The 72,089-nt window shown below is 43.0% G+C and overlaps 2 protein-coding genes across 2 annotated transcripts; one reads left to right on the top strand and one right to left on the bottom strand.

Moving 5' to 3' along the window:
* Positions 1-7,878: 7,878 nt before the first annotated feature.
* On the bottom strand, positions 7,879-13,878 carry LOC542670 (somatic embryogenesis receptor-like kinase 3). Its single transcript, NM_001319769.1, has 11 exons — positions 13,644-13,878; positions 12,808-12,940; positions 12,650-12,721; positions 10,930-11,073; positions 10,393-10,464; positions 10,232-10,303; positions 10,032-10,147; positions 9,806-9,934; positions 9,388-9,729; positions 8,888-9,282; positions 7,879-8,495 (listed from the first exon to the last, which is right to left on the bottom strand). Exons 1-11 carry the CDS (start codon positions 13,726-13,728, stop codon positions 8,184-8,186), a joined length of 1,872 nt encoding a protein of 623 aa, NP_001306698.1. The 5' UTR covers positions 13,729-13,878; the 3' UTR covers positions 7,879-8,183.
* On the top strand, positions 13,771-55,088 carry LOC109945802 (uncharacterized). Its single transcript, XM_020552160.1, has 2 exons — positions 13,771-13,873; positions 54,745-55,088. Exons 1-2 carry the CDS (start codon positions 13,771-13,773, stop codon positions 55,086-55,088), a joined length of 447 nt encoding a protein of 148 aa, XP_020407749.1.
* Positions 55,089-72,089: the final 17,001 nt, after the last annotated feature.

Here is a 72,089-nt window from a genome sequence, read left to right on the forward strand (position 1 = left end):
TCAACTTGATTTTTCCTGTTTCCAGCACTTAGACACAATACATTAGTCTCTAAAACAATGTACTAAGTCTGAGAAACATACCTTTATACTTGATTTGTACTTTGTCCACCATTTAACACTTAGGCACTTGTGTTGGACACTAAATCACCAAAATACTTAGAAATGGCCCAAGGGCACATTTCCCTTTTAGTAGGACCCAACAAGAGTTGGGTACCTAAAACCCAAGCCTAATTTGTCTTGCAGGTTTATGCATCCGGGGGCTCAAGCTAGATTATCGACAGCGGATGCACAAACCACATGACGGGGGAGAAGAAGATGTTCACCTCCTACGTCAACAACAAAGATTCCCAAGATACAATAATATTTGGAGATGGGAATCAAGGCAAGGTCAAAGGTTTGGGAAAAATAGCCATCACAAGCAAGCACTCTATTTCCAATGTATTCTTAGTAGAGTCGCTAGGCTATAATCTCCTGTCTGTAAGTCAATTGTGCCACATGGGCTACAATTGTTTGTTCACAAATGTTGATGTTTCTGTCTTTAGAAGGAGTGGTGGTTCATTAGCGTTTAAGGGTGTATTAGACAGCAAACTCTACTTAGTTGATTTTTCGAAAGAGGAGGTCGATCTAGATGCATGCTTAATAGCTAAGACTAGCATGGGCTGGCTGTGGCATCGCCGTCTAGCACATGTTGGGATGAAGAACCTTCATAAACTTCTAAAAGGAGAACATGTGTTAGGTCTAACCAATGTATGTTTCGAAAAAGATAGACCTTGTGCAGCTTGTCAAGTAGGTAAACAGGTGGGAAGTACTCATCACAGCAAGAATGTGATGACCACATCAAGACCACTGGAGCTACTACATATGGACCTCTTCGGACCCGTCGCCTACCTAAGCATCGGGGGAAGTAAGTATGGTCTTGTTATTGTTGATGATTTTTCCCGCTTCACTTGGGTATTCTTTTTGCAGGATAAAACAGAAACCCAAGGGACCCTTAAGCGCTTCCTAAGGTGGGCTCAAAACGAGTTTGAGCTCAAGGTGAAAAAGATAAGAAGCGACAATGGGTCCGAGTTCAAGAATTTGCAAGTGGAGGAGTACCTTGAGGAGGAAGGCATCAAGCACGAGTTCACCGCTCCCTACACACCACAGCAAAATGGTGTGGTATAAAGGAAGAACAGGACGCTTATCGACATGGCGAGGACAATGCTTGGAGAGTTCAAGACGCCTGAGCGGTTTTGGTCGGAAGCTATGAACACAGCTTGCCACGCCATAAATCTGCTCTACCTTCATCGCCTCCTCAAGAAGACCTCATATGAACTTCTTACCGGTAATAAACCCAATGTCTCATACTTTCGTGTATTTGGGAGCAAATGTTACATTTTGGTGAAGAAAGGTAGGAATTATAAAATTACTCCCAAAGCTGTAGAAGGGTTTTTACTAGGTTATGACTCAAATACAAAGGCATATAGAGTCTTCAACAAATCATCGGGTTTGGTTGAAGTCTCTAGCGACGTTGTATTTGATGAGACTAATGGCTCTCCAAGAGAGCAAGTTGATCTTGATATAGATGAAGATGATGTTCCGACGGCTGTAATACGCACCATGGCGATTGGAGATGTGCGACCACAGGAACAATAAGGGCAAGATCAACCTTCTTCCTCAACGATGGTGCACCCCCCAACTCAAGATGATGAACAGGTTCATCAAGAAGAGGCGTGTGATCAAGGGGGAGCACAAGAAGAACAAGTGATAGAGGAAGAAGTACCACTGGCCCCTCCAACTCAAGTCTGAGCGACAATTCAAAGGAATCACCATGTCGATCAGATTCTGGGTGACATAAGCAAGGGAGTAACTACTCGCTCACGATTAGCTAATTTTTGTGAGCATTACTCGTTTGTATTGAGCCTTTCAGGGTAGAAGAGGTCTTGCAAGATCCGGACTGGGTGTTGGCCATGCAGGAAGAGCTAAACAACTTCAAGCGAAATGAAGTTTGGATCTTGGTGCCACGTCCCAAGCAAAACATTGTGGGAGCCAAGTGGGTGTTCTGCAACAAGCAAGACGAGCACGGGGTGGTGACACGAAACAAGGCTCGACTTGTGGCAAAAGGTTATGCCCAAGTTGTAGGTTTAGATTTCGAGGAGACTTTTGCTCCTGTGGCTAGGCTAGAGTCTATTCACATTCTATTAGCCTATGCCGCTCATCACTCTTTCAGGTTGTTCCAAATGGATGTGAAGAGCGCTTTCCTCAACGGGCCAATCAAGGAGGAGGTGTACGTGGAGCAACCCCCTGGCTTTGAGGATGAACGGTACCCCGACCATGTGTGTAAGCTCTCTAAGGCGCTCTATGGACTTAAGCAAGCCCCAAGAGCATGGTATGAATGCCTTAGAGATTTCCTAATTGCTAATGCTTTCAAGGTTGGGAAAGTCGATCCAACTCTTTTCACTAAGACTTGTGATGGTGACCTATTTGTGTGCCAAATTTATGTCGATGACATAATATTTGGTTCTACTAACCAAAAGTCTTGTGAGGAGTTTAGCAGGGTGATGACACAGAAATTTGAGATGTCGATGATGGGAGAGTTGAACTACTTCCTTGGGTTCCAAGTGAAGCAACTCAAGGACGGCACCTTCATCTCCCAAATGAAGTACACGCAAGACTTGATCAAGCGGTTCGGGATGAAGGACGCCAAGCCCGCGAAGACACCAATGGGCACCGACGGACATGTCGACCTCAACAAAGGAGGTAAGTCCGTTGATCAAAAGGCATACCGGTCTATGATAGGTTCTTTGCTTTATTTATGTGCTAGTAGACCGGATATTATGCTTAGCGTATGCATGTGTGCTAGATTTCAATCCGATCCAAGGGAGTGTCACCTTGTGGCCGTTAAGTGAATTCTTAGGTATTTAGTTGCTACGCCTTGCTTCGGGATCTGGTATCCAAAGTGGTCTACCTTTGACTTGATTGGATATTCAGACTCCGATTATGCCGGGTGCAAGGTTGATAAGAAGAGTACATCAAGGACGTGCCAATTCTTAGGAAGGTCCCTGGTGTCTTGGAGTTCTAAGAAACAAACCTCTGTTGCCCTATCCACCGCTGAGGCCAAGTATGTTGTCGCAGGACAGTGTTGCACGCAACTACTTTGGATGAGGCAAACCCTCTAGGACTTTGGCTACAGTCTGAGCAAAGTCCCACTCCTATTTGACAATGAGAGTGCAATCCGCATGGCGGATAATCCTGTTGAACACAGCCGCACTAAGCACATAGACATCCGGCATCACTTTTTGAGAGACCACCAGCAAAAGGGAGATATCGAAGTGTTCTATATTAGCACCGAGAACCAGCTAGCTGATATCTTTACCAAGCCTTTAGATGAGAAAACCTTTTGCAGGCTGCGTAGTGAGCTAAATGTCTTAGATTCGCGTAACTTGGATTGATATATAGCATACATGTGTTTTATGCCTTTGATCAAGTTACTTTATGCATTTATGAGATTTGTTGTTTACTTCTGGTGCTCAAGTTGTGCAAGGGATCCCCAGACCTCACAAGTCCATGTGTGAGTAATGCACATATTTAGGGGGAGAAGTGCTACAACTTGATCCTTTGAGTCTAACATTTGTGTTGAGTTTACTTAATGTAGCCTCAAAGGTGAATTGAAAGGGAAATATGAACTTGGACCATGCAAAGGCTTCCACTGCACTCCGGTATTAACTCCAAGTTCATATCTACGCTCTTATTGCCTTTTTTGCTCTTAATTGACAATTTTGGTGAGGCAATGGGGTTAAAGGGCCAATAATGATCCCGTTTTGGTGCTTAATGCCAAAGGGGGAGAAATTAAGGCCAAAGCAAATGGATCAGCTACCACTTGAGAATTATGAAAATAGTAGAGTTAGAACTTTTGATTTGTCAAAATACTCTTATTGTCAAAATTTGGTCTCTTGTGGGGAGAATGTTTGATTATGGGAAAAGGGGGATTTTTGGCTCTTAATCATTTTTACTCTCGTATTATCTCTCTTTGTGCCCAAACAAGTGTGTTTGACTTAGAGATAGGAACATGAATTTAATTTGCAAAAACAAACCAAGTGGTGGCAAAGAACGATCCAAATATGTCAAATCTTGTCAAAGACTATTTTGTTCTCAATTGCATTGATGTTGCACTTCTATTTGTTGCTTTTTGATGTGTTGGCATAAATCACCAAAAAGGGGGAGATTGAAAGGGAAATGTGCCCTTGGGCCATTTCTAGTATATTTTGGTGATTAAGTGTCCAACACATATTAAGTGGGTTATTATATGCCAAATGATGAATGAAGTGCAAATCAACAAGAAGGTATGTTTCTAGACTTAGTACATTTGTTTTGGGTACTAATGAAGTTACCTAAGTGCTAGAAACAGGAAAAGAAAAAGATTGGAAGAGAGTGCCTGTGTGCAGCCAAGACACAGCACAGTCTGGCACACCGGACAGTGTCCGGTGCACCAGGCTGGTCTTCGGCGAAATGGCGACTCTCGAGAAAACTTCAGCGGTGTACGGCTATAATTCACCGGACTGTCCGGTGAGCCAACGGCCGCCAGCGCAACGGTCGGCCGCCAAATCCACGGGCGACGCGTGGCCCGCTCCAACGGTCGGCTGGGGGCACCGGACTATCTGGTGCGCTAACCAGCCCGAAGTTGCAACGGTCTGCTACGTCAGGAATGGAAGGAAATCACGCACGAGGCATGAACAGTGGCTGTCCAGTGGTGCACCGGACTGTCCGGTGCGCCACCCGACAGAAGGCAAGATTTGCCTTCCAAGAATGCCTCCAATGGCTCCTAGCTACCTTGGGGCTATAAAAGGGACCCCTAGGCGCATGGAGGAGTCACCCAAGCATACTTTGAGCATTCTAAGTCTTCCACACTCCGTCTCCGCGCACTTGATTGACTTTGTTAGTGATTTGAGCTCTGTTCTAGTAGTGAACTCGTTGTGCTTCATTAGAGCTCAAGTCTTGGCTTGTGTGTGTGCGTATTGCTGTGGATTTGTGTGTGTTGCTTCCCACCCTTACTCTTGTGCTTTCACTTGATATTTGTTGTAAGGGCGAGAGACTCCAACTTGTGGAGATTCCTCGCAAACGGGAAAAGAGATAAGCAAAGAAGAACACTGTGGTATTCAAGTTGATCATTGGATCACTTGAAAGGGGTTGAGTGCAACCCTCGTCCATTGGGACGCCACAACGTGGAGGTAGGCAAGTGTTATACTTGCCGAACCATGGGATAAACTCGCGTGTCTTTTGTGATTGTTTTTTCTGTGATACTTGTGTGGTCGCAAGAGATCGCTACTTAGCCATTCTAACACTTAACCAAGTTTTATGGCTATTAGTTCTTGAATTTTACAGGATCACCTATTCACCCCCCTGTAGGTGCTCTCAACCACCCGGAAAACAGTACAACCATGAGGGTGGTATGGGACACCCTTAGCTGATTAATTAGAGAAATTTGAGGTGTAGTCGGCTTCACCATCGTGTCATCAATGGGGTTCGGGCACAATACTTGCTCTGTCATCAATCGTGTCATCTGGGTGCCGAGGTTCTTTCGTGTTGCTTTTGTTAGTCACCCTTTCTATGGGGAGAGGTACTGTGTTTATCAAACTAGAGAAACCTAATAGACAGCTATAACCTCTAGAAAATCTTTGTAAAGGCTACGTAGTGAATCCCTGGCCATTCACGTCGGTAGTCAAGATCGGATCTATACAACCCAGGCTGGGAAGGGATCATGACTCGTGGGTAAAGTGTGCAACCTCTACAGAGGGTTAGAAACTGATATATCAGTCGTGCTCACTGTTACGAGCAGCCTTGGGAGCTCCTTTGATTAGAGTTACTCTGGATACTTTTATGATGATGCTTAATGATGATGGTTATAATTATGAATTTTGGTGTTTCCTCTTAGAGGGAGTACTAAGTGGGTAATAACTTGGGATTATTGATAAAACTTTGCTTTCTACTAGTAATAAATACCTGACCAACTAAAAGCAACTGTTTTGAGCTTAATCCCACATACAGCTAGTCCACTTTGGCCAAACGGGACATTTCCTGAGTACGTTGATGTGTACTCTCCCTTGCTTAAAAACACCAAACCCTAGGTTGTCCCTATTGCAACCAGTGCTCGGGAGATGATGAAGGCAACATGGAGAACTTTCAGGAGTTTCAGTACTTCAATGAGTTATAGACTAGATTAGTGGCAAACCCCTAGTCAGCTGCCTGTGAAGGCCTTATCTTACTGTGTTTCATTCAGCACTTTGATTATGGTTTAGCTTAATGACTTTGTGGATGTTTTGGATATCATGATGTAATAAAGTGCTTATTTCCGCTATTATTTTGAGCAATGTGTGATGATGTCCAACTATGTAATCGATGTGTATGTGAATTTCTGATCCTGGCACGTACATGGTTTGCATTCGGTTTGTCTTCCAAAACTGGGTGTGACAATCAAACAGTAGCATGTAGTTGCAAATCTCTAAATGGACATTTGACGTCTAGTGGGGTTGCTGAAATATTTGCGCTTGACCCGTAGAGAAATTCAGTTAGTTCTAAATAAATCTTAAAGGCCCATGAATGACAAGGAATGGTGGAACAATTAGTCCTACATTGCTAGTGCAAGTGGATGGACTCCAATATATAAGTGGAGGTTTCCCCTCCCACTAAGTCATGGAGGTGAGGGAAGTAGGGAGTCCACATGTGTGTGCCCTCGCTCACGCCTTGCCGAGGTAGGGCGAAGGGCACGCGACGTGTGCGCAAATGGTTCGACGAAATTCGGGCCCTTGCCTTGTGGGGGTGTGGCCTCCTTTTGCTATTTTATTTGTTTTTGTTACTTTTGGATTGAGGCCCTGCTCCAAATCTCTAAAAATAATAGTTATTAGCTAAAATTAGCTGAGAGGATTAGAATAGGTCAGCTAATAGACCAGCTAATTGTTAGCTACACCTATCAAATAGCTATTAGTTGTTAGCTGCTCTAGTCTAGCTAAAACCAACTAACGCTTTATTAGTTGACTAATAATTATTTTTAAAGATTTGGACCATGGTCTAGGTTTAAGAGTCTCTATCGTTCAAATTAAGTATAAATGCCCTTACCAGATAAGCATCTTTATCGGATCACGATGAGACCATTAGCATTCTATTAATAAGTCATTATCGGTGAGGACGTGGGGCTATCCTACAAATTTAGCCACCGACTGTCTCCAAATAGATCGAACACGAGTTGAGCTTAGCATTTGCATGTTATTGCGCCGTTGTCGTAGCCTACTCCATCCCGAGCGTCCAGAGAGTAGGTCTCTGGACTTTTGCCTCTGAGATCCACTAGTGCCCGTTCGGTTACCTCGGATTATGATCTGAAACTATTCCTGCTCATCAATTTTAATACAAATAAAACTAACGTACCACGTGAAACCGTTCCAAAGAATACGTTCTGAACAAAACGAACGGCCCCTTAGTAAAGAGCCAGTAAGGTTCGAAGTGTTTCGTGCGACTACGCGTCTTCACCTACATTTATCGTCATTGCCTTCACAGACATCTCAAAATATCTAATCAGTAAGATCTTTCTGTTTTAATCTCGTATTTATTTTTATTTAATGAGACAATCGTACTAGGCATACTAATTTTTTTATGATAGATGTTTGCATGCTAGCTACTGTGCTTCTAGTGATGATTTATATTCAGAAATTAATCCAGAAACGATTTGTTCCCTCCATGGCTTTTTGGTGGACTCCGATGGCACCGCCAGGATAGATGGAACCCTAAGCTAAAGTAAAACTTCCACAAATTCTTTAGTCTCATAATTAGTTGTGTATCGTCAATTCAATGACAATTGTATTTTTACACAAAGAAAACCTAAATAGATTTTTCAAAACGCAAAACTATGGCCAAAAGGTAGCACTGTTCTTCATAGCACGTAGTACAATTGGACGATCGCTGCTACATTCCCCGAACCACTACAACAATGCTTTAAAAATTCACCCTCGGGTATACGAATTTTCACCTTAACACAACTGCAGCCTACCCCCCGACTTCTGAGGCTAGCGAGGAATTATAAAAAAAAAAACCATCCCTTCATATTGACTGCCGCTAACAATTCCAAAAGCTACCTTTCATATACACAAGCAGCAATTAGACTGAATCTAGGCAATTCAGTGTTGAATTCTTTCATCGGAGTCATGGAGTGGCTACTACCTTGGACCGGACAGCTCCACAGCACGAAGGTTGTACGTGGAATCGACGATCCAGTCATTGCGGAGCGGTGCCGACTCAGCCTCCTGCCTCACCACCTCTACTTTCTGCCATTCGTCCCAACGCTCTGCCAGGCCGTCACCTTCCAGCATCCTCACCACCTCCGACATCTTTGGACGCTCCAACGGGGAGCCCTGCGTGCAGAGGAGTGCCACCTGGATAAGGTTCTCCACCTCGATCTCCTCGTAGGCATTCTGTAGGTCTGGGTCCACCAACATCTCCACCTTCTTCTCCTTCAGCAGTCCTTTCACCTGCAAGATGCCGATTGCGAATTAGTCATTTCTGCCAGCGTGTTTTTGTCATCAGCGGTTCGTTCCATTGTTCTGATAGTTGGACATGTTCTTATTTTAATGCAGCAGGCATATGGTAGGTCCACTGATTGTGCATTAGCATATTCCAGGCATGATGGATTGTCCCATGGAGGGTGAACTACCCAGCTTGTCACTTGCCAGTGCTCGCTCTTTAGTTAAGAGAATGGATTGAGGGCACTTCATGATTACAGGGTTAGCTTTGACACCAATCTTTAAGAAAAGAAACTAATAAAATATAGCCCATAGACAGCAAAATGGTATGAAAGAAAAATGTATATCTGTAGTGCGGTAATACTGTGGCACTATGACTATTGAGAAGAAAATTTACTTACCCAGTCAAGAAGCATAACATCATCATCATTTGCAAGACGAGCTAGATCAAATGCCCTCTGTCCAGTAATAAGCTCCAGAAGCATGATCCCATATCCAAAAACATCGGTCTTTTCAGAGGACTTGCCAGTGGATAGGTACTCGGGAGCAATGTGTCCAATTGTTCCACGAACAGCAGTTGTGACATGGGTATCCTTGTAGTCCATAAGCTTGGCAAGCCCGAAATCACCTACGACTGCCTCAAACTCCTCATCCAAAAGAATATTTGCAGCTTTGACATCCCGATGGATGATCTTAGGATCGCAGTGATCATGCAAGTAAGAAAGACCTCTTGCAGATCCCAGTGCAATCCGTCTTCTTGTTTCCCATTTAAGAGGTGGTTCAGATGCCTGGCGCTCTATGGAATCAGAAAGTTTAATGAGAACAGGAAGCTAACGTTCTGCTTGTTTAGTTGGGACTATGGAATCAGGTTTTTTATAAATTATAATAAAGAATAAAGAACCTCGTAAACGTGATGCCACACTGCCATTAGCCATGTATGGGTAGACCAGCAACCGTTCAGTAGGTGTCATGCAGAAACCACGAAGTCGGAGAAGGTTCCTGTGCACTGCCATGCTAATCATCTCAACCTCTGTTTGAAACTGAAGCTCACCACCAGGTGTGCGCTCCTCTTTTAGTCTTTTCACTGCTACCAATGAGCCATCAGCAAGCCTTCCCTTGTACACTTTTCCAAAACCACCTCTTCCTAAAATGTGCTTGTTACTAAAAGTATCAGTAGCAACTTGAAGCTCCCGCAACGAAAACTTTTTGAGCTGACCAAGATGAACTTCTGGATCCTCCTCGGCTGAAGCAAAATGGGCCAGCGGATGAACAAACAGGCAATATGGGTTCAGAAAAAAGGTACACCGTATGATACAGACCAGGAACATCGAAGAAATGCTCTTCAGGTTTACGACGGCGCCACATTGCAAATGCAATTGCTGGAACAGCAAAAACCAATGCAGCACCAGCAGCAACACCTCCAGCGATTGCTCCAGGGCCAGAAGCACCTAATAGTAGACAATCCAGGAAGTAGTGTCAATGTGTCATCCAGAATGCTAAAGTTTTAGTGTAGTAATGAGAATAGAAATAGATTAAAAAACCTACCAGTTGATTGGGTTGGAGGAGACGGAGGATTGAATGGAGGCGGTGGGGAAAAGGGAGGATCCCCAGGGCAGGGCTTCGTAGTAACAGGGCCACAAAGATTTGGATTATTGTTAAAACTGTAAAAAAAACAGGTAATATTTATCATGCACACTGAAGATACAGTTTAGGCTAAGGAGCAGTGGATTTTCCAGATAAAAGACCTTATAGGGGTGAAGAGTGAAAAGGAGCCATTGGATGAGACTGGTCCTGAGAGGTTGTTACTCGAGAGATCCCTGCATTTTTCATGGTAACTGGTATATTATATATTCATTCAACACACAACAAACATCAAGAGAAGAGTAGTAGTGCACATGCTACTTACAGTACTTGGAGAGTGGAGATATTGGTCAAGGCTACAGGAATGGGACCAACCAAGCTGTTGTTGTTAAGACGTCTATCATTGCAAATAGGCACAGAACAAATAGATATTTGTGACTTTACCAAAATATAAGGGCACAGAAGACACTAATAAAAAGAAAAATGGCAATGATTTTCTTTTTCCACAGACACCATGAGTTTTGCTGATAAATTACAATTCAACACTACAACTGCCAAAAATATAGAATAAGCAAGGTAAGAGTAAGAGAAAGGAGGCCAAACAAACACCCAACTCCATCTATCAAAAAGGAAAACAACAAACTTAATCAAATACCAACGTGTCACAGAAATTAACAAATGCAGCATCACAAGTTCCTCTTATTTTTCTGGTTACAAAGTACATAGACCATTCTTGACATAGATATCAAAAGTAAAAAAACAAACAAATTTAAAAAAAAACTGAAAACTGTCTAAGCATTAAAAACAGCTAGTAAAACAATATATGAGGGTGCTAGTAACTGGTAAACAAAATGAATCTTACAGGAAACGCAGCTTCAATAGATTCCCTAGGCGGTCAGGGATATTGCCAGAGAAGTTGTTCATATACAGATCCAAACTGACAAGGTTAGTCAGGTTCCCCAGTTCAGGGGGTATTGCCCCACTTATTTTGTTGCTGTAAAGCTCCCTATTACAAAAAAAAAGGAATATAAATAAATTCTCGTATCTAAAAGGACAGAATTACAAAATGAAATGTATGCAACAATTAATAAGCAGAGTTACACATAAAATGTAAGGAAAAGACTTTTTTAGATCAACTAACTTATAAATGGATAATTTGTTTTTGAAACAGTGTACATCTAATTCACATTTAAAACAAGAGAAGTACTCCGGCACTCCTCAATAATTAGCACGGATCCTAAAGCAGGGGCAGACATAGTTTTGGAGGCTCCCACATGAGTAGCGTCTTGGGAAAGGGATAAACCGAGGCAAGCCTAGCACGGATCCTGAAGCACCTTAAGTAAATTAAATGATACCTCCAAGGCTGCCTCCCTAAGGTGGACTCCAACGGTCCACCGGCCCCTTCCCCCTGTCGGCTCCGGGGTGGAGCTGTGCTCCCCGGCCGGCTCCAACGACGCCCCCTCAGGGGCCCTCCGCCGGGGGAGAGAGAAGATTTCCCCCCGTGGAGAGGGGGAGCTCTAATCTCCCCCTCTCCACTAATCAACGATAATAATTGTGAAATTAATTATTTTTGAGTTTAATTAGCAGATAACAATATGTATTACGGTACTACAAATATGGTAGTATTTTTTAAAACTCCAAAAACTGATATATATATATATATATATATATATATATATATATATATATATATATATATATATATATATATATATATATAAACAAATAACCCAGTTAAAGAGTCAAAGGGGAGCTAAATAGGGGAAACGGTTGGAGAGGAGAAGAAATAGGGGGAACAATGGTTGAGGGGGAGGTATTTAAATATGAATGGGGGAAGAATGGTTGAGGGGTAGGTATTTAAATATGAATAGAACGTACGAATAGGGGGATTTGGGAGGGAGGATGGTTGGAGGTAGCCTAACCCATTGTGCCCCCCCCCCCCCCCCCCAACAAACAACACACACACACGAAAAGAAAAAAGATTACCACTTTTGTTTGGTGAGTGCAGAGGTGTGCTGGTGGCAGAGCTTCTAGTGCACACATTCTAATGTCACTAAGGTAGATCGGAATAAGCTAATAGTTTTGGAAACACTATCTCAAATGAGCACTGGGTGGCCAAGTAAAAGGAAGTCCAAGAATCAAACAAGCATTTTGTCCGCCATTGAGTGCCATCTGCTGGTGTTGTAAAGATGCCGACAAGCTGTCCTCCCAAGCCAACAATTTTCAGTGCTCCAGTTCCAAATTGAATCAACATGCTTATCAGCCATGTCTGATCCACAGATCAAGCCACCATGCCCCCACAAATAAGAGAATGTGAGGAATTGGATTGCGATGGTGTGGGCCAGGCTTAGGATGTAATTTAAAACAAATCAGTTAATTAAGACTGCTTTAGGATTAAGTTTTTTTTTTTTTTGAGAAGTGGTTACTGGACCATTTTTTTGAAAATTCTGACGCTTCCCCAGACCCCGCACAGTGCGGGAAGCCTACGGCAGTGGGTACTCCCTTTTTTCTGACGCTGCGTACAAGAGACAGAAAATCCACATCTTGAAACAGTTAGAAAAAACAAAACATGCAGAACTTACAAATATTGGAGATTTTTCAGCTGACCAAGCTGTGGCACTAGGACGCCAGATAATTGTGCATTTCCAAGGTCACTGTGAAAGTGGGGACATTTAGAACCAGAAGGAGAACATCACTAACACTTTGAAATGAATATATGAGAGCTTTTTCATCGACTTACACTCTGATAACACTGTTATCGCTGTTACACGTAACGTGAAACCATGTACATGGATTAACAAGAGTGGAATCCCAACTCTGCAAGACATTGTTCGTATCTATCAAGCTCTGCCGCAGGCTGTATAGAGCATCGCCTGTGGACAAAAGGTAGCATGATCAGCAGCAAGTATATTTCCAGTTAAGATGAACAAACATATAAGAAATTCTACAGGTGATGAGCTTGTATGCAAAATCTGTAGAAAAAAAGTATGCTGCCTAGGCAAAAGCAATGCGATTGAAATTTCCAAAACAGAAAAGATAAGAAAAGGGGAAGTTCACAAATCACAGAGATTAGTAGTTATTACAGTTGGCCTTATGCCCTTATCCATTGTTATTAGTACTACAGTATCCGATGTTCTTCTATTCATGGTAGACCATGGGGACACATCCTACAAAACTATACTTTTCAATTTCCATCTCTGGAGACAGATGATCAATAACATCCCAACCGCAGAACTAGCAAAAAGTGTTTCTGTCACCAGCAGAAAGAACCGGTCAGACAATCCCACTTCAAAGTCAACATTAGCAATCCAATTGAACTCCTTAGTTCTGGAGGACGATATTACCATAATTTCCATTTACAAACGAACTAGGCTATGCTTGGTGGTCTCTCTTGCCTCGCTACCGGAAGTAGACTCAAAGATGTACTGAAGACTGAACGCCCAAACGAGAGAAGTTCATGGCATAACGAAAGAAACTTCACAGGACAAAAATTCTACGCTTTCCACGAAATCCAACGAAACTTGGGATAAATCCAAACCATTACTAGTGCGTATGAGATGAAGCAGGAGGACTCACCCTCGGTGTTGGCGACGACCCGGCCCGGCCAGAGCAGCACCGCGACCGCAAGGACCACCGCCCACCACCTCCCTGCCGCCGCCATTCCAACTCGAGCGCCAAGCGGGCCCCACCACCTCACCGACGCATGGGCGCGCGGGTCCACCACCCCAGTGCTACACGGCGGTTCCCGGTCTGCCGCGCCGCCGCCGGCGGCCTCTCCTTCTCCCTCTTCCTCCTGAGCTCACGCGGTGACTCCTCCCTCCTGTCCCTCGCGAATGGGGGAGTTTTTTTACTTTCCTGGACGAATTCTCTGTAGCTGGAACCGAGTGCGGCTGTGCGCGTGTGTATGTGTGCATGTCCCGACCTAAATTGTTTTTCTACTACGCGGTGGGACCATCGCCTACGCTCACGGAAGAAGGGGGCGCTCCACCGCGGTGACCTCCACAGCAGGTGACAGACGTGCGGGACCAGAGAAACCCTGGGCCCGCCTGGAAGCGAGAGAGTGGTTGTGACGGAAGGTGCAGGCGCGGGTGATGGTCGGCGTGCTTCCGGGGAGTGGGGTGGGTGACTTTGATGGAGCTAGTGGCTAGTGGACGGAGAGGAGGGAGGGGGAGGCGCGGGCCCCACCGGGGCGGGCATCTGCTGACATGGCGAGGTGACCGGGGCCAGGAATCACGTGGACACGGTCCTCGGTACGCCGGTCTCGTTATTATTAGAGATGATTCGAATTGGATATGCACGAATATGAATTTGAATGGTCACTATTTATCATATTTTAATTTAAATATAGATATAAATACGAATATTATCAAATAAAATATAAAATGAATAGTTCGAATTCGTATACTCACATGACTTAGAACATAATATTATAATGATTATTAATTTGTTATAGGTGACAAAAAAATCATGTTACAAGTAAATTATAATCATAGCAATAGATACCTTATTAGCATATTCATTAATAAAAATATAGTATTTAACAATAAAAATTTATGTCATGTTTATAAATATATGTACCACATTTACATATTATTTTACAATTTCAATAAATAGATATCTAGTAATTCATTTAATTGTTATAAAATAGTAAAAATGTTAAGAAATTTAAATATGTCATTCCAAAATGAATGAAGTATATGAATGTGTGCACCAAAATTTAAATAAAAATAATGAACAAATCAATCTATATATTGTAAAGTGAAGAGTTGTAGTTGATTAGATATTTTGGATTCTAAATATTTTTTTATACTAGGTATATTTGTATTTTGGACTCAAAAAATCCCAATAATGTAATGTATTTAGAATTAATTTTTTAATATTAATTAATTTTATCATTTTATGTCACTAGTAATATAACATTACTATAATTATTTATTTATCATATAAATATTTTTAATACTTTAAATGGTGTACATAATTTTTCTAGCATATTATGAAAAATAAAATCATTTGTAATTTGTAGTTTGGAATAAAAATATTTTTTAATGGTTTCATGGAATACTTTTTCCTTCTTGAATATGGATAGTATAGAATATTCCACGGTTTTGTCGAATACAAATCTAGATTCGGATTGACAAAAAAACTAGAAATCGAATTCGGATACATCCATTTAATATCCATATTAAAATCGAATACGAATACAAATATCCTTATTAGCATTTCAAGCAAATATGAATACGGATAATTCGAATCTCCAGACATCTGAATCTATCCCTAGCCATTTTGGAGTGACGATGTTGCTTCGTATAGCTACACTGCAACTCCCACTGCATGCGCGTGCTAGGTTGAAAATGGACCGAAAAATCTTGTCCTGACCCTACCATTTTCCATATTTGCTCTATCTATTTGTGTATTTGTGGCAAAATATGGAAACATGAGGGTCTATTCCGTTCGTTTTTATGGGATCTGGTTTTTTCCGAGTTAACCCATATTTAAGAAAATCAGGATGAGCCAAATGTGCATTAATGCACAAACTAAAACCTCATATTCTTAAGTGACATATTATAGCATAAGTGGTCATTCTAGCCACTGATTCTCCTCAATAATAAGTGTTCTAAAGGCTCAAATAACATTGATAATAGCTGTTGGGGGCCTCCTCCTTCCGAAGGTCCTCAAAAATATAATTAACTATTTGTCTTTAGCATGAACTATTACAGGAAGCTTCGTCTCCAAGAGATAAGCCTTTTTCTTATGACGAAGGACACACAGGATGAAGATAGACTCAAAGGAGACAAGGGTAAATGTCGAAGCTATCAGCAGACGGAAGGTCTTCGGCTCACAATGAAACAAAGAAATGTTGATAATGGCCAAAGGAGGAAAATACTACTTAGTCCTTTATAATTTGTATTACGATCATGTGTAAACATTAAGGACATAAATGTACTTTTGCTCGGGATATATCCCGTGCCTATAAATAGATGAACAATAATATCGTACTGTTCATGCTGATTGTATTCATTCTCTCGCATCCTAGCCTTCAAGCAAGACGAAGGTACCAATGTAATATTGATATTGTTGATATTCTTCATGCTTTTATGAATATGGAAATAAATAAATTATTTCTTTGCATTCATGATTCAATTATTAAAATGATGAAGGTATGTCCTTCTAAGACCTTCGTCTGATGAGTATTATACCCCTGGAGGAATAATGCTTCGGAGGACGGAGGTCTCTTACAATTAACAATTCTGTTGCCTTGTTCTTAATTCACAGTATTTGAGAACAAGTGACCAACATTTGGCACCCACCTCTGGTGAACTCACTTCCACAACCTTCGGCAAGCATCAACCTTCGACATGCCGCCGAAGAAGGCAACGGTACCAGGGGCTACCTTGTAGCCACTGGACACAAATCAGGACGCACTCTCCCTGCGAGAGGCCAGGAGCTAAAAGAGAAAGGCCACCAGCCCGACTCGTCAGGAGGAACAGCTTGACCAGGAAATCAGGGATCTAGAGGCAATCGATCAGCAAGTCTAAAGGAAAAAGGAGAAGATGCTCCGGCTGGTCGACCTTCAGAAGAAGATCAATGAAGCCGCTGAGGAGATGCGTCATCTTACTCAAGATGACCAGGACCGAAGGCCTCAACATAGGGAGCTTCGTCAGGAAAGCCCATTCAACGAACACGACGACTTCCATCAGGGTTATTTTACTTTTGATGATGCTTCTCCTCTGGCAGCAAAATTGCAGGCTACCCCGTGGCCATAATCCTACAAGCCGCCACAGTTGTCCATGTATGATGGGCACTCAGATCTAAAGCAATTCTTGATGAGCTACGAGGCAACAATATCCTCGTATGGGGGCAACGCCGCTGTCATGGCAAACTCCTTTGTCATGGCAGTCAGAAGCGTGGCCTAGACATGGTACTCCTCCGTTCGGTCAGGGACAATCACATCATGGCAGAAGCTCAAGGATATGCTACCAAGGCTTTCAGACGAAGCCAGTCACTGCTCAGGCTTTGTTTCAATGCACGCAAGACTATGAGTAGTACCTTCAGACCTATGTCCGAAGGTTCCTGTGTTTGAGAGCACAAGCGCCTACAGTGCCCAATGAAATTGTCATTGAGGCCATGATCAAGGGGCTTCGGCTAGGACCTACAGCCCAATATTTTGCCAGGAAGCCCCCACAAACTCTGGAGAAGCTCCTTCAGAGGATGGATGAGTACATCCGGGCCGATAATGATTTCCGCCAAAGAAGGGAGGAAGCATACAGGTTTTTTGAGATGACTAGGGGCTTCGGAGGAAGACTTCATCCCAGGCATGTCAAGTCAATCCATAACTCCAATGCCAACGATGAAAGGCCCAATGGTGCTCAGAGCGGCCATCATAGCTCATAGTCTTCGAGCATGCAGCAGACTTCCTACAGGCCACCAGCTCCGAGAGGCATTGGAGGAAGAAGCTTTAGTGGAGGAAGATTCGGTAATCAACCCAGGAAGTTGTATTGCCTCTTCTGTGGCGAGGATAAGGGCCATACAACAAGGACATGCCAGGTCACAATCCAGAAGCAAAAGGAAATTGCTGAAGGCGAGGCGCGGCAGAACCAGCCGAAGCAAGTCCTCCATACTGCTTCGTGCTATTCTCCATACATCACAGAATATGTAGGCAACCAATAGCCTACGACTTCCGTAGCTTCAGCAAGTCACTCCCAAGCTTCCTGGGCCCAGTTACCGCCACCCCCACCAATGGTGCCTGCCCCAAGCCATGATCAACAGCTATAAGGGCACCTTCGGCCTCAACAACAACGTGATCTTCGGGAGCAGTCTGAGGCTCGCACAGTTAACAGCACTATGCCTGAGTCCAGACACATCTACTGAAGTTGACATATCGTTTTGGTCAAAAGAAAGTCTTGATATGCCCCATTTCTACTATTTTTTTGTTCTCATATTTCTATTGCAAAAGATAATACAGTAAGGTTTAACCTTCAACTTGATGTAATAAACCTGTCGTTACACCATCGAGTGTGACAAAACCAAGTTCCGAAGCTCCGAAGACGTTCCTAAGGGCGCGTAGAGTAAGTTCCGAAGCTCAAAAGTTGTTCCTAAGGGAATGCAGAGCCAAAATACCACCTAAGTAAAAGGTGAAGAAGCTTCAAAGTCGTTCCTAAGGGGATGTAGAGCTTGAATGCCACCTAAGTAAAAGGTGAAGAAGCTAAAAAGTCGTTCCTAAGGGGATGCAGAGCTGAAATATCACCTAAGTAAAAGGTGAAGGGACTCCAAAGTCGTTCCTAAGGGGATGCAGAGTCTGGGTGTGTATTCATGTGGATTTTTTTTATCTTCGGCGTAAACATCATTTTGCATCATAACATATTGCATAGCATCGCATCTTACATCATCTTGCATCAGCAAAAGTCTGCGGAGAAGGGAAATTACTCCTTCAAAAATACTTGTCGAATTGCAAAAGAATGAGATATAATGATACCAAGGATCCTTATGGATACTTCAGATCCCTGGCATATTGTCTAGCTTCGGTAATCTGTTCTTCCGATAATTGCTTCCCTCAAGTGTGTCGCACGATAAACTCTGACCCTTCAGTAGGTGCCTCGGGAGCAGGAGATTTAAGTTTCTCAGTTACACTCTCTTTTTCCACAAGCACAGGAGTAGCCCCCAAAGGGCATGCTTCGGCGGGAGCTGAGGGTCCAATTTCAAAAGAGCACGCGCCACACCAGCTTCGTTAGAAATCTTTAAGGTTTCTCCCTCTGTATCAGATGTTGCAGCAGGAGTTTGTACTTTCACAGATTCCATGATAGTGTCTAATACGCTGGCCATCATCCTCCTCTTTGGAGTTACTGTAGGAATCTTTGATACCCTCGGTAGCTCTGTCTCTTGCAACGGACTCGAAGCCTTCGGTGGTTCTGCTGCTCTCTTCAGTTCTGGCTCTTCGGCCGACTCTGTCCTAGTTTCGGCAGGGGAGGAGTGAATTGGCTCAGAAATAGAAGACCCCTCAATAGGCCTCGGCTCTTTGGCCGTTTCAACGTGCTTAGGGCGGTGTGTTAAAACCTTAACTTTTCTCGGCTTCGGCGTGTCAGAAATTGCCGAAGCAATAGTCTTTCTTTTCTTCCATTGCTTCTGCAAAGGGTAACAGTAATCTGGGTATACAAACCCAATAACATCAAAAACTCTATTCAGTCTCTTTTTGCCTCGACCCCCGAAGGATGTCGTCATAGCATCATCTTCAGCCCTCAAATATGTACCAAGTAATTCATCACTGGTTGCTTCGATGGCATCTAGCCAGTCATTGTTCGGCTCATCAAATTGATTTATGTACCTGAAGGTGTACTTCAGGTAAACTAGACCGCCTTGGCTAGACCCAACAGCAGCTTCCTTCGGCATCTCCCACCCACTTGCGAGTGTCCACACCCTATAAGCGATATGCTCCTACACCAAGTCCCTTGTGCCTATGTAAGTACATACTGTGTTAAAGGCCATTTGGCATGCTTGAATGTCGTTTCCAAGGACAGTGGATGGTCTCCTAATGCCAAAACGAGACCTGATAGGGCGTTGAATAATTCCCTTAATATCTTCCCTTTCAGCCAGGTCATTCTTCACATAGAACCACTCCTGCATCCAGGCCCCATGCCATCTCTTCCAAAATGTTGGAATTGGGTAGCTCACCTCAGAGCGAGGCACGAAGCTATAACAACCGAAGTTGTTGTGATATTGCTCCTTTCCGGTAGCCTTTGTTTCATGTGACAGTTCATGCATGTTGCAAAAGCATTTTGCATTTGGTTCTAGCCCCTGGCTCCTCATGGCCCAAATAAAGATCCCCATCTTGATAATAGCTTTGGGGGTAATCTGATGAAGGTAAATTTCGAAAGTCTTTTAAACTTCGACCAGAAACTTATCCAAAGGGAACCGAAGCCCTGCCTTCATGAAGCTCCTATAAAACAACACCTCGTCAGCTTCGGGCAGAGGGACATTACTTTCTCCTCCATCCCTCACAATAGAGATATCATGAAAGTACCTTACTCTCATGGCATAAATCTGTCCCTACTTAATGGTTGATTTCCCGAAGACAACATGGCTTGGTCTCTAGGGTCAATTTTCAGTGTCCTCACTCTCGCTTTCTACATCAAAACCTTCACTATCACTAGAACCCTCAGATATTCCAGCTAATGTCTCATGAGCAATCTTTTCTGTGTTGGTTCTTTCCATAGCTTCGTAAAACACACATAGCGTCGGGTCGACAATCTTCTTCCCGTCAGTCATTGAACCGAAGGACGTTGAAATGTCGAAGCTTAAAATACAATCAAACCAGGCAAAGCAAGAAAGCTTAAAATGATGAGCACAGTGTAAACAATTGGAATGGCACAAAAAATGTTTCCAATGCGGGCTCCTATTTATATGCCCAGCGCCCCACGATCTGGTGGGTCCTGTATGTCAGTGTCATTCGCTATTCTAGCAAAGAGAAGGTGTTTTTTCGGACCTTCGACTAAAGGCCTCCGTTCATGTTGCAGCATAAATTTGTTACAAAGAAACAAATTAATACTACGAGGGGCTACTGTTGGGGGCCTTCTCCTTCCGAAGGTCCTCAAAAACATAATTAACTATTTGTCTTTAGCATGAACCATTACAGGAAGCTTCGTCTCCAGGAGATAAGCCTTTTTCTTATGACGAATGACACAGAGGATGAAGATAGACTCAAAGGAGACAATAGTAAATGTCGAAGCTATTAGCAGACGGAAGGTCTTCGGCTCACAACGAAATAGAGGAATGTTGATAATGGCCGAAGGAGGAAAAGACTACTTAGTCCTTTATAATTTGTATTATGATCATGTGTAAACATTAAGGACATAAATGTACTTTTGCTCGGGCTGTGTCCCGTGCCTATAAATAGATGAACAATAACATCGTACTGTTCACACTGATTGTATTCATTCTCTTGCATCCTAGCCTTCAAGCAAGACGAAGGTACCAATGCAATATTGATATTGTTGATATTCTTATATGCTTTTATGGAATATGGAAATAAATAAATTGTTGAGACACTATCATTATGTTTATTTCTTTGCATTCATGATTCAATTATTAAAATGATGAAGGTATGTCCTTCTAAGACCTTCGTCTGATGAGTATTATACCCATGGAGGAATAATGCTTCGGAGGACAAAAGTCTCTTACAATTAACAATTGTGTTGCCTTATTCTTGATTCACAGTATTTGAGAACAAGTGACCAACAATAGCTATATGTACACCGTTAGCAAGCAAACAACAATGAAATATTGTCTCTCTATATCTATTTGTTTCATGTTATTGACCTGTTAGTTAGTTATCAATATCATGTGTGCTTTTATTATTATGAGTTTGCGCTTAATATTTCTACTCTCGTTTGTTTTCGTACACCCATTTATCCCGCTCTCGTTTTCGCTCCCTACGATTCCGAGCCCGGTTCCATTTTTAGTGATAAAATGTGGGAACAGAAACGGGGAGAGTTTTTTTTCTGTCCGTTCTCATCTCTACACGTGTATCATCTTGATTCGTCCGTGGTATGGACATACTCGTAAATTTGATTTCTACGGTTGAGAAAAAACAAAGCACCTCTTTCTACACAAATGGGAGCCATTGGGCTAATCTGACACTTCATTACACCATGCTAAGAGGGAAGTTATCTTAAACCAAAATGGAGACACAGGAGATCCCAGTTGTACCATGCACTAGCAGCAGCAACATTGTGTCTACTATGTACACGACAAAGTAGTTTAAGTCCGGATCCCAAGACGAGAGATGTGAAAAGTGAGATAATGAAGTAGCAGGCCACCAGCACAAACGAGTTCGTGGATAACTACATAGTGGTCCACCTCTGGACAAGGCCAGCTGGAGAACAGTCAAAAGACCAGTCCTGTGACACAAGGAGGTAAACCATATCCCACCCTGTGGGCCGGGTCTACAACCCCGCACCCCATACATGCTCTGTGCATGCCTTCCCGAGACTTTATCTTGTTGTGTGACACCTGCCCCTCGTCACGGTTGTCGTGTGACAGCCGGACAGCCTCACCACTAGTGTCAGATCGTAGAAGAAGAAAACATGGGAAGGAGGCCTTGCCCTCCAACGAACAAAGGTAAATTGTGTAGTACTGAAAGCTCTCTAGTTGGTTTTATGACAACCCAATTAAAGAACTGACAGGTGTACTAAGTGTTGAACGATTGCTTACTGAAAATCTTGTAGAGTTCAACACAAGAGTTCAAGTGTGGTGATCTAAAGGTTGAGTTGATCATGGTTGTGGACATCACAAGTAAAAGAAAACATTACTTATGTGGGACTCAGCGTGCATATCTTGAAGATAGCTTATCAAGCTAAGGATGGAGCCAAGAAGATCTTCAAGGTACTGAGTGTGCGGGAGAAGGTCAAGGAGGCTGAGGAACCCAAAGCACGGGGTGAACAAAAAGACTTGCTAATTCAAGGTTGATCGAGTTGAGAAGAGCTATGGTGAATCGAGGATCACTATCTAAGGACGTGACTTACAATCAATGAGGTAACATCTATGGTTATGTGGTGTAAGCCATAAGGCTCAAGATCAAGCTCAAGATGTAGAACAAGGTCACTAGAAGGAGTAATAGTGTCAAAGCTAGAACCTAGAAGCAACCCAAATGAGCTAAGTTCATCTGACCTTTAGTTTGAGTTGTTCCTATGTTTGGATATGTTCTATGTGACTTTGCAAGGTGTTGGATCTCGTGGATGGCAATCTAGATCAAGTCATAGAGACTTGGTGTTTTGGAGTCCAACATCGACCTCAAACAGGCCAAAAGAAGCAAAACAGCGAAGAAGGTTGAGTATGCAGTTTTGAGTGTTCAAATATGTTGCATACACCTTCTACTATGCATATGGCACTTTTGTTTTGCTCTCTAACCATGTTTGTAGAGAAAGTGTCATTCAGAGCTCTGTTTAAGGCGAAATATAAAAGTTGGGAGTAGATTTGAAGAGAGGTAACTTTCTAGGACTTAGTCAATTAGTTTGTACTCTAAATGTGTTTGTCTAAGTCAAAGGAAGGTCCTTCCAAAAGTTGAATTTAAAAGGAAAAGAAAATGAGGAAAGCACATAAGTGTGCTGCTGACTGGGTAGCATAGGACAATTCGGTGCCCTCTACCCAGTCTCGGGTGTCTCTACTAAAAATGCCAGATAGTCCGAACCCTCCAATGGCTATCTTCAACAGCTAGCTGGCGCATCAGAAAGTCTGGTGCTCGTCAGCGCGAAAGGAAAGTGGCCCATTAAAGGATTCTACGACCGTTGCTGCCAAGCTGCCACCTGCCGGTGGCGTACGGATAGTCCGATGCACCTGCAGCAGAGGCAATTTTTTCAGGATTTGGGTCCTCTTTGAATGGAAAGGGGCAACAACTAGGGGCTCCTTTGGGGCTATAAAAGGGACCCCTAGGCACCCATTTGAAAAAGTGTAGCCGATAAGTGCATACATCATAGTGATCAATTCTATCTCTCCCTCTCTTGTGTAGCTCTCTAGTTTGTGTAGTGGCGAAGTTATATGCCATTAGAGAGAAGTGTTGCTAAGAGCTAGAGCAAGATTTTGAGTGCATTGTTACTCTATCAAAGTGATATCAAGAAGACTGTAAGCAGCCACGACATCATTATAACCAACATCATCATAGTGGAAGGCTCTATCTGTCTCATTGACGGATCTGAACAAACAAAGGACAGAGTAAGATACTCCAAGCCAAGGTGTGGCTAACTCTAACGTGGACTAGGCAATCATTTTAGGCTTGGTTGAACCACATGATAAACCCTTGCATATGTGTGCTCTGCTCTGTGATGTGTTCTGTCTCTTTGTCTTGATTGTTTTTATACTTGCATTTCAGTACTTATCTGTGGTATAGGTTGTCTTTGAAGTGCAGGATAGTTTGAGACAGGAACTTCATTTCCGCTGCGATCTACTCGACGTGTCATTCTTTCTACTGCGATTAGACTTCGAGCATAGTAAGATTTCAAGTTTTAAGTGATAATTTTTATTCGCCTATTCACTCCCACTCTAGGTGACATCTAGATCATGTTCTCGGGCAAAGGGAACTTTCAACTGGTATCAGAGATAGACCTCTCCGGTGTGGGCTTAGTCGCTCGGAGTTGACGTTGTCGTCACAAGATGTAACTCTAGAACTCCTTTTAGGCGATGGTTGAAATTATAAATCTTGGTTTGTCTCTATTTATAATACCTTCGTGTATATTGATCCTGATTTGAGACAATTTTTTAGTAGAAGTATTTTGATGTAAAATCCTTCTAAGCTAGACCTAAGATATTTATCTCTCAAACACCATGCTTGCAACATCTTAGTTGACTCTCTTTCTAAAATGCTTATTTTGCCATCATGAGTAGTGAGAGTGATTTATTTGTTGATGCTCATGATATATGGACTAGAATTAAGTTAGAATATTTTAAGTACATGTGTATTGCTTCTACTCCCTCTGTTGCTTGTACTAACTTGTCCAAGGAAGAAGAACAAGAATGATGGAAACCAAACGGTGAGTCCAACTCACTAACAGGTTCGTCTCCCACTAGTTATAAATGTCTTGTTGCTAACAATGATAGTGGAGATGAAAGCGATGATGAGGAGAAACATGATGATAGCAAGGATGAATCTACATCACCACAAGGTACATTTTTCTCGTATTGCTTCTACTAATGATGATGAGAGGGAAAATGAGACCGATGGTGTTGGAGAAGAGAAAATTCGTCAGTTCTACACCAATCTCAACAAACGAGACAAGATGCTCTTGATGAAGTTGTTGAGAAGAAACAACGAATAAGGTGAGACGCTTCTCAGACTGGAGGAGTCACTCATCAAGACAAAAAACTGCTTGGAGAAGATGACCAAAGAACATGCAGAGTTAAAGTGCTCTCATGATGATTTGGTCCAATGATATGACTCAGTTTTATTTGATCAAAAAAGTAATGTTGATGCTTTATCTTGTGTTGCTCAACTTAAAATTGAAAATGCCATACTTAAGAGTCATGTAGATTTGCTAAATCTTGAGAAACTTGTCTTAGTGAAAAATATGATATGTTGTCTTACTCTCATGATAATCTTGTGGATAGCCATATCATGCTTAATGTTGCTCATGAGGTTGTTATTGACAGTTTAAATTCATATAAACCTCATTCTTGCTTATGTGTGAAAATAGATAATATTTTGTCATGTGCTAACCTCTGCTGCTCAAAGAAAGGCCAATCTTTGATTGAGCAACAAGTTGTAGGATCAAAAGAAAAGTTTCTTGGGAACAAGAAAACAAGACAACTAAGGAGAAGACACCATACTTAACCTCCTCAAGATATCCACAGGCGCGTGGTGAAGAAGCTTGAGAAGGGAGAACCCGCAGCAAGCGTCAAACTCCACAAGAAGGAAGTTCCTAAAGCAATAAATGAAGCAATCAACATGAACAACAAAAAAGGTAAAAATTCAATCTATCTATGTCCTCTAAGAACAAAAAGGGAAGAGGAAAAAGGATATGCTTCAAGAGTAAGGAGCTGGGCCACTTCATTGCCTCATGTCCACACATGGACGCTGAGAATGAAGTAAGGAGATGGTTCACATGTAACAAGGACGATCATGTGATGACGTTGTGCCCTCTCATGAAGAATCAAGGACGTGCATCCTTCATGTTGCCCCTCACCAAGAAAAGGATGAACAACAAGCATTATGTCAAACTGAGTGACGCTTCTGCTATAAATGTGGCGAGCAAGGTCATCTAAAAAAGATTTGTATTATGGGTAAGCAAGGAAATTCATTTCATTCATATTTGCTTAGGAAACCCAAATCTTATACTTGTGCTAGACCCATGTTGAAATCACCTAGATCTAGCACTAAGGCAATTTGGGTACCTAAGGCACTCTTAGATGATCTTTATGGACCCATTCTGAGATGGGTACCAAACTATGCCAACTAGACCTTGCAGGTATCCCGAGATGGACTAGAGACCTTGGGAGAGCTTAAGACGGTTAATTTGAACTCTCTTCTTAAGCTATCAATTTTATTGTTTATTTATTGACCCAAGGAAGAATTATTGTGTAATACTAATCCCATGTTCATTTTGAGTTAAATAAGTTGTAGAGGTCCACAATCATTATTGGTGAATCAAGCAAAGAACTTTGATGAGAATATGCAAACAAACTCTCCAAAAGACGGTAACTCTGTATCATAAGAGCATTAATTTCATTTGATATTTTCCTTTTTTTACTTTGGGTAGTTGTAAAGGAAAGTCTAGATGCTCTTAAGATGGCTTGTCTTGCTTTACCTGTCTTTGGAATGATTTTGCTTATGAGATTGCTTATGTTGTATGTCTTTCAATTAGTGCTCTTGCAATCCATGCCTTTTTAATATGAGAATCATGCTTGATTAATAATGGTCGTGTGCTTTATAGTTTATATCTCTTGAATTATGGCTCTGTGCGGGTCTGGTCTATGGCACATGTCTAAAAAATAATCCTCGCTGGCCACTAGTACGACTGTTTGGAGTTCACTTATTCCTGTCGGCTAAATGCTTAGGCTAACATGGATTAATTTACCCCCGTCGACTGGAAATAAACCGACAGGCATTAGTTAATTCCCGTCGGTTGTTTTGAAAATCGATGGGAATTAATTTAGCCAATGGGAATATTCAGAATTCCTGTTGTGGTAGCCTTTCATTTGATGTATCTATCTACCATGATTAGCTCTCTTGGTGTATATGGCTAAACCTGTATCTTTCTATATAAATCATGTTGTGTTTGATGTTATGAATCAATTAAATTTGATCCATATGTAAGCATGGTAGTTTTGTTTAGTCAATATTCACATGATCTCTTTATCTTGGTACTCTGTGTACCAAAACAAGAAATTTGTGTTGTGTCTCTAATGCACCCCCTTGAGCCATGTCAAGGTGATCTTAAGGAAAGAGGTGCATGAGCAAAAAGAGCCCCCAATTGGTGACAATAGGTGCTCTCATTCATAATGCCTAGAAGAGTGAATCTCATGATATTCAGGTAAAAAGCAAAGGTATGGAAAATGGAACTATACAAATTCATTGAATATCTTGAAGTTCCACTGTTTGTGATCTTAGATGGTTTCTTGCTTTTCTTTTGGTAGTATCATGGCTTTGGTGCTTTATGCTTTAAGATGGTGTTTTCTTTCAATTGGTGTACCTAAGCAATTTCTTTTTAATCATGGTGTGCCTGGATATTGTTCTTACTATGTATGATCTTGCCTTTTCAATTGGTATATGAGTTGCAATGATCATCGTGTTTGTAGCATGCCTAGCTTGTTAATGTGATTTGTCTGTTAAAGCATGCTTTATCTGCATTAGGCATAAGTTGAATTATGTCAATTTTTCAATTGGTATCTTTTTGTGATGCAATTGATATATTATGCCTAGACCAAGGTATGTTGTGAACCCTTTTAGTTCTGAGAATGCTAGAAAATGCAGGGTGCAAGTCATTCAAATACTTGATGCACATCTTTAAGGGGAGCACACATAACTTGTGTCTTTTGAGACTAACTGCTTCTTGAGTGATCCTATATAGTCTCAAGATGGAAAAGGGAAGATAAGAAAAATATAGAGCAATCAGGACTTCAGTACCTTTGCAAAGTCATGTAATTAGTATCTAAAGATAAAGGATCAGGCACAAGTGTGGAGGAGCTCCTTGGAGATAAAGCTTTCAAGTGGGAAACCTTAAATGGATGACAAAGAGAACACTACCAACTAAGATGGAAAGGACACCATCACATGGTAAAGGTACAAAAGGAGGTATTGACTTTCTTATATTGAGTATTTGTACCTTGATTTCCTCTGATGTTGGTGTTGCATTTGTTTAATGAGTAAGGGGGGTAATGTTAGTGTGTTGCATTTTCCCTGCTACCCTGTTGTCCCTTGACATCATCCTACATTCTTGTTTGCAATATGGTTTTGGTGTTTAATGTCAGAGGGGGAGAAAGTGTGCATTAAATCTTACCTCGATATGAGAGGAAATCTTATCTTATGGGTGAAGGTGTTTTGTGTGGTAAAGGGATCAAAGCTCAACCTTGTGATGAGATGAGCTCACCTTGGTTAAGGTGGGGTTTCTTTGAGTTCCTTTTGATCTTAAGGGGGGAGAATGCTTTATTCTTAATGCATTTATGGTGCTTCTGTTACTAATCGATGCTTAATCCTTCTTTTGATATCATCTAGTGTAACATTGTCTTTAGTTGTTTGATGTGTAGATCATTTGGTATCTATCATGCTTATCATATGATAGATATTCATGTGTTGTTTGTGATCTAGGTGCTTTAATTGGTATCTTTATGGTGAATAGTGGTAGGTTGATATCTTTGTGTTATATCTGTTTATTTGGTGCTTAACTCTGATTATGTGCATTTGTGTGTCATTTGCATCACGATTCGATTCCTGACACAATGCACCCCACGGATGCTAAGTTGTAGTAATGCTCCACACTTAGCCTAAGTATGTGTTATTTGGTATATGAGGCCAAATTTGATATTTTCATTTAAGCATATATTTAGGGGGAGCATTCTATAGCTTAGAATTCAAAATTGTGCTTTAAATCTTAATCTTGTGTAGGATTTAATTGTGTTGCCATCAATCACCAAAAAAGGGGAGATCGAAAGCTCCCTTGTGGGTTTTGGTGATTTGGATGACAACCCAATTAAAGGCTAGCAGGTGTACTAAGTGTTGAACAGATGCTTAGTGAAAAGCTTATAGAGTTCGGCACAAGAGTTCAAGTGTGTTGGTCCAAAGGATGAGTTGATCATGGTTGTGGACATCACAAGTAAAGGAAAACATTGCCTATGTGAGACTCAGTGTGCATATCTTGGAGACATTTGATCAAACCAAGGATGGAGCCAATAAGAGCTTCGAGGTACCGAGTGCACGGTAGAAGGTCAAGGAGGCCGAGGAACCCAAAGCCAGGGGTGAACAAGAAGATTTGCTAAGTCAAGGTTGATCAAGTTGAGAAGAGCTATGGTGCATCAAGGAGCACTATCTAAGGACGTGAATTACAACAAATGAGGTAACATCTATGGTTATGTGGTGTAAGTCATAAGGCTCAAGATCAAGCTCAAGATGTAGAACAATGTCACTAGAAGGAGGAATGGTGTCAAAGCTAGAACCTAGAAGCAACCCAAATGAGCTAAGTTCATTTGACCTTTAGTTTGGGTTGTTCCTATGTTTGGATATGTTCAGTGTGACCTTTGCAGGGTGTTGGAGCTCATGGATGGCAATCTAGATCAAGTCATAGAGCCTTGGAGTTTTGGAGTCCAACATCGACCTCAAATAAGACAAAAGAAGCAAAACAATGAAGAAGGTTCAATATGTAGGTTTGAGTGTTCACATATGTTGTATACACCTTCTACTATGCAAATGGCACTTTGGTTTTGCTGTCTAACCACGTTTATAGAGAAAATGTCATTTGGAGCTCTATTTAAGGTGAAAAAGTGTCACACCCGAAATTAAGAATAGATCTGGGTGCATCTCATATGTGCGCCAAAGTAAGATCCACATATACAATGACTCCGTGTATAGAGACGAATGTCATAATCTTTATTATACAACGAGAATGTCTTATAAAATAACTGGTAATAAAATAATTTGAATTAAGATAATTATCTCTATAGTGCCATAGTTGACTGGGAGACGACGTATAGATCTCATTGAACTCATCATAGTAGCCTTCATTCGGTGGTACCTGCTCTTCACCTAGTGTGGTTATAGCAAGGGTGAGGTCCCATACATTCAGCACTCAGCAAGTGTGGGGAAAAGTGTAGTGTAAGGCTTACCAAGGAATTTGGTTAAGCCTAAACATTGCTTTTAGTGTTGGTCAAAATTTTATTAGCAATTACTAGGTATAAATAAATATCATCCCATTTTGCCCGGGGTTGTACGAATCCTTAAACACTTCCAAGGTGAGTTGGCGAGGGTACACTATGAGGCCTTTACAAAGTTCCACCAGTATGAAAAAACCAGCTACAGTTTCAGGCAGAAGGGGGCATATGCCTTGTTCCACGGTCTGTAACCCCATCGCAGTAATTACAACCAGCACTATGCTTGCACAACTCCTCCCTGCTTGCCCCTTTCGGATAAGGCCTCACACTAGCTTCCCTAATTAATTAGCTAAGACTAGAGCCATATAGTCCTTGTGGTTGCACTATTGTCTAGGGTGGTCGCTCCATGTTCCAATTAAATAAAGTGAACTTATCATGCATAAGTAACCAGCAATAATAAAATATAATGGAACATGAGCATGAATCATAATTATCATTAACCCAAAAACCAGGTAGAGCACTAGCAAGACTACCCAATAATTCATTAGTTTGCAAGGTGTGGGGTAAACAAATTAGGTAACCTATTAGGTCCCATAAGCTTAACCTAACAGTGCCACAATGATTAACAAAACATTATTAGGTCAAATAATGTGATCAAGGACACAACTTGCCTTCTGCGAGCTCCTACTCAGAATCTTCAACTTATGGTGCTTCGGGTTCCTCGGCCCCTTGCTCGTCTATTCACAACAATACAAATAAAATGTACAGGGACAAAATTAACATCACATCAAACATGAGAACAAAGTGCACAATAATACTCTACACATCGCTACAAGACCATGGGTTCGAGAACCATCAAATTCGGAGTTAAAACAGAGAAGTTATTGATTTTATAAGGTTTATGGATTAAGTTTTATACTAAAAGTCTATTTCTGAATTAATTTCATATATTTTTATGTGTTGTTGAACTTCGGGTACTATATGCTAGAAACTCAGGGTCACTTTTACAAATTTTAGGACCTGTTTGTTTTAATCCTTGAACTGCTTGGACTGCGGGTTGATTTAAATAAAACATAGGGGCTCTTTAGCATAATATCGCGGCGATGATCGTGTAGTTGCTCTGGACCGTCCGATTCACGACCTGTGGTCTAGATTAGAATCCGGGCAACCCGAACCGATATACATTTTGAGCCCTTGGATCATAAATCCATGCGCCGAACGACGTCCACACCGTGCTCAATCTAAGTTGTGTGATGCAAAACTGATGGACCCGATTCAATTGTTGAAGGGATGCACACTTGATCTAATCTCAGGCGTTCTTGACCCGATCAACAGCTGCCGCGATATCCCCTTTCTTGACAGTTGTGCAGGCGGTGGCGCACGTTGGCCACGGTGGCGCCATCACCGGAGGAATGCCACTCGACGGTCCCGCACTTCAGATGTGAAAGGGAATTAGGCTTACACCTAGTCCCTAATTAATGTTGATGGTTGAATTGCCCAACACAAATAATTGGACTAACTAGTTTGCCCAAGTGTATAGATTATACAGGTGTAAAAGGTTCACACTTAGCCAATAAAAAGACCGAGCTTTGGATTCAACAAAGGAGCAAAGTGGCAACCGAAGGCCCTCTGGTCTGGGAGCACCGGACTGTCCGGTGTACACCGGACAGTGTCCGGTGCGCCACCAGACAGTGTCCGGTGCACCAGAGGACTCCAACTCGAACTCGCCACCTTCGGGAATTTCCAGAGGCACTCGCGCTATAATTCACCGGACTGTCCGGTGTACACCGGACAGTGTCCGGTGCGCCAAGGAGGAGCGGACTCAGGAACTCGCCAGCTTCGGGAAACGGCAACGGCTAGTCCGCTAAAATTCACCAGACTGTCCGGTGTGCACCGGACTGTCCGGTGCAACTCCGGAGCAACGGCTAGTCGGCGCCAATGGCTACCTGCGGCGCATTAAATGCGCGCGCAGCGCGCGCAGAAGGCAGGCGCGCCCATACTGGCACACCGGACAAGGAACAGTAGATGTCCGGTGTGCACCGGACACCCAGGCGGGCCCACAAGTCAGAAGCTCCAACGGTCAGAATCCAACGGCAGTGATGACGTGGCAGGGGGCACCGGACTGTCCGGTGTGCACCGGACTGTCCGGTGCGCCATCGAGCAGACAGCCTCCCAACGGCCACATTTGGTGGTTGGGGCTATAAATACCCCAACCACCCCACCATTCATTGCATCCAAGTTTTCCACTTCCCAACTACTACAAGAGCTCTAGCATTCAATTCTAGACACACCAAAGAGATCAAATCCTCTCCAAATTCCACACAACGCCATAGTGATTAGAGAGAGCGATTTGCTTGTGTTCTTTCGAGCTCTTGCGCTTGGATTGCTTTCTTCTTTCTTGATCCTTTCTTTGCAATCAAACTCACTTGTAATTGAGGCAAGAGACACCAAACTTGTGGTGGTCCTTGTGGGAACTTTGTGTTCCAAGTGATTGAGAAGAGAAAGCTCACTCGATCCGTGGATCGTGTGAGAGAGGGAAGGGTTGAAAGAGACCTGGCCTTTGTGGCCTCCTCAACGGTGAGTAGGTTTGAAAGAACCGAACCTCGGTAAAACAAATCTCCGTGTCTCACTTGCTTATTCGCTTGTGATTTGTTTTGCGCCCTCTCTCGCGGACTCGCTTTTTTATTTCTAACGCTAACCCGGCTTGTAGTTGTGTTTATATTTGTAAATTTCAGTTTCGCCCTATTCACCCCCCCCTCTAGGCGACTTTCAATTGGTATCAGAGCCCGGTGCTTCATTAGAGCCTAACCGCTCGAAGTGATGTCGGGAGATCACGCCAAGAAGGAGATGGAGACCGGCGAAAAGCCCACTACAAGCCACGGGAGCACTTCATCGGAAGAGTCCCGCACCAAAAGGAGGGAGAAGAAGAAGAGCTCCTCCAACAAAGGGAAGGAGAAGAAATCTTCTTCTCACCACAAAGAGAAGAAGGAAAAATCTTCTTCCCACAAGCCGCATCGAAGCGGGGACAAGCAAAAGAGGATGAGGAAAGTGGTCTACTACGAGACCGACACTTCATCAACATCGCCCTCCGACTCCGATGCGCCCTCCGTAACTTCTAAACGCCAAGAGCGTAAGAAGTTTAGTAAGATCCCCTTACACTACCCTCGCATTTCTAAACATGCACCTTTACTTTCCGTCCCATTAGGCAAACCACCAACTTTTGATGGTGAAGATTATGCTAGGTGGAGTGATTTAATGCGATTTCATCTAATCTCACTCCACAAAAGTATATGGGATGTTGTTGAGTTTGGTGCACAGGTACCATCTGTAGGGGATAAAGACTATGATGAGGATGAGGTGGCCCAAATCGAGCACTTCAACTCTCAAGCGACAACAATACTCCTCGCCTCACTAAGTAGAGAGGAGTATAAAAAAGTACAAGGGTTGAAGAGTGCCAAGGAGGTTTGGGATGTGCTCAAAACCGCGCACGAGGGAGACGAGCTCACCAAGATCACCAAGCGGGAAACGATCGAGGGGGAGCTCGGTCGGTTCCGGCTTCGCAAAGGGGAGGAGCCACAACACATGTACAACCGGCTCAAGACCTTGGTGAACCAAGTGCGCAACCTCGGGAGCGTAAAGTGGGATGACCACGAAGTGGTTAAGGTTATTCTAAGATCTCTTATTTTCCTTAACCCTACTCAAGTTCAATTAATTCGTGGTAATCCTAGATATACTAAAATGACCCCCGAGGAAGTAATCAGTCATTTTGTAAGTTTTGAGTGCATGATCGAAGGCTCGAGGAAAATCAACGAGCTTGACGAACCCACCACATCCGAAGCTCAACCCGTCGCATTCAAGGCGACGGAAGAAAAGAAGGAGGAGTCTACACCAAGTAGACAACCAATCGACGCCTCCAAGCTTGACAATGAGGAGATGGCGCTCGTCATCAAGAGCTTCCGCCAAATCCTCAAACAAAGGAGGGGGAAAGATTACAAGTCCCGCTCCAAGAAGGTTTGCTACAAATGTGGTAAGCCCGGTCATTTTATTGCTAAATGTCCTATATCAAGTGACAGTGACCGAGGCGACGACAAGAAGGGGAGAAGAAAGGAGAAGAAGAGGTACTACAAGAAGAAGGGCGGCGATGCCCATGTTTGTCGGGAGTGGGATTCCGACGAAAGCTCAAGCGACTCCTCCGACGACGAGGACGCCGCCAACATCGCCGTCACCAAAGGGCTTCTCTTCCCCAACGTCGGCCACAAGTGCCTCATGGCAAAGGACAGCAAAAGGAAGAAGGTAAAATCAAGATCCTCCACTAAATATGAAACCTCTAGTGATGAAAATGCTAGTGATGAGGAGGATAACTTGCGTACCCTTTTTGCCAATCTTAACATGGAACAAAAGGAAAAATTAAATGAATTAATTAGTGCTATTCATGAAAAGGATGACCTTTTGGATTCCCAAGAGGATTGTCTTATTAAGGAAAACAAGAAACATGTTAAGGTTAAAAATGCTTATGCTCTAGAAGTAGAAAAATGTGAAAAATTATCTAGTGAGCTAAGCACTTGTCGTGAGATGATTGACAACCTTAGGAATGAAAATGCTAGTTTAAATGCTAAGGTTGATTCACATGTTTGTAATGTTTCAATTCCCAATCCTAGAGATAATAATGATGATTTGCTTGCTAGGATTGAAGAATTAAACATTTCTCTTGCTAGCCTTAGAGTAGAAAATGAAAATTTAATTGCTAAGGCTAAAGAACTAGATGTTTGCAATGCTACCATTTCCAATCTTAGAGATAAAAATGATATTCTTCATGCTAAGATTGTTGAACTTAATTCTTGCAAACCCTCTACATCTATTGTTGAGCATGTATCTATTTGTACTAGATGTAGAGATGTTGATATCAATGTTATTCATGATCATATGGCTTTAATTAAACAACAAAATGATCATATAGCAAAACTAGATGCTAAAATTGCCGAGCATAACTTAGAGAATGAAAAATTTAAATTTGCTAGAAGTATGCTCTACAATGGGAGACGCCCGGGCATCAAGGATGGCATTGGCTTCCAAAGGGGAGACAATGTCAAAATTAGTGCCCCTCCTAAAAGATTGTCAAATTTTGTTAAGGGCAAGGCTCCCATGCCTCAGGATAACGAGGGTTACATTTTATACCCTGCCGGTTATCCTGAGAGCAAAATTAGGAGAATTCATTCTAGGAAGTCTCACTCTGGCCCTAATCATGCCTTTATGTATAAGGGTGAGACATCTAGCTCTAGGCAACCAACCCATGCTAAGTTGCCTAGAAAGAAAACTCCTAGTGCATCAAATGATCATAACATTTCATTTAAAACTTTTGATGCATCTTATGTTTTGACTAACAAATCCGGCAAGGTAGTTGCCAAATATGTTGGGGGCAAGCACAAGGGGTCAAAGACTTGTGTTTGGGTACCCAAAGTTGTTGTGTCTAATGCCAAAGGACCCAAAACCATTTGGGTACCTAAAGTCAAGAACTAAAATTGTTTTGTAGGTTTATGCATCCGGGGGCTCAAGTTGGATACTCGACAGCGGGTGCACAAACCACATGACTGGGGAGAAAAAGATGTTCTCCTCATATGAGAAAAACCAAGATCCTCAAAGAGCGATAACATTCGGGGATGGAAATCAAGGTTTGGTCAAAGGTTTGGGTAAAATTGCTATATCTCCTGACCATTCCATTTCCAATGTTTTTCTTGTTGATTCTTTAGATTACAATTTGCTTTCCGTATCTCAATTATGTCAAATGGGTTACAACTGTCTATTCACTGATGTAGGTGTCACTGTCTTTAGAAGAAGTGATGATTCAATAGCATTTAAGGGAGTGTTAGAGGGTCAGCTATACTTGGTAGATTTTGATAGAGCTGAACTCGACACTTGCTTAATTGCTAAGACTAACATGGGTTGGCTCTGGCATCGCCGACTAGCCCATGTTGGGATGAAGAATCTTCATAAGCTTCTAAAGGGAGAACACATTTTAGGACTAACCAATGTTCATTTTGAGAAAGACAGGATTTGTAGCGCATGCCAAGCAGGAAAGCAAGTTGGCACTCATCATCCGCATAAGAACATAATGACGACCGACAGGCCACTGGAGCTCCTACACATGGATCTATTCGGCCCGATCGCTTACATAAGCATCGGCGGGAGTAAGTACTATCTAGTTATTGTGGATGATTATTCTCGCTTCACTTGGGTATTCTTTTTACAGGAAAAATCTCAAACCCAAGAAACCTTAAAGGGATTCCTGAGACGGGCTCAAAATGAGTTCGGCTTAAGGATCAAGAAAATTAGAAGCGACAACAGAACGGAGTTCAAGAACTCTCAAATCGAAAGCTTCCTTGAGGAGGAGGGCATCAAGCATGAGTTCTCTTCTCCCTACACACCTCAACAAAATGGTGTAGTGGAGAGGAAGAATAGAACTCTATTGGACATGGCAAGGACCATGCTTGATGAGTACAAGACTTCGGATCGGTTTTGGGCGGAGGCGGTCAACACCGCTTGCTACGCCATCAACCGGTTATATCTTCACCGAATCCTCAAGAAGACATCGTATGAACTCCTAACCGGTAAAAAGCCCAACATTTCATATTTTAGAGTCTTTGGTAGCAAATGCTTTATTCTTGTTAAAAGAGGTAGAAAATCTAAATTTGCTCCTAAGACTGTAGAAGGCTTTTTACTTGGTTATGACTCAAACACAAGGGCATATAGGGTCTTTAACAAGTCCACTGGACTAGTTGAAGTCTCATGTGACGTTGTGTTTGATGAGACTAACGGCTCTCAAGTAGAGCAAGTTGATCTTGATGAGATAGGTGAAGAAGAGGCTCCATGCATCGCGCTAAGGAACATGTCCATTGGGGATGTGTGTCCTAAGGAATCCGAAGAGCCTCCAAATGCACAAGATCAACCATCCTCCTCCATGCAAGCATCTCCACCAACTCAAAATGAGGAAGAGGCTCAAGTTGATGAAGAAGAAGATCAATCAAATGAGCCACCTCAAGATGATGGCAATGATCAAGGGGGAGATGCAAATGAGGAAGACAAGGAGGAAGAGGAACAAAGGCCGCCACACCCAAGAGTCCACCAAGCAATCCAACGAGATCACCCCGTCGACACCATCCTCGGCGACATTCATAAGGGGGTAACTACTCGATCTCGTGTTGCTCATTTTTGTGAACATTACTCGTTTGTTTCCTCTATTGAGCCACACAGGGTGGAGGAAGCACTTCAAGATTCGGATTGGGTGGTGGCGATGCAAGAGGAGCTCAACAACTTCACTAGGAATGAGGTATGGCATTTAGTTCCACGTCCTAACCAAAATGTTGTAGGGACCAAATGGGTCTTCCGCAACAAGCAAGATGAGCATGGTGTGGTGACAAGGAACAAAGCTCGACTTGTGGCCAAGGGATACTCCCAAGTCGAAGGTTTGGATTTCGGTGAAACCTATGCACCCGTAGTTAGGCTTGAGTCAATTCGCATATTATTAGCCTATGCTACTTACCATGGCTTTAAGCTTTATCAAATGGACGTGAAAAGTGCCTTCCTCAATGGACCAATCAAGGAAGAGGTCTATGTTGAGCAACCTCCCGGCTTTGAAGACAGTGAGTATCCTAACCATGTCTATAAGCTCTCTAAGGCGCTTTATGGGCTCAAGCAAGCCCCAAGAGCATGGTATGAATGCCTTAGAGATTTCCTTATTGCTAATGGCTTCAAAGTCGGTAAAGCCGATCCTACACTCTTTACTAAAACTCTTGAAAATGACTTGTTTGTATGCCAAATTTATGTTGATGATATTATATTTGGGTCTACTAACGAGTCTACTTGTGAAGAGTTTAGTAGGATTATGACACAGAAATTCGAGATGTCTATGATGGGGGAGTTGAAGTATTTTCTAGGATTCCAAGTGAAGCAACTCCAAGAGGGCACTTTCATTAGCCAAACGAAGTACACTCAAGATATTCTAAACAAGTTTGGGATGAAGGATGCCAAGCCCATCAAGACACCCATGGGAACTAATGGGCATCTCGACCTCGACACGGGAGGTAAGTCCGTGGATCAAAAGGTATACCGGTCGATGATAGGATCTTTACTCTATTTATGTGCATCTCGACCGGATATTATGCTTTCCGTATGCATGTGTGCAAGATTCCAAGCCGACCCTAAGGAAGCTCACCTTACGGCCGTGAAACGAATCTTGAGATATTTGGCTTATACTCCTAAGTTTGGGCTTTGGTATCCTAGGGGATCCACTTTTGATTTAATTGGTTATTCGGATGCCGATTGGGCGGGGTGTAAAATCAATAGGAAGAGCACATCGGGGACGTGCCAGTTCTTGGGAAGATCCTTGGTGTCTTGGGCTTCAAAGAAGCAAAATTCGGTCGCTCTTTCCACCGCCGAAGCCGAGTACATTGCCGCAGGCCATTGTTGCGCGCAATTGCTTTGGATGAGGCAAACCCTGCGGGACTACGGTTACAAATTGACCAAAGTCCCTTTGCTATGTGATAATGAGAGTGCAATCAAAATGGCCGACAATCCCGTCGAGCATAGCCGCACTAAACACATAGCCATTCGGTATCATTTTCTTAGGGATCACCAACAAAAGGGAGATATCGAGATTTCTTATATTAATACTAAAGATCAATTAGCCGATATCTTTACCAAGCCTCTTGATGAACAATCTTTTAACAAACTTAGGCATGAGCTAAATATTCTTGATTCTAGGAATTTCTTTTGTTAACTTGCACTCATAGCTCATTTGTGTACCTTTGATCATATCTCTTTCATATGCTATGACTAATGTGTTTTCAAGTCTATTTCAAACCAAGTCATAGGTGTATTGAAAGGGAATTGGAGTCTTCGGCGAAGACAAAGGCTTCCACTCCGTAACTCATCCTTCGCCGTCGCTCCAAGAGACTCTCCATTCTTAGGGGAGAAAAGCTGAGCATCAAAGAAAAGGACCTTGTCTTTGGGGGAGAGAGTAAGAGCCCAAAGCAAAAGGACCGGACTTCGTCTTTGGTATAATCTTAACTCATTTATCTATGACCAAAGGGGAAGATAGCACTTCGAGGGCTCTAATGATTCCGTTTTTGGCGATTCATGCCAAAGAGGGAGAAAGTAAGAGCCCAAAGCAAAAGGACCGCACCACCACCAATTTCAAAAACTTAGTGATGAATATTTTCAATTGGTATCCTATTGTGTTCAAAAGGGGGAGAAAGTAGCATTTCAAAAATGATATATCAAAACCCTCTTGAACACTAAGAGGAGGATCTCATTTAGGGGGAGTTTTGTTTAGTCAAAGGAAAAGCATTTGAAACAGATGGAGAAAATTTCAAATCTTGAAAATGCTTTGCAAAATCTTATTCATTTACCTTTGACTATTTGCAAAAGAACTTTGAAGAGGATTTACAAAATAGTTTGCAAAAACAAAACTCGTGGTGCAAGCGTGGTCCAAAATGTTATAAGTAAGAAACAATCCATGCATATCTCGTAAGTATTTATATTGGCTCAATTTCAAGCAACCTTTGCACTTACATTATGCAAACTAGTTCAATTATGCACTTCTATATTTGCTTTGGTTTGTGTTGGCATCAATCACCAAAAAGGGGGAGATTGAAAGGGAATTAGGCTTACACCTAGTCCCTAATTAATTTTGATGGTTGAATTGCCCAACACAAATAATTGGACTAACTAGTTTGCCCAAGTGTATAGATTATACAGGTGTAAAAGGTTCACACTTAGCCAATAAAAAGACCGAGCTTTGGATTCAACAAAGAAGCAAAGTGGCAACCGAAGGCCCTCTGGTCTGGGAGCACCGGACTGTCCGGTGTACACCGGACATTGTCCGGTGCGCCACTGGACAGTGTCCGGTGCACCAGAGGACTCCAACTCGAACTCGCCACCTTCGGGAATTTCCAGAGGCACTCGCGCTATAATTCACCGGACTGTCCGGTGTACACCGGACAGTGTCCGGTGCGCCAAGGAGGAGCGGCCTCAGGAACGCGCCACCTTCGGGAAACGGCAACGGCTAGTCCGCTAAAATTCACCGGACTGTCCGGTGTGCACCGGACTGTCCGGTGCAACTCCGGAGCAACGGCTAGTCGGCGCCAACGGCTACCTACGGCGCATTAAATGCGCGCGCAGCGCGCGCAGAAGGCAGGCGCGCCCATACTGGCACACCGGACAAGGAACAGTAGATGTCTGGTGTGCACCGGACACCCAGGCGGGCCCACAAGTCAGAAGCTCCAACGGTCAGAATCCAACGACAGTGATGACGTGGCAGGGGGCACCGGACTGTCCGGTGCGCCATCGAGCAGACAGCCTCCCAACGACCACATTTGGTGGTTGGGGCTATAAATACCCCAACCACCCCACCATTCATTACATCCAAGTTTTCCACTTCCCAACTACTACAAGAGCTCTAGCATTCAATTCTAGACACACCAAAGAGATCAAATCCTCTCCAAATTCCACACAACGCCATAGTGATTAGAGAGAGCGATTTGCTTGTGTTCTTTCGAGCTCTTGCGCTTGGATTGCTTTCTTCTTTCTTGATCCTTTCTTTGCAATCAAACTCACTTGTAATTGAGGCAAGAGACACCAAACTTGTGGTGGTCCTTGTGGGAACTTTGTGTTCCAAGTGATTGAGAAGAGAAAGCTCACTCGATCCGTGGATCGTGTGAGAGAGGGAAGGGTTGAAAGAGACCCGGCCTTTGTGGCCTCCTCAACGGGGAGTAGGTTTGAAAGAACCGAACCTCGGTAAAACAAATCTCCGTGTCTCACTTGCTTATTCGCTTGTGATTTGTTTTGCGCCCTCTCTCGCGGACTCGCTTTTTTATTTCTAACGCTAACCCGGCTTGTAGTTGTGTTTATATTTGTAAATTTCAGTTTCGCCCTATTCACCCCCCCTCTAGGCGACTTTCAAGATGCCTCTCCAAGATGTTTTACACGATGCTGGGGATAGGGGGATAGAGCAAATCTATAGAGGAGAATCTTACCATGAGTTGCGCAGTGCCCTGATCCGCCCACGATGATAGTGGCCTGACCGTGGTGCTTACGGTCCAACGAGAAATTCCCGCCTGCAGGAAGACCGATTCCTGAGCGCGGGTGATGCTACATGTTCATGGAACATTGGTGGATTCGAGGGAGGGTATTCTACCTCAAATCGGGTTGATGGTGGTTCAGTTCATGTGCTACGACAGCTTTGCGATGTCTGCACGCTCCCCACCAAGGAAACTACCGATTCCCTGGGCTTAGGATCCACATAGAACTCCCGCAACACCCACGAAGCTCTCCGAAGATTCACTCGGCTTGATACATCCGCGTAGGCATTGGTCGATGGTGGAGGCAACTCTCTCGTCTTGGTTGCGGGTGGTCATATCTCTCTGTGGCGACTCGGCTCTCACAACTAGGGCTCTTGGTGACTCGGGCGAATGGGGGTGGCAGTGCGGGGCATGAGCTTTTATCCTTAGCGAGGGAGTTGCAACAACCCTGGTTTCATGGAGAGTTTGTTATGCTAGCTGGAGGTGGTTGGCAACGGTCGGCGAGCGGAGGCACGACCCTCGTGGTTCTGTTCTAGTCTCCCGCGACGACGCCGTGAAGATGCTGACCTTTCGGTCCCACGCGTAAGGGTCCGTGAGTGGAGGGAGACTAGCCCGTGGGGCTCGAGTTTCGAGGAAACTGCTGTCGCGCGTGGGGGGATGAGGCTGACGCCCAGGCCTGCCTATCAGCGCACGCTAGTGGCGGGTGGTTGCTGCCCGTGTTGGGCCAACGCATGTGGTAACTGGGTTGACTGGAGGATGTTCGGCCAAGGTGTAGGTTTGTCCTTTTTCTTTCCCTCTTTTTTCAATTTTCAGCAATTGAGTTCAAATCCAAGTCCAATTATAGATTGATTCTAAATTTTCAAATCAAAATGCAATACACAAAATACCAGCATGAGATACACACTTGTTCCATATTTATTTAGTTATTTCTTGCTTTAACTATGCCCATAATTGTGGATATGCATAGAAGAAAACAAAATCACATAAACCATACTATTCATAGACCTCTTTTATTTCTCTAAACTTCGGGTATTACAAATAGAAAAGCTGGGAGTACATTTGAAGAGAGGTAACTTTATAGGACTTAGTCAATTAGTTTGTACTCTAAATGTGTTTGTCTAAGTCACAAGAAGGTACTCCCAAAAGTTGAAGTCAAAAGGAAAAGAAAAGGACGAAGGCACATAAGCGCGCTGCTGACTAGGTAGCACTGGACTGTCTGGTGCCCTTTGCCCAGTCTCGGGTGTCTCTGCTAAAAATGTCGGATAGTCCGGACCCTCCAACGACTATCTTCAATGGATACTCGGAGGCAACGGTTAGCTGGTGCACCGGACAGTCCGATGCTCGTCAACATGAATGGAAAGTGGTCAATCAGACGACTGTTGCTGCCAGGCTACCAGTGGTGCACCGGACAGTCTGATGGCACACCTGACAATTCGGTGCACCTGCATCAGAGGCAATTTTTTCCAGGATGTAAGGAAAAATGGACCCCGTGCCATTTGGCTAAATGAGTTTTGGTGTTTGATGATTAACACAACCTGTGAACTAATGTGTTTGCTAGTGTTTATGTTTATAGTTCACAGGATGTGAAGAGGATTGGACTAAGACACTGAGGATGCAACACCTCAAATGAAGACATAAAAAGAGCTTAGAAGTCCAAGACTCAAGACCAAAGGAGCCCAAGAATAAAATACAGAAGACCTAGAAGATGGGCTGTCAGCTGGCGCACCGGTGGCACACAGATGGCTCACCGGTGGCGCACAGTTGGCGCACCGGTGGCACACAGTTGGCTCACTGGTGGCACACAGTTGGCGCACCGGTGGCACACAGTTGGCTCACCGGTGGCACACAGTTGGCGCACAGGACAACCAACAGAGTTTTCTGAGAGAAGGCACCGGACTGTCCGGTGTGCACCGGACAGTCACTATTCACTGTCCGGTGCACCTAACGGCTAGCTCAGAACTAGCCGTTGGCTGTGCACCGGTGGCACACAGTTGGCTCACCGGTGGCACACAGTTGGCTCACCGTTGGCACACAGTTGGTGCACCGGACTGTCCGGTGTGTCAGAACTAGCCGTTGGCTGCACGGCATTGGCGCACTGTTGGCGCACCGTTGGCTCACAGTTGGCGCACTGTTGGCACACAGTTGGCGCACCGTTGGCTGACAGGACTGTCCGGTGTGTCAGAACTAGCCGTTGGCTGCACAGCGTTGGCACACTGTTGGCGCACCGTTGGCTCACCGTTGGCGCACTATTGGCACACAGTTGGCGCACCGTTGGCTGACAGGACTGTCCGGTGTGCCACCCTTACAACAGTCTGCTTTCCAACGGCTAGTTGAGTTGGGGCCTATATATACTTCATCCAATCAACCATTTGAATGTGTGGGAGCCCAAGCAAAATACCAAGGCATATTGTAGACATTTCCAAGTGCTCAAACACCCAAGTGCTTAATAGAATCACTCGGTGATTAGCGTAGGTGCTTTGCGAAGTGCTTAGGTTAGTTAGACCGCTTTAGCGCTTGCTCTAGGTGAACCCTAGATTGTTGAGTGAGTTTAGATAAACCTCACAACCCCTCGGCTCTTGCGTGAGCCATTGTAATTGTACCGAGTGGGGCGAGAGTCTTGCGAGTCCGTGACAACCGCGTTTGTGTCACGGCCGCCACCGTGTACCGGAGGGAACGAGGGCCGCGGCGTTTCGGCCGGAAGCTCGATAGTGGAGACGGCGGGGAGCGTCCGAGAGGAGCCGGAAGCGGAGCACCACTTGCGTGTGGAGAAGGCCCGCGGCTCTCTACGGAGTTACTTGACCGAGGTGCTTGGCCCTCGCGTGGGCTTCCCTTCGCGTAGGGGCACCAACGAGGATTAGTCGGGACCTTGCACGGTTCCGGATACCTCGGTAAAAATACCGGCGTCATCCACGAGAGTTTGCTTCTCTACTTTGCTCTTTAAGTTTCCGCATTTATATTAAGCATTTAAGTTTCAATCTTGTATTCATACATATCTAGTGTAGATTGAAACTTAGCCTTTGCGGTAGAGATAGCAACACTTAGACAAAACCTAGTTTGCACATTCTAGTTTGACTATTTGCATAGGTTTTGCTCTAGGGATTTAATTGTGGCCTAGTTTAGCGAAAGTTTTAGAAGTCCTAATTCACCCCCCCCTCTTAGGCGTCACCCGTTTCCTACACAGGATTTGGATCCTCTTTGAATGGAAAGGGGCAACGGCTAGGGCTCCTTTGGGGCTATAAAAGGGACCACTATGCGCCCATTTGAAAAAAGTGCAGCCAACAAGTGCATACGTCATAGTGATCAATTCTATCTCTCCCCCTCTTTTGTATCTCTCTAGTTTGTGTAGTGGCAAAGTTATAAACCATTAGAGAGAGGAGAAGTGTTGTTGAGAGCTAGAGCAAGATCTTGTGTGTATTATTACTCTACCGAAGTGATGTCAAGAAGATTATAAGCAGTCGCAACATCGTTGTAACCGACATCGACATAGTCGAAGGCTCTACGTGTCGCATTGACAGATCTGAGCAAACAGAGAATGGAGTAAGATACTCCAAGCCAAGGTGTGGCTAACTCAAACGTGGACTAGGCAAGCATTTGAGGCTTGGCCGAACCAAATGATAAACCCCTGCGTCTGTGCGCTCTGCTCTGTGTTGTGTTCTGTCTCTTTGTCTTGATTGTTTTTATACTTGCACTTCAATACTTATATGTGATATAAGTGGTCTTCGAAGTGCAGGATAGTTTGAGATAGGAACTTCATTTCCGCTGCGATCTACTCGACGTGTCATTCTTTATGTTGTGATTAGACTTCGAGTAGAGTAAGATTTCAAGTTTTTAAATGATATTTTTATTTGCATATTCACTGCTCTAGGCGACATCTAGATCTTGTTCAGGATAAAGGGAACTTTCAAGTACGTACCATCTTCCACTAGGGAAGGAGCGTAGAAAGCCCTTGGCCAGCTGAAAGTCGCCAAGAGGGGGGTGAATAGGCGTAATCTGAAATTTACAACTTTAAACACACACTACAAGACGGGGTTAGCGTTAGAATTAAATTCAAGTCCGGGAGAGAGGGGAAAACAAATCAAATGGAAATCAAGTGAATGAACACGGTGATTTGTTTTACCGAGGTTCGGTTCCAAAGAACCTAGTCCCCGTTGAGGAGGTCACAAAGACCGGGTCTATTCCAACCCTTTCCCCCTCTCAAACGGTCACTTAGACCGAGTGAGCTTTTCCCTTAATCAATCGGGTCACTAAGACCCCGTAAGGACCACCACACTCTTTGGTGTCTCTTGGTTTGATTACAAGTCACTTGAGAACAAGAATGAGAAAGAAGAAAGGCAATTCAAGAGGCAAGAGCTCAAAAGAACACAAAATCTCTCTCTCTCACAAGTCACTAAGTGTTTGAGATGAATTTGGGACTTGGAGAGGCTTTGATCTTTTGAATTGTGTCTAGGAGTGAATGCTAGAGCTCTTGTATTGAATGTGATGTTCAGAAATCTTGGATGCTTGGAGTTGTGGTGGTTGGGGGGTATTTATAGCCCTCAACAACCAAAGTAGTCGTTGGGGAGGCTGCTGGCGATGGGCGCACCAGACAGCCCGGTGCGCCACCGGACATGTTCTGTTTACTGTCCGGTGCGCCGCCACGTCACCCAACCGTTAGGGTTCGGAGCAAAGTCGACCGTTGGAGATTTGTCTCCTTGCGGCACCGGACAGTCTGGTGCCACACCGGACACTGCCCGGTGCGCCTCTGACTCTGCGCACACTATTCTTCACTGTTCCTCTATCAGCGGCTTTTGCAGTCAACTGTTGGAGTGAGTAGCCGTTGCTTTGCTAGCACACCGGACAGTCCGGTGGCACACCGGACAATCCGGTGAATTATAGCGTTGCGTGGCTCAGTTTTCCCGAGAGTGGCTGTTTCATCTTCTTACGGACATGGTGCACCGGACACTGTCTGGTGTCAAACCGGACAGTCCGGTGCACCAGTCCAAAGCACACTCAAGTCCTTTTTTCTCCTTTTGAATTGGGTCCCTAACTTGAATATTTATTGGTTTGTGTTGAACCTTATGCACCTGTAGAACATGTATTCTAGAGCAAACTAGTTAGTCCATATGTTTGTGTTGGACATTCAACCACCAAAATTAATTGTGGGAAAAGGTTAACCCAATTTCCCTTTCACCAGCCATGACACAGCACCATCGCGGGTGTAGCCTCAACGCGAGTGTGTCACCAGCATGCGAGTGCAGCCCCAACGTGCAGGCTCGACCCCAGTGTGTGCGACCCCCAGCGCGAGAGCAGCCCTGATGCTTAGGCACGGGCTCGGGTGCGGCCTCGAGTCCTAGACTGTAGGCATGGGCGCTGCTCTGGCGAGGTCTCAACCTTGACCATGGGGCGGGCGTAGCCCCAACCACGACCAACCATGGCCTCGAGCAAGCGTGGCCTCGGCCAGCCGCCGCCTTGCGCGTGCGGGCAAGCCTTGTTCAGTGATAGCATCGAGTGGACACGATCCTGGCTAGCCGCTGCCTAGCATGAGCGCAGCTACGACGAGCCTCGTATAGGTGGACAAGGCATCCCTCTGGCCCATCGCTTCTTCAATCCATCGTGGGGATGGGCCATGATTGTGTTCCCCACACAGGCGTGGGTGATGTAGGGCCTGTTTGGTTCAACTTATTTCTAAGGTGCTTTTTCGAGAATCTAACTATGGGGAGAATGTGGCTGCGAAGAGAATCTAAGTATTGTGGAGATTACATGCGAAGGAAGATAAAAGAGTCCATAGGGTCTAGGATGTAGAAAGTGACAATTTCCTACTATCTCAATGACTCGACCGATTCAGTGTTCACGCTGATTTTAGATGATTTTGACTAAAGTGGTTCTCATAGAAACATGCTAAAAAGTTGGGCGTTTGGTAATCTACAATAGCTTCTAGTGGCCAGAAGCTGGAAACAATTGATATAAACATTGTCGTAAAGCAGTGTGCCATTCAGTGCAGCGAGGAGGGAGATGGCAGGTGTGTGTATTCCTATGCTTCTCGTCGCGCATGCCGCAGAGGGTGAATACTGTTTGAGTATGGAGCGAAAGCGAGAGACAAATGGCAAGAGTGAAACATATATACACAAAGAGGTGTCTTGAATAGGCTAACCCAAGAGGTGTCTCTACAACATAAGGGGTGTCTTGAAGAGATGAGATAATTTCTCAACCTTCAATAATATTGTTAATTCCTTTAAGAAAAAAATGTGGAAAAACTTAGGAATTTATGTAGACAAATAGTACCTATGAACTCCTCAAAACCTAGTGGGAAAAATAAGGAGTATGACCATGGTGCACCATTGTTCTTCATGGACCTATAGTCTAGAGAACAATAGTATGTCTACAACCATCATTTCTAAAAACCCTGATGGGGAAAATAAATGATGAGACATACAATTTAGGCCAACATTTCTCTAAGATAACCTTGTTAGAAAATCTAAGAAATCAACATATCAGCCGAGTCTCCTTAAAACCCAACGAGAAAAATAAGGAGAATAATCACGATCTATTGTTGATCCATTGAAACTCTTATGGGATAAACTCATAACCTAGTTCAAATACAACAACAACTATGTTATAATGTATCATCCTCGAAAACCCTACGGGGAAAAATAGATGATATGTCATAGGACTTGTGTTGATGTTGACTCAATAAAAACTTTGAATGAGAAACCCAAACATGGGAAAACTCATGTAAAGAAAAGAGTACATCATGATGTAGAAACAAGTTCTTTCGATCAAGAGAAAACTCCCATTGATCCTTGCAAATCACTAAGTCATCCCATACCTACTCAGACACATTTAAAAATATGGAGTAAGGTAGATACTTAGTTCGTAACTTGTTTTCATCTAAACAACACAAAGTAATATTATCTTCATAGATAATAAGGTCAGTGATAGTAAAATCATGACTATCACATACCCTCAGTATATAGACTATCATTTTGTACAATCACACAAAGTGTGCTACAAAATGATTAGTGTAAGTGACCATTAATCTATGTTGATAGACATTTATCAAACAACAGGTCCAACTTACCTGAAGTATATCATTGATCTTGCATCTAGGGATCTTCTATAGATATTCAAGATTAGTATATCCAAACATAACAAGATCATGAGTACTCTTAGAGAACATAACTCGATCTCATGTGCTGTAAGCTAGCAAATCATTGCAAAGCAATATCTGGCCGGATGCTCTTGCAATATACAATAGCATATCTCATGATCCGAGAGAATCAAATAACCATGATTCCCTCATATTGAATTTCTTAAATATATGTCGGATATAGACAACTTTGTATCTAAGATACTCAAGAGAGTTTACTTTGAATTGAAAATTTCTTTCAATTCATATCCTCTATCTTGAACTCCATTGATAAGTAATGTATGTTTAGAAATATGTTACACATATTTACACTAAACATACCATTCTTCGTGTATCCCTTCGGAAGGAAGGATTCACTAGGTCGATTGTACCATATTTGATCGGGATGCTCTAAGTCACAGACTTCCAAACATGGCAAATTTGTGATTGGTGATTATGTATTTGGAATCCTTCAAGACTCCACAAATACCATAATCTAGTGACGACATATGCATATGTTGTCACTACATCTATCAACTGCAAAGATAGATGATTTACTACCTACAGGATTGTATCAAAATTTTACTACTCGCAGTAGAGGAGAATTTAAAGCATTCAAATAATGCTTGAGTTTGCGTAAAAACCCAGTTGCTACTAGCCATGCTTTCTCACCACCTCATTGTTTCACAGTCTATGAAAACAAATTTGTATCCATGGTAATATACCATGAAGTGGAAATAATTCAACATCTCTTTTCGGGGAGCAAGGCTATGTCTACAACATTGTATCACTCAACAAGATCCAGATTGAGCATACTCATGCTCTGTTATGGCCATAGTCATTTGTATCACTTGGAGCACATATACAATTGTTGAGATGTATGTGTCAACACTTGTAGCTTTCAAATAACACAATTCTCCAGTTGACATAAAGTCATTTTCTTATGCATCCTTATGATTCCTCGTAAAATCTCAAAACGAGAATCAAGAGCTTCCAATACCCTAGCCTCATCAGTGCACACTGAGCTAGGTTGTGAATGTCTTCCATTCATAGGATAATACATATCCTCTAGGTGTCCACCAACATTAGGTTGGTTACCAACGAATAGTTGGTCTGCATTTACTATCTGAGATCTAGCCTTTAGCTGCTTGCAAGTTTCTTAATCCCAATTTATTACCATACTTCCCCCGCTCTTATTTACAACATCGTTGCAATAGGGAGTTAAGTGGTTTTCCATGTAACCACTCTTTCTGGCACTTCCACATAGGATTAATTTGAGTGACACCTCATAGTACATGCACATGACAGTCAATTTGCAACTTCTTGCAAATCATTCGAATCCAAAGGTTCAATTTTAGTACGTGATCCTAAGCATGAATGCTTACTACATTCATTATAATTTTCTGGCATTCTTTTTGGTACTTGAAATCTCCCCCTAATGCCTAGAAAAGGTCATGATTCAAGCTAGCGTACAGGTCGTAAATAGATTCTCATGATAAGATTCTAAATACTTAATGATTGACAGAGAATGAATTCTCACATAGATTCCTAGCTTTTTGTTTGCCTATGCATGTACGCTGTGGTGGTGAGATTGGGAAAACATACCCAATGTACGCATGGGAAATCTTTCATGGATTCCCACACTCTAAAACCATAGGGGAACTTGTATGTGTAGTTAATCACAAGTCAGGAGCGTGCAAAACTACCTGACACCAACCATAACTAGTTGGAAGCGACAATTCATTACTGATGGTCATGAATGATATGAAATTTTTGAATCTATCACATATTCGTCATATCCATTATGGATATCATTATGAATACCAAGACAAACAATTGTTAATGTAATCAGATTTGGTAAAATCAATAGTGTGGATGCTAATGTGCTTAAGCTTGAGGCATTATTACTTAATGGTCTCATGTTGTCCGAAGGACAGACTTCAGGTCATCATATAGATGCACTAAAGAACCATGTAAAGCCTTTAATGTCCATACAATCTATGTAATGGACCACACTCATTCTTTTAAAAACAATTCAAAGAACTTAACCAATTCAGATCAGATTTTAAAATAAGAGGGACTTAAAATCTCGTTCCTGATGATACTCATCAAGTATCCATCTTATGGAAAAAACATGACCAATAGAATTGTCCATAACTTTTCATTTCATCCCAACAATGGAATGATAAATTCAATCTTACCTAGCATGGTAAGTTTCATCACATGAAAAGTTATAACAAATGCAACACATTGTATGGGAGGATGTATGTAGAACACAATTCATAAGAAATGTTTCCAAGAAACATACACAATATCCATCGCTATCACCTAGTGTTTCCACACGATAGAAATTATATGGATATCTCTATATCTTGGTAAGATCAAACTAGGATATATCAAGACATCATTGATACCTCCATTACCCTAGGGAATATGATAATAACATATCATGATATCGTATGAAGCGATTGTCAAAATATTTCTTTCCTCTTTCCAAAGGAATATGAAAATATTTTGTTTCCATACTTATAGAGTTTGTGGTTCAATTCTCCACATTGCATGTTTCTTCCTCAATTGAAAGAATCCTCGTACAAGTTTGCACAACTCAAATTAATGAGTCTTCAACTCTAATTGATGAGTTTGTTCAACTCTAATCGAGGATGTATTGATATGCTATTCTCACATTCCTTTGGAAAGAGGAAAGAATATTTTGACAATTGCTTCATGCGATATCATGATATGTTATTATCATATCCCCTATGGTAATAGAGGTATTAAGGATGTATTGATATGTACTAATTTGATTTTACCAACTTATAGAGATATCCATATAATTTTCTGTCATGTGGAAACACAAGACGATAGTGATGGATATTGCATGTGTTTCTAGGAAACATTTCTTTTGGATTGTATTCTACATACACCCTCCCGTACAATGTGTTACATTTAACTTTTCATATCATTGATGCTTACCATACTGGGTAAGATTGAATTGTTCATTCCATCATTGAGATGAAATGAAAAGTTATGGACAGTTCTATTGGTCATGTCTTCTCATGGGATTGATACTCTACGAGTATCATCGAGAACAAGATTTTAAGTCCCTCTTATCTTAAAATCTGATCTAACTGCCTTAAGTCCTTTGAATTGTTTTCAAAATAACGAGTGTGGTCCATTATAGAGATTGTATGGACATTAAAGGCCTTACATGGTTCTATGGTGCATGTACATGATGACTTGAAGTGTTTCCTTCGGACAAAACAAGACCATTAAGTAATTATGTCTCAAGCTTGAGCAAATTAGCCTCCACACTACTGAATTTACCAAATGTTCTTAGGATGACGATTGTTTGCCTTGATAATCAGAATATTATCCATAATGGATATGACGAATCTATAAATCAGAAGACCAGCCATGACCATTAGTAATGAATTATTATTTCCAACTGGTTATGGGTGGAGTCAGGAAGTTTTGCATGCTTTCGACTTGTGATTAATTGCATGTAAGAGTTCCCCTATGGTTTTAGTACTTGGGAATCCATGAAAGATTTCCCATGCGTACATTGGGATGTTTTCCCAATCTCACCACCACAACGTACATGTATGGGGACACAGAAAGCTAGGGATCTACGTGAAAATTCGTTCCCTATCGATCATTAAGTATTTAGAATCTCTTTGTGAGAATCTATTTATGGCCTATACGCTAGCTATATTTGAACCATGAGAATTTCCAGTTTTTAGGGGGAGATTTCAAGTACTAGAAAGAATGACAGGAAATTATATGGAAAGCAATATGCATTCAGGCTCAGGATCACATACTAAAACCGAACCATTTTTGGGTTTAACAAATTTGCAGGAAGTTGCAAATTGACTGCCATGTGCATTTACTATTAGGTGTCACTCAAATTAATCCTATGTGGAATGTGCCAGAAAGAGTGGTTACATGAAAACCACTCCGACTCCCTGTTGCAACGATGTTGTAAATTATAGGGGGAGATGTATGGTCACAAATTGGGATTTAGATTCTTGCAAGCAACTAAAGGCTAGAGCTTCAAATATAGTAAATGCAGACCAACTATTTGTTGGTAACCAACCTAGTGTTGGTGAACACCTAGAGGATATGGATTATCATGTTAATGGATGACATTCACAACCTAGCTATTTGCACACTGATGAGGCTAGGGTATCAGAAGCCATTGATTCTTGTTTTAGGATTTCACGAGGAATCATAAGGGTGTTTAAGAAAATGATTTCATGTCAACTAGAGAATTGTATTATTTGAAAGCTACAAGTGTCAACACATACTTCTCAGCAAAATGTATATGCACTCGAAGTGATCCAATAGACCATGGCCATGGCAGAGCACGAGTATGTTCAAACTGGATCTTGTTGAGTGATACAATGTTGCAGAGATAGCCTTACTCACCGGAAATAAGTGTTGAATTATTTCCAACACATCATAGTATCTTACTGTGGATACAAATTTGTTTTCATAGACTTGGAAACATTGAAATGGTGAGAAAGCATGGCTAGTAGCAACATGTTTTTTATGCAAACCCAAGCATTCTTTGAATGTTATATATTCTTCACTACTATGAGTAGTAAAATTCTGATACTATACTTTGGCAGTAAATCATCTATTTGTGCAGTTGATAGATGTAGTAACAATATATGCATATGTGGTCATTGGATTCTGGTATTTGTGGAGTTTTGAGAGAATCCAAATACCTAATCCCTAATCACAAAATTTAAAATGCTTGGAAAGTATTTATGACTTAGAGCGTAACGATCGAATGTGGTACAATCGACCTAGTGAATCATTTTTTTTTCTCGAAGGGATACACGAGTAATGATATGTTTAGTGCAAGTGTGTGCAACGCATTTCTAAACATACATTATTTATCGACAGAGTTCAAGATAGAGGATATGGATTGAAAGAGATTTTCAATTCAAAGTAATCTCTCTTGAGAAACTTGGATACGAAGTTGTCTATTTCCAACATATATTGAAAACTTCAATACGAAAGAATTATGGCTATTGTATCTTGCAAAAGGCATCTGGCCGAATATTATTTTTGCAATGATTTGCTAACTAATAGCACATGAGATCGACTTGTGTTCTCTAAGGTACTCATGATCTAGGTATGGTTGGATATACTAATCTTGGATATCTATAGAAGATCCCCAGGTACAAGATCATTGATATACTTCACATAAGTTGGACCTATCATTTGATAGATCTCTATCAACAAAGATTAGAGGTCACTTACACTAATCATTCTATAGCAACACACCATGTGACTGTATAGAATGATAAACTACATAATGAGGGCATGAGGTGGCCATGGTTTTTACTATCATTGACCTTATTATCTATGAAGATAATATCACTTTGTGTTGTTCAGATGAAAATAAGTTACGAACTAAGTCTTTACCTTACTCCATATTTTTAAATGTGTTTGAGATTTGCTATGAGATGACTTAGTGATTTGCTAGGATCAGGGGAGTTTCCTCTTGATCGGATGAACTTGTTTCTACATCATATTGTACTCTTTTCTTTGCATGAGTTTTGGGTTTCTCATTCAAAGTTTTTAATGAGGCAACATCAACACAATGTCTATGTCATATCATCTATTTTTTCCTGTAGGGGTTTTCGAGGATGATACATTATCACATAGCTATTGTTGTATTTGAACTAGGTTATGAGTTTATCTCACAAGAGTTCAAATGGATCAAGATAGATTATGATTATTCTCCTTATTTTTCCCGTTGGGGGGGTTTAAGGAGAATCGACTGATATATTGATTTCTCAGATTTTATGACAAGATTATCTTGGAGAAATATTGGTCTAAGTTGTATGTCTCATCATTTATTTTCCCCACTAGGGTTTTTAGAAATGATGGTTGTAGACATACTATTGTTCTCTGGACTATATGTCCATGGAGAACAATGTCGTATCATGGTTGTACGCTTTATTTTTTCCACTGGGTTTTGAGGAGTTCACTTGGTTCTATTTAACTTACACATATTCATAAGTTTTTCCGCATGTTTTTCTTAAAGGAATTAGCAACATTATTGAAGGATGTTTATGCTAGATTCGATCACGGGTGGTGTTGAGAAATGATCTCATCCCTTCAAGACACCCTTTGGATTTGACCCCTTGAAGGAACCTTTTGGACTTGCCTCTTCCATACACTCTTTTGTATCTATATAAAGAAGACATTCAATCAATAAAGATAATAGAGATTTCACTCATGTCATTATGTCTCCATAATCAAACAACTACACCATAGATTCGCCTTCGAGCTAGGAGAACAGTCAAACTTGCGCGTGGGCCGAGTCTACAATAAACCCCCCACACACACTCGTACACTTCAAACGTGCGGTGCCTAGTGCCTTGCGTCCTCCTGTAGGGCTTGTTCGTTTAGCCCATTCCCTGCCGGGGTCGTGGACGGATCCACGTGGAACAACCTTGCTTGGATTTAATCCTAGCCTGGAACAAAAGTTGTGTTCGGTTAGCCCACACAGGGTTTTGAGCCCGATACATCCCGACAAAAACCTATCGCCTCGACCCGGGAAATGAACCCAACCCCGATGGCGTGGGAGATTTCCCCACGAACGCACGTCCGTCAGCCACCGCCACCCTGTTCTCACTAGTAGTCGATGTTGTTCTCACCAATATTCTTCTTCAATTCCTTCTGCTTATGTTGTATCTAGGGTGTTTAGGGTTCTTGGTTTTGTTCTTGCTTCTCTTCTTGGATCCAGAGTATATTTCCAGTGCCAGCCCCATGTCTCACGTCCCTGCCGCGCCCAGGACACACCGGCACGACGGCAAGAAAGGGCGGCGGCAGGAGGAGCAGCAGCGGCGAAAGGCTGTCGTTGTCGGAAACGCCGGTGGCCTCGTCAGCCCGGCTGGCTCGTCCCGCTACTTGCTGAGCGACCGCTTCGCCGCCACCGAGGAGATCCAGGAGGTGGAGTCTGCCCCGGCCGTCGACGTCAAGCCCAAGCGGGAGGAAGTAGGTGAAGCTGCTGATGCGAAGAGCGCGCAGGCGCAAGAGTAGGCACAAGAGCAGGTGAAGTTACTGAATACTCACTAGTACAAGTTATGACTAGCGTGCAGTACTTGTGTGATTCCTTTTATTATTGTTATTTTTAACTTTTGGCCCTACTCTTCTTGATTAGAAAATGATAAGAGAAATCAAAAGTGAGATGATGTGATCAGTGACAACAATCATATCAGCGTGGGGGCTTTGAGATTATGTGATAGAAAAATCGTAGCTTTATGGCTTACAGGATCGTTATCAGAACTTGATAAGCATAGCGCCTCTGATTTTTTTCAAACAATAACATGTAAACAAAGGCGCATCTTAGGTTTCAAGCCTGTGGATTTGTCTCGTTTAGTTCAGTAGTACCTGTGAAGCAAACATATGGCTCCTGCTAGATTCGCCTAAGAAAAGCATGCATTGGCATCTTAGCAGGTGGTTGTGCTCAAGGTATCCCTGCACTGCAAAGCATGCGCCGGGAAAGTGAAGAAGCACCTCTCCAAGATGGAAGGTGAGCCTAGCAGCTACTACTGTATTTCTTCAGGATCTGAAACTTCTGTTCGGAGTTCATAGATCACCACTAACCATTGGCCTGTGGATGCAAGCAGGCGTAACGTCGTTCAACATCGACTTCTGTTTAAGGGAGGATGATAATTTTACATTTTACTGCAAGTTGCCAAAACTACACTCATTTTTGTAGTCGATTACTTGTTCAGATCCCTTGTCCCTTCAACCACCTAGCGTGGCCAAGCAAGTAATCGAACCAAGGACCAGTCCAATGTACTGTTGTGCATAAGGCATAAAAAATTCAATAAAATACAACATGTAATGTTCTTGAGTTTCTAATATGTGCTTCTGCACCCCAAAAAAACTCTCGATTGATTCAGATAATATGTTTTCTTGATAATATGTGTTGGGTGCATAGCATATTGGCATTGTTGGACTACTAAAGCTTGCAGTAATTTAGGACGATTTCTCTGGCAGGATTATCCACAAATGAGTGTAGCAAATTGTTCATTAACCTACTCATGATTTTTCTTCATTTTTCTACTACTACTTGTACACTTGAAAAATAGCTATATGTCCATTATATTATAGGACCATTTATTATTATATTATTGCCTCATACACTTTTTTTGTTGCAATCTACTTTGGTTTATTGTACATATTCATGCACTCGTTTCATGGTGTTATAGGGACGAAAAAGCAATCGGAGAAAGAGGAAATAAATTCACAACCTACCAGTTGAGGCATCTTTATGCTTGATGTTTGTAGCACTTGATGTTACACATGCCGGTTGATACATATTATGTGTTGTTCTAGCATATCTAATCTTTGCTGAATGTTGAACATTTTCGATTTCAGAATTTTTATTTGGCAATCTGTGTATAATTAGAACAAAGATTGATCATATGTATTGGGAATTGTATGGCTGTTATGTTTATTTTTTTAGAGAGAATATAGTGATATGTTTTATGTTTAAACTTGAGTAACCATAGGGTACAATCCCTGCATTAACCGAACACATGTTTCCAAGAGAGGGATTAGAGAGAGAAAGAGAGAGAGATTAAACCCCAAAGGGATTGAATGTCATGGAAGGGATCCACTCAATCTTACATAAATACCATTGGGGGATTTAACCCCAGTCAACCGAACAAAGCCATAGTGGGCCACGCCTGTCAACCGAACAAAGCCATAGTGGGCCACGCATACTGGTTGGAACCGGTCAAAATGTTTGACCGCCCCGCGGCTGGTCTACCGTCCACTCTGGTAGTTAGCTGGAACGACGACGGTGGCCAGCGGACACGCATGAATTATCGGCACAATAATCATGTCTTTGGTAAATTCTTTGAAGACGTACGTGTTCGGTGAATTCTCGCTAGAAAATAATTTGGCAGAAATCTAGCCAGGAATCACATCGTAGCGCTGTCACATTTGGATCGTAGTAGGAAAGCTGAAGATATATATATATATATAAATATATTTTTCTTTAGTGTTTGCCGTGGATGGAAAACTCTTGCCCGTAGAAGACCGAAAAGTCAGTCAACGCTCATGCCTTGGTCGAGAACGACGGCTGTGTCGCCAAGTCCTCTCCAAGAGCTGCAGTCCAATGGCACGGTGATGTGACTGCTTGACTGTGATGTGATGATGCGCCGGTATCACAGATGAGGAGTGGCGTCTCCATCATTCCTGCTCATTCCGTATGGACCAAACATCTTCGACGATTTTTTTTCGTTCCTAGAATTCCCTTGACACTTCCTAACTCACAAAAAGGAGAGAGTGTTCGGTTTCTACAGATATATCTGCTGAACCAAGTCCAATATCGAAATGACTCGTTAGAGCATCTCAAACCGTGCATTAAATCAGTTCAAAAAAAAAAAAGAGACTCAACTTACAAAAACAGCTCCAACAATGTCCTATTTTATAAATTTTGATTAGAAAATATAATACAAACTATAAAGTGACCTAAATATGCTATACTTGGATTAGTGTTCTATCCTTGTTATCTATACCATCCTCAACCTATTCTTTTCTAATAATGTAATTTATTTATTAAAATATATGATTTAGGGTTTAACTGTTGGAGCTCAATTTATTTTTAGTAACCTAAACACTTTAAACGATGTAATATTTTAATTTTTGGGACACTATTTTGAGGCACTTTGTTGGATATGCTCTTAAGATGATGATGCCCCTAAAGCCACATTCGTTCCTTCCCCTGCATCCACTTTCCCGTAGACCCCACCTCAATCACGTGGACATCGGCACCATTATTGACACCACTACCGATGAGTGCGGGTGAGTAGGCACCACTGATCTTGCTCTCATGCCATTCCCACCTATTGTAGCTACTCCCATGAGCGCTAGGGGGTGATGGGGCCAGATCTCGCTCGGACGCTAGGTTCCGATGAGCTTTGGGATTGCAATCACCGGGTCTCAGATTCAACATCCTTGGTTACACACTACGAACATATCAATGGCCATCGACTAAAGAATTATCCACTAAGATGTATGAAAGTCGTCTAGAGAGATGGTGGATAGGCGAGAGCTGAAATTTATAACTTCAAACACAAACTTCGACCATGGTTAGGCGTTAGAACGAGAATACGAACAATCAGAGCAAGGGAGAGAGAGTTCTTCTTGCAAGAGTTGCTCAAATGATTGTGGAATAACTTTGGGAACAACTCAAATGATATAGAATCAAGCGCAAGCAATAGAACTAAGAGGGAGGAGGAAGAAACAAATCATAATAAGAAATCAACGCAAAGAACACGAACGATTTATTTCTCGAGGTTCGGCCCCGAAAGACCTACGTCTCCGTTGAGGAGTCTATTAAGGACGAGTCTCTTTCAACCCTTTCCCTCTCTCAATCGGTCACTTAGATCGATTGAGTGTTTCTTCTCAATCTCAAAAGACACAGTCCCCGTAAGGATGACCACACAATTTGACGTCTCTTCTAGCTTTACACGGTGAAAAACTTAGGTTGGGAATGAGAGTGAAACACAATCAAGAGCACAAGAACTTCTCGCAAGGAGATAACTCTTTTCTAGCTCAAATCACATTAATATGGCGCTTGGAGGCTATTGAATGCTTGCGAGTAGTTGCACTAAGTGTAGAGATATTTGGTGTAACTCTTGTATCTTTAATGTGCTGGTTGGGGATGTATTTATAGCCCCAACCACCCCTCACAACCAAACAATTGTTGCTCAGGGTCTTCTCCTGTGACTCCCTCGGACTCCGCAAATGGATCGATATCTACACGAGTGAAAATATACATTCAACATTCTTGAAACAGAAAGAAACAAAACACCATACAAAAACTAGGTCGATTAAATATGCAACGCGATATAGAGCTCGCATTTACGAATACGTGAGAGAAGAAACCGCAACGACCAAAGCTACGGTCAAGAGGCATCACGTTTACACTAAACAAATATAAATTTAGAATATTTAATTTGACATAATTATACTAATTGGCATTTATTAAATGCACAAATAAAATCATTGCTTGGTTTCGATTAGTTCGCTACTCAAATAATCATTGTTTAATTACGTAATTTAATTAGTATAAGCGATTCTAAGTGGAGCAATATCATCGCGCAGCAAAGTGCGTGACACACGAAAATGGTGTGCGCGCCGTGCGTGAAATGACGTGTGCGACACAACATGCGATCGAGCGACAGCAACGCGCAGCGAGCACAACGCAATGATTCAACGCTCGACGCGTGCACGCGGGGGTAGACAGATGGGCTCTAGAAGGGATAGACGACGTCTAGGGGGTAGATGGGGGCTAGACAATAAGGGGTAGACGAGCGGTAGACAACTCACCTTCGCGATGACATCGACAAGCAAGGACATGACGGACACAACGGGGTTCCTAGACGCGACATCGAGGCTCCTGGCGCACGACGCGACGTCAGTGAGGCGCGGTGGCTGCGGCGTGCATCACACGACGGGGAACGACGTAGGCAGCAGCACGGTGGTGTGGGCATCGACGGTGCGACGAGGTGTGAGGCGACTCATAGGGCCCTGCTACACGAGCACGACGAGTGCGTAGGCACGTAGCGCAGCGATACGCGGCGAGGACGAGCATGACGGCGAATCCATCAGCGAGATGGCTCCAAGCGGGGACGGCGGCGCTCCAGTCGGGCGAGGCCAGTGCGGTATGGGGCGGCTCTGGCTGCAGCAGCTGGTGCTCGGCGAGGTGACGAGGGCGTTGTCGAGGTAGGCATCGGCGGTGAGCTCCTAGAGGAGGCGCCTGGCAAGATGGCTCTAGTGAGGGGAGTCGAGGTGCGGCACTGCCTAGGCATCGTGGGAGGCGTTTGCACAAGTATCGCGATGTGGGTGACCTCTATTGCATGCGCACAGAGGTAGTTATGTTGGGGAATAGGAATGTCGTGCGGGCCTAGGGCAGCAGCGCCCTAGCGGTTTGGTGAGGGCGTGTTCGCGCGGCTGATGTGCAGGTGCAGTGTGTGCACACACACTCGCAAGGGGCCTAGGCGGTCCTAGAGAGTGGGCCCCACTACAAAGGCCACGGGCGTGGCGACAGTGCTACGTCCGCACAATGTGCGCGCGGGGCGCCGACTGTGTTGTGTGTGAGGCGCGGCCTGGTGCTGGGCATGGGGGCGCGGAGGGGGCAAGGTGGGCCCGCGAGCAGGCCGCTAGGGACGCGGGCGGGGCAGGCCATGCGTGGGCCGCTGGAGGGGAGGCGGGGTCAGTTGGGGAGCTAGGCCCTTTTTCCCCTTTTTATTCTTCTTTTCTATTTCTATTCAAATATCGTTTTAGTTTTTGAATCCAAAATTCATATAAACACCATTAGTTTGAATGGATGCACAACCACGACAATTCAACATACAAAAGATGGATGCTCCAACATGTGATGCAACAACAATAACTCTTTTAGGGTTTTGTTAATACATGACATCAAAATAAATCGTTCCACTACTTTGAAAGGGAAAGAAAAGAGTGAAAAGGAAGAGGATAAAGAAGGTTACACCTGGATTTGGTGGATATTAGAGAAGATATTTTATACCCCCAAATTTAGGGTGTTACAAACCTATCCCCCTTAAAAGAATTTTGCCTCGAGATTCAAGGTTGGCCAGCAAAGAGTTCGAGGTACTTGACTTTTAGCTCATCTTCTCACTCCCAGGTTGCTTCTTCCTCATAGTGGTGATCCCATTTGACTTTGCACATCCTGATGGTGTTCCTTCGGGTGACTCTGTCTGCGGTCTCCAGAATCTGCGTCGACTTCTCTACGTATGTCAGGTCTTCCTAAACTTCTAGGTCCTCCACTAGCAACTGTTCTTCTGGTACTCTCATACATTTCTTCAATTGAGACACGTGGAACACATCATGCACTGCTGACAGACTTTCTGGTAGACTGAGCTGGTAGGCCACTTATCCACGCTTTGCTTGAATCTAGTACGGTCCAACGTATCAGGGTGCTAGCTTGCCTTTGACTCCGAACCTTATGACTTCTCTAATGGGTGACACCTTCAAATAGACATCGTCTCCCACTTCAAAACTCAGTTCTCTTTTTCTGGTGTCAGCATAGCTTCACTGCCTTGGTTGTGTTATTTTCAGATTCTCCTGAGCCATTTTGATGTTCTCTTCGGCCACGAGCAAAATGTATGGCCCAAACACTTGTCTCTCTCTAGGTTGATCATAATGCAGTGGAGTTCTACAACTCCATCCATAGAGTGCATAGAATGGTGACATCTTCAAGATGGTCTGATAACTGTTGTGATATGAGAACTCTGCATAGGGTAACCTTTTGTCCTATCTTGACAGTCTTGCAACACGTAGGCTCTCAACATGGATCTAGTTTGTTCTTTCAGTCTGACTATTAGTCTGCGGGTGATAAGCTGAACTGAAATTCAAATGTGTACCCAAGGCTTCATGCAACTGCTACCAAGAATGAGAAATGAACTATGTTCCTCGATCTGACACTATCTTCTTTGGCACACCATGTAAACAGACAATCTAAGACATATATAACTCTGCCAAAACTGCATTGTTGTAGCTGGTCTTGACGAGTATGAAGTGAGCCACCTTTGTTAAAGAGTCCACAACTACCCAGATGGAATCATAACCGTCTCGAGTGTGGGGTAGCCCAACTATAAAGTCCATCACGATCTCATCCCATTTCCATTGAGAAATCTGTAGCGGCTGCAACATACAACTGACTTTTGATGTTCTGCCTTGATTCTTTGACAACTGTCACATATGGCAATGTGTTCTGCGATCTCCCTTTTCATACCATACCACCAGAATCTCTTCTTTAGATCTTGGTACATCTTTTCGCTTCCGTGGTGGATGGAGTAGGATGTTTTATGAGCTTCCTCGAGAATCAACTCCCGAATGGACTTGATGTCGGGAACATACAGTCATTTTTTGAACTATATTATGTGTTGGGGACTTGTTCTCAAATGCTTCAAGTTAAGAACAAGGCAACATAAAAAGTGTTAAATGTTAAAGCCCTTTGTCCTTAAATACATTATGTCCCTTCGGATATAATGAATTCCGGACGAAGGTTATGAAGGAAAAGACCTTCATGACTTTGATAGATAATAAGGAAGAATACATGTATGAAATACAAATAATAATACACATATTATCATCAACTCATTTTTATTTGCATTATCAAATTCATAATGACAAATTATAAATGTACCTTCGGATTGATGAAAAGTAAAGGTACAGGCGTGATGCAAAAAGCGAATGCCAAGTCAGCGTGAACAGTACGAGAGTACTGTTCATCTATTTATAGGCACGGGACGCAGCCCGTGTAAAATTATATTAATGCCCTTTACATTTATCAATAACTCTATAATAATTCTTCAGGGTCTAATTTGGCTTTTCATCTTTAAGTCGGTTCTCCTTTTCTGCTGTCATGCCGAAGCTTATCTGTGCATAGCTTCGTGATCATCTCATCCTTCGTCACAATCGCCTTCCGTCCCACTCAAGCTTCATCTTGACCATACTCTTGTATACCCGTAACCCGATTCCGAAGACACCTGTTCACATATTTCACTTGGAAAACATTGTCAAATCATGTTTTTGAGGACCTTCGGAAGCCGAAGGCCCCCAACAGTAGCCCCTCGCAATATTAATTTGCTGGAATGATAAATTCATATTGCGACATGGACGAAGGCTTTAAGCCGAAGGTCCGAAAAAACACCTTCCCTTTGCTAGAATAGCAACAGTCTTTGACAAGCGGGACCCTCCGGTTTTCAACGCACTGGGTGTATAAATAAGAGCTCACCACGAGTTTATTTGGCACACTTTCTTGCCATCTGCTCTTGCTCACCCAACTTTTAGTCTGTGCGCAACAACACTTACTTGGCTTTTTAAATTTTTAAGCTTCGGTTTTGAGAGCACTTTCTCAGCGTTTGCGAAGATGTCTGAAGATAAGAAAACTGTTGTTGAATCGAAGCTGAGCCTTTCTGAGGAGATGCATCTCGGCTTTCTTCAGTCAATGGCAAAGACCAATACAGAGAAGATCACTAGGGAGACCGTGGAGGGCTTATCTGAAGACACTGGTGACAGTGATAGCTATGATGTAGAAAGTGGGGGTGAAGATTCCGAAGATCGACCGTGGCGACCAAGTCACACAGTCTTCAGAAAATCGAGCATTAAACAGAGTCAACTTGACACCATGAGGGGAAGATATTTTTGAGACATGTCTATTGTCAGGGCAGATGACGGGGAGAAGACTGTGCCTACTCCTGAAGAGAATGAAGTCGTAATCTTCCGAAGCTTCCTGAAGGCTGGATTGCGGTTTCCCTTGAGCAGTTTTGTCATGGAAGTACTGAAGACATTTGAAGTCTACCTTCATCAACTTACTCCCGAATCAATCATAAGAATGGGCATCTTCGTCTGGGCCGTAAGGAGCCAAGGTTTATAACCAAATGCAAAAAGTTTCTGCAACATACATGAGCTATTGTATGAGACAAAACCCTGGGGTAAAGAGCAGTATCACAACAATTTTGGCTGCTACAGCTTCGGCGCCCGGTCCGGGTCAAGCTGTCCCGTACCAACCTTTCGAAAGAGGTGGCCCGGCGACTGGATGACGGAGTGGTTTTATGTGAAGAATGACTTGAAATCACGGGAAGATATTAAAGGTATCATTATGCGCCCCATCTGGTAGCGCTTCGGCCTCCGGAGGCCGAAGGTGGAAATGAGTGAAGCAGCCGAAGAATGCCAGAGAGCCTTCGGCGTGGTTTGCTCTTTTATTGGGACAATGGATTTGGTCCAAGAAAATATTGCGTTCAGAGTATGGCCACTTGTGGAAAAGTGGGAAATGCCGAAGGAGACCATTAAAGAAACTTACGAAGGTGGATTAGTTAAGCTAAAATACACATTCCAATATGGGGATAAATTCGTCGAGCCAGATGACGACTGGCTAAAAAGCATTGAGACCGTAAGTGATGAATTGCTTGGGGTATACTCAAAGGCCGAAGATACTGCATTATCAGCGGCCTTCGGAGGCCGAAAGAAGAAGAGGCTCAACCGAGTATTTGATGCAATTGGGTTTGTCTACCCCGACTACCGTTATCTAGCGCGGGGTCAAAAAAGAAAGAATACATCTTCTGCGAAGGAAACTGCTTCAGCCGCTCCTAGCGAGCCGGCGCCGAAGAGGAAAAGGGTAAAGGTTCTCACACACCGGCCACGTTATATTGAACCGGCCACAGTGCCTGAGTTTGTCGGAGAGACCTCTTCGGCCACCGAAGCTAAAGAACCAACTCCGCTGCCAAAAATCGAAGAACTGGCCGAAGTGCCAGCAACAGAAAAGATAGAAGAACCGAGGACTGAAGAAACAAAAACATCAGAAGTTTTAAGTCCTTCAGCAAAAATTGAGGCGGTAAAAAGCCAAAAGGGTCCAGCAGTGACCCCGAAAAAAAAGGATGGTTAATGTGCTGGATGTTTTGGAGACAATTAAGTCTTCAAGCACAACTCCGAAGAAAAGTGTTGAAACTTCTAAAGTGCATACTGAAGCCTTTATTGCCGAAGCTTCAAAGCAACAATCTGAAACTGAAGCTGGGCCTTCAGAGCCCACCAAGGTAAAACCCTTGGAAGCCGAAGAAACAAAAATGGCAGAGCCAACTTTGGTTGAAGAAACTGACACTGCTGCCCCCGAAGCATCTGCCAAAGCCCTCGATTATATTGTACGACATGCTTCGGGAAAAAGATTATCTGAAGAAGAGATTTTTGAAGCTAATCACTATGCCCGAGAATTGAAGTATCCAAAGGGGGCCTTAGTATTCAATGGCACAGACGAAGATGACTTCTTATACTGCCTCCCAGACAACAAAGAATTATTTGTCTGCCGGGAGATGGCTAGAAGTATGGGGTTCCCGAAGCTTGAAGCTGGCCTCTGCGCTATGACTAAGGACGATATTGCAGATAGCCTTGCATATAATAGTCTGAAGGTATGAAAATTGTATATTTGGAAATTTATAATTTTTGAATTATTCTTTTATTCTTATACTAATTCTTTTCATATAGGGTTTAATACTTAGCAACGCCTTGAGAGCGCAAAAGAATGCTGAAGACGAGAGCTATAATATTGCTTTCAACAACCTACGAATAGAAGTTATTAAGCTGAGGAACGAAGCTTTGGAAAAAGATAAAATTCTGCTTACATTGGTGGATAAGATAAAGGAAGACGAAGCTACTTCTAAAGCTCAAGCTGAAGCTCAGAAGCGCGAAATTGAAGATCTTCGGAAACAGTTAGCCAGAGCTAAAGAAGAACGCATACTTGAAGAGACGAAACGAGAACTTAGCGATCAGTGGGCAACTCATTTAGAAGGAAACATTGAAGAGCTTCGAGCAGCCAAGAAAAGGTGCTATGACAAATCTATAGAATGCGCTAAGAAAATAAAAACTAGCTTCACCAGCGTTGGCGCATTCTCGAGCGAGGAAAACTTCACAAGGGGTAACCCCGAAGGCCCGATTGAATGGATTAGTCACGAAGCTGAGGCCTTTGAGGAAATTTTGAATAGCCGTGGAGACATATGTGCCTTTTCGGGTGCCAGGGGAATTGCTACTATTTTGGAGAGGAAAGGCTGTGAGCATGTGAAATCTTTAGCACAATCCGAAACTACCTTATCCTCCGAAGATATAAAAGACCCCTCGGCCGAAGCAAGCCTGGTCGGTGGAAAAATTTTCACCGATATCTGGGACAATGGCGGCCGGGAAATGGCCCAAGAAATTATTCAAAAAAGCGAAAAAGGCATTCATGATGCTAGAAAAGTAGCAGAGGCCGCTGAGAAAAGCGCAGAGCCCAAAGGGCAAATAGGTATTAACTAGTGGTTTTTGGCTCTTTGTTGTAATTTTTTGATTTCGAACTCGTTCATGGTTTGTAATAGTAATAAATCCGTATCTACTCTTCCCTCAGAACCTGCTGAGCCATCTCCGGGCCCCCACACGAAGGGGATGACAAAATTAGACAAATGGCCGAAGCTATCATGGATAAAGTTGTTGATCAGCTTTTAAACGAAGCTACAGAAGTAGTCCTAAGGGAAGATTAGATGTTGTTGTAAAAACATTTAGAATGTAATGTTTGTTGAGAATCATGTGTAATATTGTGTAACTTTAGATGCAATATATTAGCTATTTATAGTTCTATTCTTTACGATGCATGAAACATCATATACATACCGTTTTTGAGCCTTCAGCGAAAAAACACCTTCCCTTCTTTTCATGCTTCGTAAATAATATCCGTGTTCTCATAAAATCAGTAACCAATCCTCGTGAAACCAATAATCAATAGATCTTTCCGTTTCAGAGTTTGACAAAGATATAATTCTTCAATGGCTATTGTTTGTGCCGTGTCACTATTTCTTCAAAACGATCTTCGAATATCAATATTGAGACCCCCCCTTCTTGCGTTGTTGATGCACTATGATGTATGATGTTATGCTATGCAAATGATGTAATGATGTGATGTTATGCAAAATGATATTTGCCGAAGGTCGACATTTATTTTTCACTGTAAGCCTCCCTTAGGAGCTTCTTCGCCTTTTACTTCAGCGGAATCAGCGTTTATTTTTCGCTGTAAGCCTCCCTTAGGAGCTTCTTCGCCTTTTACTTTCAGCGGAATCAGCGTTTATTTTTCGCTGTAAGCCTCCCTTAGGAGCTTCTTCGCCTTTTACTTTCAGCGGAATCAGCGTTTATTTTTCGCTGTAAGCTCTGCATTCCCTTCGGAACGACTTTTGAGCAGAAAACTTACACTGCGCTCCCTTAGGAACGACTTTTTGCTGCTTCGAAGAAATTGCACTGTGTTCGTTAGAACAAATTTTTGATAATTCGAAGGTCCTCCTTGCCACCATAAATTCTTATGCTTCGACAACTTAATCCTATGGAGAAGATATATTTTTATTATGGTAAAAAGCGAAACAGTTACAAGAGATTAAAAAACGATAAAAAGCACATAAACTTCCCATAATTGTTCCTTATTAAAAAGAAAGTAAGACTGAAATGCGAAAATGCGAAAAGCTGCTGTTGAGGTAGGATATTTGTCAGTAAATATGCTTCGACTCTGGCACAGTGCTATTGACTGTGCGAGCTTCGGACTCCTCTCTGAAGTCCCGCTGAAGGTGAGTGTGCTGACTCCCTTCTGGTTGCTGACCTCGTTGCGTTGGTGGTGGCGGTGGAGGTTGTTGCCAGGATGCTTGAGGTTGACTTGCCGAAGCAACAGAAGCTGCAGGGTGATTGCCTACATATTCTGGAATGTAAGGCGAATGGTACGAAGCAGTATGCATGACTTGCTTCGGCTGAATCTGTTGCGCTGCAGCTTCTGCTATCTCCTTTTGCTTCTGGATGGTAACATGGCACATCCTGGTGGTATGGCCCTTGTCTTCACCACAGAATAGGCAGTAAATTTTTCTTGGCTGATCCCCAAATCTTCCCCCGAAGCCCCTGGCGCCTCTGCCCCTTGGCGCTGGCGGCCGGAAAGAGCTTTGCTGCTGCCCCGAAGCTTGCGAGGAGTACTGTGGCCTTTGCTGTTGACTCCCTCTATCATCACTTTGAGTAGAGTTGTGAATTGACCTGACGTGCCTCGGATGAAATCTTCCTCCGAAGCCCCTGGTCATTTCAGAGAACCTGAATGCTTCCTCCCTTCTTTGGCGAAAATCATTGTCAGCTCGAATGTACTCATCCATCTTCTGGAGCAGCTTCTCCAAAGTTTGAGGAGGCTTTCTGGCAAAGTACTGAGCTGAAGGTCCCGGCCGAAGCCCCTTGATCATGGCCTCAATGACAATTTCATTGGGCACTGTTGGTGCCTGTGCCCTCAGACGCAGGAACCTTCGGACATACGCCTGAAGGTATTCTTCGTGGTCCTGGGTGCACTGGAATAAAGCTTGAGCAGTGACTGGTTTCGTTTGAAACCCTTGGAAGCTGGTTATCAACATGTCCTTCAGCTTTTGCCATGAAGTGATTGTCCCTGGCCGAAGAGAGGAGTACTAGGTTTGTGCAACACTCTTGACAGCCATGACGAAAGACTTTGCCATGACCGCTGTATTGCCACCATATGAAGATATGGTTGCTTCATAGCTCATCAAGAATTGCTTCGGGTCTGAATGACCGTCGTACATGGGGAGCTGGGGTGGCTTGTAAGACTGGGGCCAAGGTGTAGCCTGCAGTTCTGTTGACAGAGGAGAAGTATCATCAAAAGCAAAATTTCCATGATGGAAATCTTCATACCAGTCGTCCTCGTTGTAGAAGCCCTCCTGATGAAGCTCTCTGCGCGGAGGCCTTCGGTTCTGGTCATCTTGAGCAAGATGACGAACTTCTTCAGAGGCTTCGTCTATCTGCCTTTGTAGGTCAGCTAGACGAGCCATCTTTTCCTTCTTCCGTTGGACCTGTTGGTGGAGCATCTCCAAGTTTTGGATTTCTTGATCCAAGTCGTCCTCCGGAGGCGTTGGACTGGTGGCCTTCCTCTTTTGGCTTTGGGCCTCCCTAAGAGAAAGGACATCCTGATTGGGATCCAGTGGCTGCAGAGTGACAGCCCCTGTGGCTGAAGCTTTCTTCGGCGGCATGACGAAGGTGATGCTTGCCGAAGATGTTCAAAGCTCAAAAAATGGACGTGAGTTCACCGGAGGTGGGCGCCAATGTTGGGGACTTGTTCTCAAATGCTTTGAGTTAAGAACAAGGCAACATAAAAAGTGTTAAATGTTAAAGCCCTTCGTCCTTAAATACATTATGTCCCTTCGGATATAATGAATTCCGGACGAAGGTTATGAAGGAAAAGACCTTCATGACTTCGATAGATAATAAGGAAGAATACATGTATGAAATACAAATAATAATACACATATTATAATCAACTCATTTTTATTTGCATTATCAAATTCATAATGACAAATTATAAATGTACCTTCAGATTGATGAAAAGTAAAGGTACAGGCGTGATGCAAAAAGCGAATGCCAAGTCAGTGTGAACAGTACGAGAGTACTGTTCATCTATTTATAGGCACGGACGCAGCCCGTGTAAAATTACATTAATGCCCTTTACATTTATCAATAACTCTATAATAATTCTTCAGGGTCTAATTTGGCTTTTCATCTTTAAGTCGGTTCCCCTTTTCTGCTGTCATGCCGAAGCTTATCTGCGCATAGCTTCGTGATCATCTCATCCTTCATCACAATCGCCTTCCGTCCCACTCAAGCTTCGTCTTGAACATACTCTTGTATACCCGTAACCCGATTCTGAAGACACCTGTTCACATATTTCACTTGGAAAACATTGTCAAATCATGTTTTTGAGGACCTTCGGAAGCCGAAGGCCCCCAACATTATGCCTTCTGCATCTTTTAGAAAGTCTTTGCCTTTTCCTTTGAGGATCAACTGTTCGATCTCATTGATTTTCTCATCGTCTTTCTATCCTTCCTTGATCTCCCGCTCTAAGGTGGGTTCCAGTTCTATGGTGACTCCTTGCGTGGCGTTTAGAAATCTATGACTTAATCTGTCGAACTCCTTGGCTAACTCATATGACATTGGATGAGCGACCATCATGTTGACTTGACTCCTCCTGCTTAGAGCATCTGCAACCACATTTGCTTTCCCTGGATGATAATGTATCTCCAACTCAAAGTCTTTGATCAATTCCAACCATCTTCGTAGTCTCATGTTTAGCTCAGATTGGGTAAATATGTATTTGAGACTCTTGTGGTCTGTGTAGACATCACATTTCTGCCCATACAGCTAATGTCTCCATGTCTTCAAAGCATGAACCACTACTGCTAATTCCAGATCATGGGTAGGACAATTTCTCTCATGGATTTTTAGCTATTGAGATGAATATGCAACAACTCTTTCCTCTTGCATTAGCACACATCCCAATTCGGTGTAAGAAGCATCACAATATACTGAGAATGTCTTGTGAACATCTGGCAGAATCAAAACTGATGTTGTAGTTAACCTTGTCTTTAGCTCTTCAAACACATTTTGGCAATTTTGGGTCCACTTGAATTTAGCCTTCTTTTCTAGCAAAGCTGTCATTGGCCTAACTATCTTCAAAAAGCCTTCAATGAAACACCGATAGTATCCAGCCATTTTGATGAAGCTCTTGACGCCACGAACGTCCTTTGGTGCCTTCCAGTTCAGAATGTCTGCTACCTTCTTTGGATCCACAGCTAGTCCCTCCTGGTATATGATATGACCTAAGAACATGACCTCATGAATCCAAAATTCACATTTGCTCAGCTTGGCATACAACTGGTGCTCTCGAAGCGTTTGCAATACCATCTTCAAGTGCTCCACATGTTCTTCCTCAATTTGGGAGTATATGAGAATATCATCGCTGAATACCACCACAAACTTATCTAGGTAATCCATAAACACACTGTTCATCAGATACATGAAGAAATCTGGTGCATTTGTTAACACAAAGGACATGACAGTATACTCATATAGCCCATACTTGGTTATAAATGTTGTATTCGGTATATCTGAAGGTCAAATTCTGAGTTGATGGTAACCTAACCTCAAATCTATTTTGAGACACACTTGCTCCTCTGAGTTGGTCAAACAGATCTTCTATTCTGGGGAGAGGGTACTTGTTCTTGATGGTGACTTCATTAAGAGCTCTATAGTCTATGCACATTCTCTTTGTACCATCCTTCTTCTCTACAAACAGGACTAGAGCAACCCAAGGTGAGGTACTTGGCCTGATATAGCCTTTCTCTAGCAACTCATCTATTTTCTTCTTCAACTCCACCAATTCCGGTCTAGACACTCTATAGACTCTCTCGGAGATGGGGCGGTGCCTGGTACTAGTTCTATAGCGAACTCAACTTTTCGCTCCGGTGGCTTGCTTGGCAGTTCCTCGGAGAACACATCTAGAAACTCAAATGCAACCCGTATGGTCTTGAGTAAGGTGGCCTCCACGCTGACAACAATCATTTGGTAGCAATCTCCCTTTTCTGGCTCAGACATACTAAGTTCAGCCACGATCTCTTCTCTGGACAGGGACACCAACTTCACAGTCCTCTTATCACAACTGATATACGCTTGATACTTGTAAAGCCAGTTCATCCCAAGGATGACATCTACTTTGTGTGCAGCCATCACTATTATGTTGGTACAGAACTGTATCCCCCTTAATTTCACCCTTATATTCAAACATATTTTATTTGCTAGAACTTTTCCACCAACTGAACTGATTCTCATTGGCAGTGACATTGATTCTACTAGAAGGTTGTGTCTCTACCCATGTTGTAGTAACAAAAGAATGTGTTGCACCAGTATCGAATAACACAGTTGTTGGATGAGATTCGACTAGGAACATACCTTGAGCCACATTTGGTTCTTCCTAGGCTGATTTAGCTTCTAGATGATTGACTTTTCCATGGTTGTAGTGTGGTGGTTCTGATTGCCTGTTGCATGTGGTGTTGCATTCTGCCTTGGTGGTTGTTTAGGAGCCTGTTGTCGGACTATCCTCTTTGGGCAATACTTTGACCAGTGACCCTGTTCGCCACAATGAAACACCCACTTCTTCCTTGAGCTGGTGCCGGTTGACCACTTTGATTGGTTGTTGGGGCAGTGGTTGAGGTGCCTGGTTGACTTGGCGCTAGTTTTGGTTGTTCCCTGATTGACCGTTATGATGATGAGGTTGCTACTGATACTGACGTTGTCGCAGCAATACAACAAACTAACAAACCTTGCTAGTGCTGATGTCATCATTACGTTCATATTGGGTACCATGAGCAAAACTTTGGTGCATAAGCTACGACACAAGAGCCCGCGAACCATGAAGGAGCTCATGGACATCGCAACCACTCACACATCAGGAGAAGACATGGTGGGAGAGATCTTTCGTCATCATGGGTAGAAGGCCAAGAGCGACTAGGAGCCTGTTGGAGGTCTCAGAGGGCATCCCAATAAAAGAAAGAAAAAAACACGAAGGCATGATGAAATGCTAGTGGCGGCGATAGGTCAGAAGGGAAAGAGACCACCGACTGAGGAAGCCACATGCCATTTCGAGAATCTGCTCGAAGCCCCATGTCCGAACCCTTA

Source organism: Zea mays, chromosome 4 (assembly GCF_902167145.1).
Source record: "Zea mays cultivar B73 chromosome 4, Zm-B73-REFERENCE-NAM-5.0, whole genome shotgun sequence".
Classification (NCBI taxonomy): Eukaryota; Viridiplantae; Streptophyta; class Magnoliopsida; order Poales; family Poaceae; genus Zea; species Zea mays.

Bases quoted from the DNA above. Each gene is read 5' to 3' on its own strand.
- LOC109945802 (XM_020552160.1), top strand. From the start codon at position 13,771: ATGGGCGCGCGGGTCCACCACCCCAGTGCTACACGGCGGTTCCCGGTC. The intron at 13,874-54,744 runs GTGACTCCTCCC...TGTTGTATCTAG, and splicing joins CTTCCTCCTGAGCTCACGCG to GGTGTTTAGGGTTCTTGGTT.
- LOC542670 (NM_001319769.1), bottom strand. From the start codon at position 13,728: ATGGCGGCGGCAGGGAGGTGGTGGGCGGTGGTCCTTGCGGTCGCGGTG. The intron at 10,304-10,392 runs GTAAGTAGCATG...TGAAAAATGCAG, and splicing joins ATCTCCACTCTCCAAGTACT to GGATCTCTCGAGTAACAACC. The intron at 10,148-10,231 runs GTCTTTTATCTG...TTTTTTTTACAG, and splicing joins TCACTCTTCACCCCTATAAG to TTTTAACAATAATCCAAATC.